At 44.4% G+C, this 72,089-nt stretch overlaps 1 protein-coding gene across 1 annotated transcript; it reads left to right on the plus strand.

Annotated features, from left to right (window-relative positions):
- The first annotated feature begins 13,908 nt into the window (after positions 1–13,908).
- Positions 13,909–54,217, plus strand: LOC140722020 (zinc-binding protein A33-like). Its single transcript, XM_073036832.1, has 7 exons — positions 13,909–13,920; positions 17,212–17,292; positions 36,170–36,265; positions 36,676–36,909; positions 37,650–37,672; positions 37,760–37,878; positions 53,544–54,217. The coding sequence occupies exons 1-7, from the start codon at positions 13,909–13,911 to the stop codon at positions 54,101–54,103; spliced, it is 1,125 nt and encodes a 374-aa protein (XP_072892933.1). The 3' UTR covers positions 54,104–54,217.
- The last annotated feature ends 17,872 nt before the right edge of the window (positions 54,218–72,089 follow it).

Below are 72,089 nucleotides of genomic sequence, written 5' to 3' on the forward strand. Positions count from 1 at the left end.
TCATAGGACACTCAAAGCTGTTACGCAGTTTGACTCTATGGTTAAGAAAGCATACAGTACATTGGCCTTCATCAATCGTGGGATTGAGTCTAAAGGCGAGAGGTAATGTTGCAGCTATATAGGACATTGGTGAGACCCAACTTGGAGTACTGTGCTTCATTTTGGTCGCCTCACTACAAGAAGGACATGGAAAATATAGAATAAGGTGCAGAGGAGATTTCCAAGGATGTTTCCTGTGTTGGGCAGCATGGCTTATGAGATTAGTTTGAGTGAACACGGTCTTTTCTCCTTGGAGCGACGGAGGATGAGAGGTGACCTGATAGACGTGTACTAGATCACGAGCGGCATTGATCGTGTGAATAGTCAGAGGGTTTTTCCCAGGGCTGAAATGGTTAGCACGAGAAGGCATAGTTTTAAGGTGCTTGGAATTAGGTACAGAGGAGATGTCAGGGGTAGGTTTTTTACACAAGTAGCGGTGAGTGCGTGGAATGGTCTGCCTGCGGAGGGGTTGGAAGCGGCAACGATAGGGTCTTTAAAGATTCTCCTAGATGGCTATTTGCAGTTTGCCATGGGTAATACCTAAGTAGTTCTCAGGTAGGACAGACAGACAGACAGACAGACATACTTTATTAATCCCGAGGGTAATTGGGTTTTGTTACAGTCGCACCAACCAAGAATATGTAGAAATATAGCAATATAAACATAAGAACATAAGAGATAGGAGCAGGAGTAGGCCAATTGGCCCCTCAAGCTTGCTCCGCCATTCAACAAGATCATGGCTGATCAAATCTTAACTCTAGTTTTCACCGAATCCCACAAGGCAACAGTGCCAACGAACAGGGCATTATGCCGCCCATTTTATTTTATTATTCATCCCGCCCAAACCCATGTGATCACCCGGGGAAAAAAAACCGAGTTGCCAATTGAGGAGAAAAAATCTGGAAAATTCCTCGCCGACCCATCCAGGCTATCGAAAACTGGTCCAGGAGATCACATGGCTGATCTAAATCTAGCCTCATGTCCACTTACCTGCTCGCTCACCGTATCCCCAATGCCATTTTTATCTAGGAAAATATCTATCTCCGTTTTGAATTTATTGAGTGTATTAGCTTCCACAGCTCTCTGGGGCAGTAAATTCCACATGATAAATTCCACATTATAAAACCATAAATAATTAGATAATAATAAGTAAATTATGCCAAGTGGAAATAAGTCCAGGACCAGCCTATTGGCTCAGGGTGTCTGAGACTCCGAGGGAGGAGTTATAATGTTTGATGTCCACGAACAGGAATGACTTCCTATGACGCTCAGTGTTACATCTCGGTGGAATGAGTCTTTGGCTGAATGTACTCCTGTGCCTAACCAGTACATTATTGAGTGGATGAGAGACTTTGTCCAAGATGGCATGTATCCTCTTTTCAGACACCAAGGGACATGTTCGGCACAGCTTTGTGGGCCGAAAGACCTGTATTGTGCTGTATGTTTTTTTTCTATGTTTCTATGTGGAGGTGGACTTCGAGATGCATAACTAATCTAATCGGTTATTGACGTCAGTGGTGGGAAAGATGCTGGATTGAATTATAAAAGAGGAAATTACGACACATTTGGATAGCAGTAGAAGGATCAGTCCGAGTCAGCATGGATTTATGAAGGGGAAATCATGCTTGACTAATCTTCTGGAATTTTTTGAGCATGTAACAATGAAAATGGACAAGGGAGAGCTAGTGGAAGTAGTGTACCTGGACTTTCAGAAAGCCTTTGATAAAATCCCACATAGGAGATTAGTGGGGAAAATTAGAGCACATGGTATTGGGGGCAGAGTACTGACATGGATTGAAAATTGGCTGGCTGACTGGAAACAAAGAGTAGCGATTAACGGGTCTCTTTTGGATGTTAGGACTGCAGCTGTTTACAATATACAGTCATGATTTAGATGAACGGATTAAAGTAACATTAGCAAATTTGCCGATGACACAAAGCTGGATGGCAGTGTGAAATGTCAGGAGGATGTTATCAGAATGCATGGTGACTTGGACAGGCTAGGTGAGTCGGCGAATGTATGACAGATGCAGTTTAATGAGGTTATCCACTTTGGTGGCAAGAACAGGAAGGCAGATTACTATCTAAATGGAGTCAAGTTAGGAAAAGGGGAAGTACAACGAGATCTAGGTGTTCTTGTACATCAGTCAATGAAAACAATCATGCAGGTACAGCAGGCAGTGAAGAAAGCTAATGGCATGCTGGCCTTAATAACAAGAGGAATTGATTATAGGAGTAAAGAGGTCCTTCTGCAGCTGTACAGGGCCCTGGTGAGACCCCACCTGGAGTATTGTGTACAGTTTTGGTCTCCAAATTTGAGGAAGGACATTCTTGCTATTGAGGGCGTGTAGCGTAGGTTCACAAGGTTAATTCCCGGAATGGCGGGACTGTCATATGTTGAAAGACTGGAACGACTGGGCTTGTATACACTGGAATTTAGAAGTATGAGAGGGGATTTGATTGAAACATATAAGATTATTAAGGGTTTGGACACGCTGGAGGCAGGAAGCATGTTCCCGCTGATGGGTGAGTCCAGAACTAGAGGCCACAGTTTAAGAATAAAGGGTAGGCCATTTAGAACAGAGATGCGGAAAAACGTTTTCACCCAGAGAGTCGTGGATATGTGGAATGCTCTGCCCCAGAAGGCAGTGGAGGCCAAGTCTCTGGATGCTTTCAAGAGAGAGTTAGATAGAGCTCTTATAGATAGCGGGGTCAAGGGATGTGGGGAGAGGGCAGGAACGGGGTACTGATTGTGTATGATCAGCCATGATCACAGTGAATGGCGGTGCTGGCTAGAAGGGCCGGATGGACTACCAGGGCACCTACTGTCTATTGTCTATTGTCTATTGAGTTACTTATCCTTCAGTTTGACCACTTTTGTTGCACCAAACCAATCTGAAAGCAAGAAGGAAGTGTGAGCATCGGGGAAAAAGTATTGAATTGAACAATCAAACGAAATGCCTTCCTTAACCTCAGAATCTTAATGCGCTTCGCCTATTGTAACTATTGTTGCTTATTTGGGTGATAGTCCACCTTGCAAAAATATTGAGACTAAGGATTATTTTTTGCGAAACGCACAAACTCTGTGCCATAGAATTGTCTTAGAATACATATAATGTGCAACGTTCTCGTTTGAAGGTGTGAATAAACAAAATTGAACATAATTGTTATTTCGTAATTCCTCCGAGAGAGCAATTTTCATTGCACAATGACGCAATCCATATTAACGGCTTGCCTCAAGTGTTTGTTTAGTGGACTGTCACTGATGTGACTAACCACGTGGTATGATTAATTGTCAGAGGGCACTTTCCTCACCTGTATAAGAGCTTGCAAAGCAATCAACAGTAGCGATCAGTAGTTGGACTGCTTTCAACTGATCACCAACTCACACAGAAAATGGGATATCCAGCAATTTACTACATCGCGAGAATTTACTATCCTGTACTGGCAGGGATTGGTATCCCTGGTACGTAACTGGAATTGGTTCCGACTGTATGCGTGTGTTTTGCTCTTGTTGCATTTGTTACAGATGGTGCCTCCTCCGGTACAGATTTAAAGTTATATTTTATTTTATTCTTTAATTTTACCCTGGAATTGTTGCTCTTTTCTCAGGTCTGATCACTTTGTCAATATTAACAATTGATTGAGTGTTAATATTGATACTGTTCCAGCATTTTACCTTTCTCGTCTTTGCAGCTTTACCATCACGTGTTGTTCCAAATCTGATTCTACATCGATACAGAATCCCAAATGTTTACTAAAATGAAAACAAATCCTACAGCATCGCCGCAGCTCTCTTTTCCAGCACCCCGGTTTTTCGGCAACACCCAGTTTCTATTTTCTGCGTGTCAATGTCACGCCAAAGACTGCTTTTCTATTTATTTATCGACATGTCTCTGAGATGTCTGAGATTCACTCAATCCAATTTAACACATTTCTATGCGTGTAATCCAAGTTAACATGATCTGGGTGTCTGCGCATGAACCTAACTCTTCTTTGCTTCCTTGCAGTTAATTTAGTGGCGATTGTGATCCTGTCTCTGGGAAACTGCGGACTCTCTAAATGCATCTCCCGTTACCTGGTGGGAATGGCAGCAGCTGATTTACTGGTTGTTATTATTTCTGTTGTAATCGATCAGATCAATAATATTTATGTTTATGCCCTTCCTTTGCTCATTACACCGGTTTGCGCCGTGACGCTTGTCCTGAGTGTCGTAACAATGGACTGTTCTGTTTGGTTCACGGTGGCTTTCACGTTCGATCGCTGCGTTGCAATCTGCAGTCAAAAGCTGCGGGAACGATACTGCACCGAGAGGACAGCGACGATTGTGATAGCCATTTTGTGTTTAGGATGTTGTGCGAAAAGTGTTCCATTTTACTTTGCGGTAGAACCTTACCTTATCATTGACAACATACTCTGGCGATGCATTTTCGGAATGGATTTCCTTACTTTACCAGCGTGGAAAGCATACCAGTTGTTTAACATGATCAATACACCTTTATTGCCGATCGGTTTGACTCTACTTTTTAATGCTTTAACGGTCAGTCATATTATCGCGGCAAACAGAGTTCGCCGGGGGCTCAGGAACAGCAGAGAGAAAAAGAATGATCCAGAAGTGGAGAACCGGAGAAAGTCAATAATTTTGTTGTTCGCTCTATCAGCCAATTTCATATTGTTGTGGATCCCCTTTATTGTATATACTATGAACTGGCAAGTTGAGAATTACTTTTACACTGACAAATATTTGAACACCCCGACGTATATCCTGCAACAGCTTGGGTTCATGTTACAATATCTCTGTACCTGCACCAACACGTGTATCTACATTCTGGCACAGAGGAGATTCAGGCAGGAACTGAAAGCAGTAGTCAAACATCTGGTTACGTTATATGATCGGCTCTGTAGCTAAAACGCTGTTCGATTGTAAGCTTCGAAGGAGTTCAAATGCATTTCAATGTTATTTCCATGTCTGGTCAATGTGTCTATATTCCAGCAGCCAGGGGAGCAAATATTAGTAGTTTGCCGTTTTCAGTAAATTCAGCAAAATTACTTCAACAATACGGCGAAGAAACAACAAATGGGCTCTCTAAGGATCTCCAATCCTATTTGCCCGTTCCCTCACAAAAATTACTATCGTAACGGTTCAGAAGTTCACCCTGACAACCCTCTGCTGAACCCTCAACAACATTGCTTTTGGTCCATTATAGAGGTCCACAACCCCAGAGACTGGAGACTATACACTATGGGGTTGACAGAGACTAGGGACTATACAGTATAGGGGTGACAGACTGGAGACTATACACTATGGGGTTGACAGAGACTAGGGACTATACAGTATAGGGGTGACAGAGACTGGAGACTACACACTATGGGGTTGACAGAGACTAGGGATTTTACAGTATAGGAGTGACAGAGACTGGAGACTATACACTATGGGGTTGACAGAGACTAGGGACTGTACAGTATAGGAGTGACAGAGACTGGAGACTATACACTATGGGGTTGACAGAGACTAGAGACTATACAGTATAGGGGTGACAGACTGGAGACTATACACTATGGGGTTGACAGAGACTAGGGACTATACAGTATAGGGGTGACAGAGACTGGAGACTACACACTATGGGGTTGACAGAGACTAGGGATTTTACAGTATAGGAGTGACAGAGACTGGAGACTATACACTATGGGGTTGACAGAGACTAGGGACTGTACAGTATAGGGGTGACAGAGACTGGAGTCTATAGAGTATAGAGGTGTCAGAGACCGGAGTCTATACAGTATAGGGGTGATAGAGACTGGAGTCTACACAGTATAGGGGTGACAGAGACTGGAGACTATACACTATGGGGTTGTAAGAGACCAGGGACTGTACAGTATAGGGGAGTCAGAGACTGGAGACTGTACAGTATAGGGGTGACAGAGACTGGAGACTGTACACTATGGGGTTGACACGGACTAGGGACTACACAGTATAGGGGTGACAGAGACTGGAGACTATACACTATGGGGGTGACAGAGACTAGGGACTGTACAGTATAGGAGTGACAGAGACTGGAGACTATACACTATGGGGTTGACAGAGACTAGGGACTGTACAGTATAGGGGTGACAGAGACTGCAGTCTATAGAGTATAGAGGTGACAGAGACTGGAGACTATATAGTGGTGACAGAGACTGGAAACGATACGCTATGGGGTTGACAGAGACTGGAGACTATAGAATATAGGGGTGACAAAGACTAGAGTCTATCGAGTATAGGAGTGACAGAGACTGAAGACGATACACTATAAGGTTGTAATAGACTATGGACTATACAGTATAGGGGAGTCAGAGACTGGAGACTGTACAGTATAGGGGTGACAGAGACTGGAGACGGTACACAATAGGGTTGTAAGAGTCTAGGGACTATACAGTATAGGGTTGACAGAGACTGCAGACTATAGAGTATAGGGGTGACAGAGACTGGAGTCTATAGAGTATAGGGGTGACAGAGACTGCAGTCTATAGAGTATAGGGGTGACAGAGACTGGAGACTATACACTATCGGGTTGTAAGAGACTACAGACTGTACAGTATAGGGGTGACAGAGACTGGTGTCTATACAGGATAGGGGTGTCAGAGACTGGAGTCTATACACTATGGGGTTAACAGAGACTAGGGACTATACAGTATAGGGGAGTCAGAGACTGGAGACTATACACTATGGGGTTGACAGAGACTAGAGACTATACAGTATAGGAGTGACAGAGACTGGAGACTGTACAGTATAGGGGTGACAGAGACTGGAGACGGTACACAATAGGGTTGTAAGAGTCTAGGGACTATACAGTATAGGGGTGACAGAGATTGGAGTCTATAGAGTATAGGGGTGACAGAGACTGAAGTCTATAGAGTATAAGGGTGACAGAGACTGGAGACTATACACTATGGGGTTGTAAGAGACTACGGACTGTACAGTATAGGGGTGACGGAGACTGGAGTCTATACAGTACAGGGGTGACAGAGACTGAAGACGATACACTGTAGGGTTATAAGAGACAAGGGACTATACAGTATAGGGGAGTCAGAGACTGGAGACTGTACAGTATAGGGGTGACGGAGACTGAAGTCTATACAGTACAGGGGTGACAGAGACTGGTGTCTATAGAGTATAGGGGTTGACAGAGACTGGAGACTATAGAATATAGGGGTGACAAAGACTAGAGTCTATCGAGTATAGGGGTGACAGTGACTGGAGACTACAGAGTATAGGGGTGACAGACTGCAGTCTATAGAGTATAGGGGTGACAGAAACTGGAGACTAGACACTATGGGGTTGTAAGAGACTACGGACTGTACAGTATAGGGGTGACGGAGACTGGAGTCTATACAGTATAGGGGTGTCAGAGACTGGAGACTATAGAGTATAGGGGTGACAGAGACTGGAGTCTATAGAGTATAGGGGTGTCAGAGACTGGAGACTATAGAGTATAGGGGCGACAGAGACTGGAGACGATACACTACAGGGGTGACAGAGACTGGCGACTATGGAGTACAGAGGTAATAGAGGCTGAAGACTACAGAGTACAGGAGTGATAGAGAATGGAGAATATAGGGTATAGTGGTGACAGCGGCTGGAGACTAAAGAGTATAGGGGTGACAGACTGCAGTCTATAGAGTATAGGGGTGACAGAAACTGGAGACTAGACACTATGGGGTTGTAAGAGACTACGGACTGTACAGTATAGGGGTGACGGAGACTGGAGTCTATACAGTATAGGGGTGTCAGAGACTGGAGACTATAGAGTATAGGGGTGACAGAGACTGGAGTCTATAGAGTATAGGGGTGTCAGAGACTGGAGACTATAGAGTATAGGGGCGACAGAGACTGGAGACGATACACTACAGGGGTGACAGAGACTGGCGACTATGGAGTACAGAGGTAATAGAGGCTGAAGACTACAGAGTACAGGAGTGATAGAGAATGGAGAATATAGGGTATAGTGGTGACAGCGGCTGGAGACTACAGTATAGGGGTGAAGAAACGAGAAACTGTACACTTTATGTGTGACAGAATCCAGGGATAATTCACTGTAGGGTGACAGAGCCTGGAGACTTGACAGTGTTGGGTGATAGAGAGGACAGACTGGACAGTACAGGGGAGACAGAGACTGGAGATGATGCAGTGTCGGTGTGACAAAGACAGGAAACTATACAGTATAGGTGTCAGAGAATGGTGTCTAAGGGTGACAAGGACAGCAGAATATGCAGTATGGGAGTGAAGGAGACGATAAAGTTTCGGAAAAACAGAGACCGGGGAATAGACCGTGTAGAGATAACGGATAAAAGTAACGATTCTGGACACAGTCATTCCAAACAGTTTCATTTATTTTCACTCACACCGTTACTTCGGTTTTCAGACAGCAGTACGACCCCAAGAGACCGGAGAGACCTTTTGGGGTGTCCAGAGACAATACCCGGGTTAGTGGGTCAGGCGCCCCACACCTTGCAGAGGTAGCACCACTGGTGGGAGGGCATTATTGTTTTATATTCTCCTGAGCATGTGGACACTGATCAGTGGGACATTTGTTGTGGAATCAAACTGTAACATGTAGAACGCTGTTTAAAAAGGTCATTTTCTTCATCTAAAATAATTACTATCATCTGGTCACGTAATCCACACTCACCCCCACCCTCCCCCCGCCCAGACCAACAGTCCTTCTCGGCCAGGCGGAGGCAGATTTAAACCCTCAGTCTGCCTTTGCTGGGAGATGTGGCGGTTGGATTTGACGTTTGGGGGATAGTTATATGGGAAGGTTAAAAAAGAACAAAGTTTGTTATGAAGAAAGCTTTGTATATTTGTAATTTTTGCGGATATATGTTTGTTTTCATTTGCCTCCTTCACAACTTTTGAACAGCTTTTGCACTATTTCCGTCTGGCACTGAATGAAACCCTTTGCACGAACGTGTTGTTGCGTCATGCCATCGGTTGCTTTTCAACTGGTGACCCTGGTCGTGTACGCTTCCTCAGCACATCACAGTGAGGAGTGACAGCCCCAAATGCACATTAGATTATCCCAGATCAGGAATCACTTCAAACAGTTCACAGAATAGCTGCCTCCACCTCACAAAAATCACGGAAACGATGTTCAAAGTTCGAACTGTATGTATCAGTAAAGTACCTTGAGAGCCATCACACCTCAAATTGACCTGCACCCCCTAATCTCCCATATCCGCCGACACACTCCTAAACCTGCGCACACCCTCAGATCTGTGCGAACTCCTAAACCCACGGACACCCCACATACATATTAGATCATCCCAGAGCAAGAATCATTTCGAAAATGCTGCATGCACCTTAAACTAATGTCAAGAAAAAAGTTCAAAGAGCGTTTTTATTAAAGTATCAAAACTGAAACAACCTTGGGTTTTGTCATAACCCCAGGTCCGCAGACACCTTTAATGATGTTATCCACCGTACGGGAAGTCATCGGTACTGAGGCCCCGGGGCTCTTGCACGCTCTGTGGCACCAATACGTCACATACCGGTTGTAGAGCGATCTACACAGGGGAGTAACCTGGGAACCTGCGTCAAGTATGTCTGTAGCACAAATACCCGCAATACCTAGCGATAAGCTGCAGATTTGCCTCACTAAGCCTTCAGGAAGAGGACTTTACACTTCAGTGTTTTTCTTGATGTATTGATTGGAATGTGTCCCTATCGAGAAGCCATGCCGTTCCCTCATTGTGTCTCCCTGAAGTTTGCTGACTTCCCTTCCTGCCGGAGTGACCGCGGGCTCACTCTCTGAGGGTTTTCACGTTCTTTACACTCCCTCCTGAAGCGGTCGCTTTTTCCAGAGACCCCGTTCAACAGCGTCCCTCTGCTCAGTGTATCCCATCAGTGGGTCCGGCTCCCTGTCGGCTTTGTCATGCCTGGTGGCGGCAGCTACCCATTGTAGCCTGGACATCTCAGTTCACAAATCTGCCACCAACTCCTGTAACATCCCCGGTTGTGATATATCATTGTTCTCTTCAGCAACGGAGGCTACTACCGAGGTCGCCACCCTGCTGACGGAGGCCTCCCGCTCACCCGTCGCATTTTCCTCCCCTCTTACTTCTCTGATCAGCTCAACCAATGCGGCAGGGAGGGCTACGCGTCTAACGGACATTCGGAGGCAATATCGATCGTCGCCGGTGACTGTGTGCCTTTTTGTCACTTGATCCATCCTAAACTAATTCGCCTCAGCCATTTGTATGGCCCGTCTCCGCCGTAAGCAACTCAGCCGTCTCTCCGGCCGTCTCTCTCCCCTCACTCCGCCGAAACGACAGCAGCTTTTCTTTAAAGTCTCCGCGCACAGCTGCAGGAATCTCCGCTTCCAATTCGGCAGCCTCGCCTTCATCCCCTCTTCTCGAAAGGATGAATGGCCCATGACCCACCCCCGCTCCCGGGGCCGCAAGAGCACCGGACAGATCTACTGCCCTAACGAAAGCGCTAGTATAAACTCAAGCGAAATCTTTGCCTGCCATTTTGTCAAATCTTCGCTCCATGATCGCAACTGTTGCTGATGCTCTAACGGTACTTATAATCATAAGTAACATTTAATATGGGCTACGAATATCCATTCCATTCCAAACACAAGCATTAGCTACAGGTAATCTCTTTGATTCGCAACGACATTCAATCCCTGCAGCCTTCATAATCCCGTCTCTCAATCACTTTACGGACAATTGTTTAACGCAGGTTTAAACACACAACCCCACTTGTTCAATGCTCAGGGCAATCACACAGCAGCTCAGACACTCCATCCCGGACGAGCCCCAACAATGAAACCCTCTTTTTGCCTGGGCTGCCCTCGCTGGCAGTCCCATAAATCTTTCAATTACCTCGTACTTCCGGTGTTTGCATACGACAGTCGCGCCAATTCTGTGCACAAATTGGGGCTGAAATCATTCACAAATTATATTCAGCGGTCCACAGTGGACTACCACAAACTGGCTCTATCAATAAAAGCACTTTAAATTTGTGTTTGTTTTGACTCTGAATTTAAGTTGGATGCTGCTATTTTGTGAACTATTTGATTTTTTCTCTCTCTCTGGGATAATCTACTGTGTAAGTGGGAAATGTTGGCGGGTTGGAAGTGCCCACGGATCCTCCAGTAGCGTCCGAACTACTGAAGTCAGGCTGACTGACCTGCAGTTCCCAGGCTTGTCCTTGACAGCTCTTTAAACAGTAAAACAGCATTAGCCACTCTTCAGTCACTGGGGCAACCTTCAGTGGACCTCAACAATTTTCTCTCTCCTTCCACAAAGCAGTCGGTCAGGCCTGAGGGTTCATCCACCTGAATGCAGTGTAGGCTGCTCATAATACTCGCTGGTAAATTGAATGTCCTCCAAAGCAACTCCACGGGTTTGCTTTGTTCAGTGAGCAACCATGATAATTTACTCCGTAAATAATCCATTGTATGGGTATTCACCCCCTTTAATATGACAACCCAAATAGTCACTAGTGCAGCCAATTGGTTTTAGAATTCATATCATTAGTTAAATGGAAATCACCATGTGCAGTCTGGATGTTTCAATTAACTGTCCTAAAAATGCACAAGGACCAATTGATGCCGTGTCAGTGTCCTGGCAAAAACTATACCATGAAGACAAATGAACACTCCAAGCAACTCGATGAAAATTTTATTGAAAAGCAAAAAAAAAGTGATGAAGCACCCAGACAACAGTTGTTGGATATGCAGTGTACAGCAATTATTTTTTCTTTGCACGTTGGACTTTGTTCTTGCTATTGTTTCATGCGGAGGACGATATTTTGTGAACTGTTTGAAATGATTCTTGTCCTGGGATAAACTGTTGTGCATGTAGGGGTGCCCTCGGCTTTGGGGGATGCACAAAGATTTCGGGATGGGCATGGCCACTATGGATTGAGTAAAATATCATTGTCGAGGCAGCCACTTTCTGAACTGTGACACGATTCTGCTTCTGAGATAATCTAAAGTGCATTTGGAGTGTCGGCGGATTTGGGGTGCGCACTGAAATGGGGATAGCGCACATTTAGGGATTTGGGGTGCGCACTGAAATGGGGATAGCGCACATTTAGGGATTTGGGGTGCGCACTGAAATGGGGATAGCGCACATTTAGGGATTTGGGGTGCGCACTGAAATGGGGATACCGCACATTTAGGGATTTGGGGTGCGCACTGAAATGGGGATAGCGCACATTTAGGGATTTGGGGTGCGCACTGAAATGGGGATAGCACACATTTAGGGATTTAGGGTGCGCACTGAAATGGGGATAGCGCACATTTAGGGATTTGGGGTGCGCACTGAAATGCGGATAGCGCACATTTAGGGATTTGGGGTGCGCACTGAAATGGGGATAGCGCACATTTAGGGATTTGGGTTTGCGCACGGACACAGGGTGTATTCATTCTCCAATATGGCGGCGCACACTGATTCGCGAGTTGTGCAAACTTAGGACTGTGTCGTCCAGTATGGAGGTGCACATGTGGCTGTACACGGATTTTGAGTGACACCCAGAATTGGATGTGTCGGCCGATCTGGAGTGGGGATATTTAATATTGAGACCGCCATTTCCTGAACTGTTTGAAATAATTCCTGCTCAGAGGATTATGTTTGCGGGGGTGTCAGCCTGTGTGGGTGCGCACTGAGTGGGTGATTTGGTGGCTTGAGGGCACATGACTTTGTGGGATGTATATGGATTTGGGGGTGTGCGCGGAATAAGGGGTTGTGTCGTCGAACATGAGGGTTCGCACGAATTTGCCGTCACATGTGTGTAGGCCGATCTGGAGAAGCAAACACATTCGGGGTGCATGGGGATTTTAAGTGTAGAGACAGGCATTTATTGTTTACTGTTTGAAGTAATTGCTGCTCTGAGATCATTTATAATAGATCTGGGTGTGTGAGCGTGTACGGGGTGCTCACAATTTTGGGATGGCGCCGATTTGGATGTGTGTCGGCACACTGTTTTGGAGTTACATACAAGAAAGGTATGTCGGCCAGCTCAAATGTTCTGAGGAACGCCAGAAACATTTATTTACATGTCATGAGGAATCCTTACTGCCCGTCTCCTGACCCACCTTCCGCGCTGGCTCCACGCTCCTTCTACTACACACCCCAAACCCTGACACAACGGCACGGCTGCATTTCCGGACTGTGGTTGTGGTCTGGGTAAACTCGAAACTGCCTGGCAGGGCCGGAATCGCAGGGGTACAATTCCACGTTTTAGTTATTAGTTATTTGTTCTCATTCCCTGCCCCCACCGGCTAAATTTTAATTCTGGCACCCACATACTGGCATGGGGAAATGTAATGCTGCCATTTTTAACAGTTTGTAAAGTTGTTTAATCACAGTAACAGCTCCGTGTGTTCTGTTATTTACTCCAGAGGAGGGGATAACGTTTTTAAAGTTATTTTGTAATGTCGCTAGTTTTCCCAGGATAGAAATAAAATAAATGTATTTGCTCCAAGGTAGCGGTCCAATTGAACGCCCCCATTAGGGCATCACTTAATTCTGGAGATGTTAGAGTCCTCAGTAATTTGGGTATAAGTTTAAGCGGCCTTAATTTCAAAGTTATATTTTCCAGTTTAGAGTAGTTATTTGCCGCTTTTGCTACTAGGGCCCCAGGGCCTCTTGCCTTCCCCTGCCCTGCGACTCCCCGAGGTGGGGGAGGTTGCTTCGGCCCTCATGGAGCGGCGTTCCGCTGCTGTCAGTCTCTTCGTAGGGAGGAATGACGGATTTACCGATGACCCGGACTCCGAGACGGACACGAGGTCCGAGGTAGACTCGGTGTCTGGGGAAGTCCTGGCGACGGGCGGCTAAGCTTCATCACTGCGGGGCTGCGGGAATGTTAGATTGCAGGCAATGAGTGCTCAGGTATGAGGGGGGAGGGTTTGGCCGTGGTTTGTAGGGCTGTGTGGCCGGGGTTAGAGTTAGGGTGAGGGTGTAATTGCGCGGACATTAGGAAAATTATACCCCTCGGATTTCTTGATCTTGTTACTGGGGATTCAGTATCACACAACCCTGAAACTGTGGTCTGGCCCACGCATTGATTAACCAGGCCCCACGTTTGCCTTTATTGTGAACATCTTTTTTAAGGTGTAAGGTTATTAATATTGGTAAAGTGACGGGTCTGTTACTTACCGATCGTGTTGGCGGGCATGTTGATTACAGGAAATGCGTGCTATGCGTAGACGTGTGTAGACCACCGTTTCTGGTGGCGTGGGGACCACAGTCTGTGGAGGGAAGTGGGTATTTATGGAGGTTGTATTTTCTCCATGGTCCAGGGTGATGAAAGGCTTTCCACTTTGAGCAGTAGGGCATGTAAGACCCAGCTGTTAGTTTTTATTTTGACCACTTGGGAAGTAGACTATGTTTTGAGGCCTAGTTATTTGGCTTCACCTCGCAGTAAGATGTAAACTCCCTGTATTTGTTTTTGTCTGAGCTTTATGTTATATCTGTGTGTGTGTTGTGGGGCGGGTGTCCCCAGGAGTAAATTAACAGAACTTATTGGATGTTCATTGTCACTTAACCCTGCAACCTGGAGTTTAGGGGTGACATATTTTCTGTGATCCCTTGGCTTTTTATTGCCATCCCGTGGAAAAGGATAATGAAAAGCTTGTCACCTTTGATGAGGTGCAATTATGTGGGCAATGGGAAATTATCTTGTGTTTTCTGATCCCATGATTGGACGCTCATCGTCACGCAAACCTGCCATATTGCTCCGCCCCACGACTTCATCACCAAAGTCAACACTTACCTTTACTGGGATCCTCCTCGTCCGTGCACAGGTTCTAATGTTTATCTTTACAACTATGCTAATGTGGTTGGTTATTGCTTATAGTTGGTGTCTCGGCGAGCGTTAAAGGGTGAGTAGGTCAGGTGATGGGGAGGTATGTGGACAAGGGTTTCTGTGGCTGTGAGGGTCAGGTGTTGTGACGGTGTGTGGGCCAGGGTTTCTGTGGCTGTGAGGGCCAGGTGTTGTGACGGTGTGTGGGCCAGGGTTTCTGTGGCTGTGAGGGTCAGGTGTTGTGACGGTGTGTGGGCCAGGGTTTCTGTGGCTGTGAGGGTCAGGTGTTGTGACGGTGTGTGGGCCAGGGTTTCTGTGACTGTGAGGGTCAGGTGTTGTGACGGTGTGTGGGGCAGGGTTTCAGTTGCTGTGAGGATCAGGTGTTGTGACGGTGTGTGGACCAGGGTTTCTGTGGCTGTGACGGTCAGGTGTTGTGACGGTGTGTGGACCAGGGTTTCTGTGGCTGTGAGGGTCAGGTGTTGTGACGGTGTGTGGGCCAGGGTTTCTGTGGCTGTGAGGGTCAGGTGTTGTGACGGTGTGTGGACCAGGATTTCTGTGGCTGTGAGGGTCAGGTGTTGTGACGGTGTGTGCGCCAGGGTTTCTGTGACTGTGAGGGTCAGGTGTTGTGACGGTGTGTGGGCCAGGGTTTCTGTAGCTGTGAGGGTCAGGTGTTGTGACGGTGTGTGGACTAGGTTTTCTGTGGCTGTGAGGGTCAGGTGTTGTGACGGTGTGTGGACCAGGGTTTCTGTGGCTGTGACGGTCAGGTGTAGTGACGGTGTGTGGGCCAGGGTTTCTGTGGCTGTGAGGGTCAGGTGTTGTGACGGTATGTGGGCCAGTGTTACTGTGGCTGTGAGGGTCAGGTGTTGTGACGATGTGTGGACCAGGGTTCCTGTGACTGTGAGGGTCAGGTGTTGTGACGGTGTGTGGGCCAGGGTTTCTGTAGCTGTGAGGGTCAGGTGTTGTGACGGTGTGTGGACTAGGTTTTCTGTGGCTGTGAGGGTCAGGTGTTGTGACGGTGTGTGGACCAGGGTTTCTGTGGCTGTGACGGTCAGGTGTAGTGACGGTGTGTGGGCCAGGGTTTCTGTGGCTGTGAGGGTCAGGTGTTGTGACGGTATGTGGGCCAGTGTTACTGTGGCTGTGAGGGTCAGGTGTTGTGACGATGTGTGGACCAGGGTTCCTGTGACTGTGAGGGTCAGGTGTTGTGACGGTGTGTGGACCAGGGTTTCTGTGGCTGTGAGGGTCAGGTGTTGTGACGATGTGTGGACCAGGGTTCCTGTGACTGTGAGGGTCAGGTGTTGTGACGGTGTGTGGACCAGGGTTTCTGTGGCTGTGAGGGTCAGGTGTTGTGACGGTGTGTGGACCTGGGTTTCTGTGGCTGTGAGGGACAGGTTTAGAGTGGTGCTAGAAAGTTTGTGAACCCTGCAATCCTCATTAACATTGCTGCACGTCTCAGGTTTATAAAAGATCACCTGAATGTTCTGAGGACAGGAAAGACAAATGTTGAAGGTTTTGGCAGAAATTCACATTGCTCTGTTTGGAGGGAAAAGCGCACTGCCCAGCAACACCAACACCTCATCCTAACTGTGGAGCCGGATGGAAGGAGCATTATGGTTTGGGACTGCTTTGCTGAGTCAGGGCCTGGACAGCTTGCAGTCTCTGAGGGAGCGATAAAATCAAAATTGTATTCAGGCATTGTATCAATTGTATCCATGTCAGAATAGTGAAGAGTTGGGAAGTTGATTGGTGAGAGATACAGGATTGGAAAAGGGGAATCTGAGAGAGGACAGATGGGTATCGCCTCCGTCTGGTGCTCCAGCCCCTTTTTCTTTCTTCCATTGCCTTCTTTACTTCACCCCTACACCCTCCTCCGGGTTGCACCTATCACCTTGTATTTCTCCCCATTATCCCCACAGCCTCTCACCCTGACTCCTCATCGCTATTCCACCAGTCCTGCTGGTGTCTCAGCTGGAAACATCGACTGTCCGTACTCCCTTACATAGATGCTGCTTAGCCTGCTGAGTTCCTCCAGCAATTTTGTGTGTGTTACTATTCACCCTTTCACCCCTTCTCTTCTCGCCTGCCTATCACCTTTCTCTGGTTCCACTCATCCTTCCTTTCGTCAGTGTTCCACTCTACCCCTCCATTAGATTCGTTCTTCTGCAGCTCTATAACTTTTCCCACTCTCATCTCCCAGCTTCTCAGTTCAGATCCATCCCCTCCCCCCACCTTGTCCCTCATCTACCATCTGCCAGCTTGTACTTCTACCACTTTCCGAAATGTATCATTCTAGCATCTATCCCCGTCCTTTCCGGTCCTGCTGAAGTGTCATTCTACAAAACGTTGACTCTCTGCTGTTAACTGTTGAGTGTTGTCCACAGTGGACCGGTCATTGCTGCAGCACACCACCAGGTGGGAGTGTTGCAAACAAGGGAGCGACCATTGCGGCAGAAAACCTCCAGGTGAGAGTGCTCTGCACAGAGGACCTGCCATTCCGGCAGGACACCACTAGGTGGGAGTGTTGTCAACAAGGGAGCGGCCATTGCGGCAGAAACCCTCCAGGTGAGAGCGCTCTGCACAGAGGACCTGCCATTCCGGCAGGACACCACCAGGTGGGAGCATTGTCAACAAGGGAGCGGCCATTGCCGCAGAAACCCTCCGGGTGAGAGTGCTCCACACAGAGGACCTGCCATTCCGGCAGGACACCAGCAGGTGGGAGTGTTGTCAACAAGGGAGCGGCCATTGCGGCAGAAACCCTCCAGGTGAGAGTGCTCCGCACAGAGGACCTGCCATTCCGTAAGGACACGACCATGTGGGAAAGTTACACACAGAAATTGCTGGAGGAACTCAGCGGGTGAGGCAGCGTCTATGGGAATAAATCAGCAGCTTACCTTTCGAGCTGAGACACTTTTTCAGAACTGGAATGGAAGGGGGAAGGCCAGAATAAAAATGCCGGGCGGAGGAAGGAGGAAAGATGTGATGTGATTGATGATGTCCGTTGGGTGGGAACGATAAAGTGCTGGAGAGTAAGGGATCTGATTGGAGAGGAGAGGGTAATTCATGAAATAAAGGGAAGGAGGAGTGGCAACAGTGGGAGGTGATATGCAGGTGAGAAGAAGAGGTAAGAGCCAGATTGGGGGAAAGAAGGTGAAGGGAGGAGTAAGGATGAAGTTGACTGGAAGGAGAAATCGCTACTCATACCATCTGGTTGGAGGTTATATAAAGAAAATATAAGGTGTTGTTTTTCCAGCCGGAGGGGGGGGGGGGGGGCTTCATCATGGCATAAGAGGAAGCCATGGACCGACATGTTGGAACGGGAATGATGATAGGGATAAAATTGTTTGGGCACAGGGAAGTTCCACTTTTGGCAGCTGAAAAAGAAGTGCGAGACAAAACGATCCCCCCAATTTACACCGGGTCTCACCAATATACAGAAGGCTGCATCAGGAGCGGCGGATGCAATAAAGGAAGCGTTGCCTCACCTGGAAGAACCTCTTGGGGCGATGAATGGAGTAAGGGAGGAGATGAATGGGCAGGTGTAGTATTTCTCTCACTTTCAGGGGTAAGTGCCAGGAGGAACAACAGTGGAAAAGGACAAATGAAGGGAGCGATCTCGGCAGAAACCGGAAAGTGGGGGGAGGTAAATATGCGTTTAGACCACAAGACATAGGAACAGAATCAGGCCATTCGTTCCATCGAGTATGCCCCGCCATTTCATCATGGCTGACAAATTCCCTCCTGAATCCATTCTTCTGCCTCCTACCGGAACAATTCACGCCCTAAGCGGTCAAGAACCTATCAGCCTCCGCCATATTTACACTCCATCACCTGCCAAAACATCCACCTGTGGCAAAGAATTCAACACATTCACCACCTACTGTTCTCAGCCAGGCAATTATAGGCCGGTGAGACTGATATCAGAAGCGTTAAATCTATTGGATGGTCAAAAGGCAACACTTGTGAATGGCCTCGGTCTGAATCTTCGAATATATTCTTTTCCATAGATACTGCCCGGTCTGCTGAGTTCCTCCACCATTCTGTGTGTGTTGCTTGGATTTCCAGCATCTGCAGATTTTCTCTTGTGTGTGACAATCAGTTGCATTCATTTTTACGGACAGGAAGCTGGTTTACCATTTTATCTGGAACTGGACACTTTAGTTTTGAACACTGTGAGTGCGATGTTGTACTGTGAACACTCTGACCACTGTGCTCTAAATGTTTTTGTTCTATTTGAGCTCCTTCCTGTGAAATGTTTGAATAACTTGTGTTGATGTTGTTGTGACCGCGGCTTTGCCATGTGTCTGTGACGCTGCTGCAAGTCTGTTTCTCAGCGCACCTGCCTTTGATGCCATTTTCCGTACACAACCGTAAACGAAAAGACAATAATTGTTACTCCGGATCCGATGCAGCAATAACAAAGGAAACACACAGTCATTGTGGAAAATCATTTATTTTACCACAAGATCATTGAGATTCCACATTTGTGGAACTGGGTGAGAGGGAAATCAGCTTGTGTTTGGATCCAGCAGCAGACAAGTGTTTGTGTCCTTAGCAGAACTGATGTGTTAGCTCAGAATGTTCTTTCCCAACCGTCTGCACTTATCTCATCTGTACAGCTGTAGTATTGCCCTACTGAGGGGTGGTGGTCAGCACAGTGATCTTAGTTCTGCAGGCTTGCAACTGAACTGGATAAATACAGGCTGTCAAGTCACAAAGCTTTCACAGCACACAACTGTTAACCCTTGCTTCCCCCTCCATCCCCTTCTCTCTCTGCCACCCTCACCTTCTCTCTACATCTCTCCCCCACCCTCCCCACACTCTCCCCCCACTCTCCACCCTCTGAGTTAGAGGGAAATCAGCTCCTGTTTAGATCCAGTAGCGGACAAGTGAGTGTGACCTTGTCAGAACAGAGGAGTCAGTTCAAAACGTTCATTCCCACCCGTCTACACTTATCTCATCTGTACAGCTGTATTATCGCTCTACTGAGGGGATGTGGCCAGCACAATAATCATAGTTCTGCAGGCTTGCAACTGAATTGGATATATACAGGCTGTCAAGTCACAAAGTTTAAACAGCTCTCAACTCTTTTAACCCTCTCTTCCCCCTCCCTCCACTTTTCTCTCTGTCATCCTCACCTTCCCTCTACACCTCTCCCCTCGACTCTCCCTCACCCTCCCCCCCACTCTCCACCCTCTGAGTTAGAGGGAAATCAGCTCCTGTTTGGATCCAGTAGTGGACAAGTGTGTGTGAACTTATCAGAACAGAGGAGTCAGTTCAAAACGTTCTTTCCCACCCGTCTACACTTATCTCATCTGTACAGCTGTATTATCGCTCTACTGAGGGGATGTGGCCGGCACAATAATCTTAGTTTTGCAGGCTTGCAACTGAATTGGATAAATACAGGCCATGGACAATGTCACAAAGCTTTAACAGAACACAACTCTTAACCCTCTCTGTCCCTCCCCCTCTCTCCACTCCCCACCCTCTGAGTTAGAGGGAAATCAGCTTGTGTTTATATCTGGGAACAATCCACAAGGCCACAAAACTTAAACAACACACAGCTCTTCTGACTTTATATTTCAAATGTTCTTCCACAGGGCCGGTGACTTTAAATGCCTTGGTGCTACCAGTTCAGAGAGCTGACACGTAAGTGCTGTCGCAAAGAAGGCACAGAGCTTCCACTGCTTGAGAAGTTGCACAAATTCAGCTTGTTGTCCAAAACTTTGTCAAACTTCAGTAAATGCATGATAGACAATACCCTGACTGGTTGCGTCACAGTCCGGGACAGAAACCAGTTCCCAAGAACGGAAAGATCTACAGAAAGTGTTGGACACTCCCAGCCCAGCAAAGAGAAATTCAGCACATCTACAAGGAGCGCGACCACAGGAAAGCAGCATCAATGATAACCATCCCCCACCCACTCAGACCACGCTCTCTTCTCGCTGCTGCCCTGGGGAAGCAGGAACCACACGTGTGGACACATTCTCCAGGCCTCCGCAACTCATCGTCTCAAAATGATCAGTTTGTCAGTCTTTGTGTGCAGTTTTTTATCGATTCTGTTGTATTTTCCTGTTCTACTGTGGATGCCAGCAAGAAAATGAATATCATGGCTGTATGTGGTTACGTATATGTACTGTCAGAATAAGTTTAATTTCAAATGTGAGCAAAGGCACAAAAACTCACAGACATCCATCCAGAGGAAGAGTGATACACACACACACACACACACACACACACACACACACACGAACACACACACACACTCAGACACACACACACACAAACACACAAACACACTCACAGACACACACACATTCCCACACTGACACACCGAGCCACACGTGCTCGCGCAGACAGGCACACATTCACATAAATGTGCACATAGGTCCTGAGACTCACAGGAAACACAGACAGACACACACATCGAGATATACACACACATGCACGCACAGACATTTATACAGTTCATACACACTGAAACACACTAATAGAAAAAAACACACACACTCACAAACACACCAGCACGCAGAGACGATACATAGAGACAGAAACACACGCATCACACACAGACAAACACACAAAGGCACATAGACACAGAAGGAGACACAACCGCATGCACCACGCACACATGCACACACAAACAACTCTCACATCTCCCTCTCCAGCTCTCCACTGTGTTTGCTGTGCTTTCAATGTTTGATATGTTTCATTCTTCTGAACTCTGCAAGTCCAGGCCTGGAGCCATCATTAAGCTGGCAAAGCGTTTGGACGCTGCGTCCTCTCGGGGCAAACTAAAGGTGTTTTGTTTCTCTCTCTCTCTGCTTAATGTGTTTTATAAGATCACAAGACTACAAGAACCTCGAGGACTGTTGGTCCGCTGCACAAGTCAGCTGCTCGTTTCATCTCAAGGGAAAATATTAGATCCGGCAAATCTGTTGGAATTCTTTGAAGAAATAACAATCAGGATCGACAAAGGAGAATCGGTTGATGCAGTGTATCTGGATTCTCAGCAGACCTTTGACAAGGAGCCACAGAAGCGGCTACTTACCTGTGGTATTACAGGGAATATACTGGCATCGATAAAGCAATGGCTGATTGGCAAGAGGCAAACAGTGGGAATAAAGGGAACCTTTACTGCTTGGTTGCCGGTGACTAGTGATGTTCCACAGTCACTATCAATGTCCATAAATTGATAGTGTCTATAATGTCCATAATCCAATGTTCATAAAACAATGTCCATAATTTGGATGAATTGATTGTTTTGAGCACAGTTTGCAGCGAATACAAAAATAGGTGGAGGGACAGATAGTTTTGAGGAAATAGAGATGCCACAGAAGTACTTAGACAGATTAAGAGAATGGGCAAAGAAGTGACAGATGAAATACAATGTCAGGATATGTATGGTGTTGACTTTGGTAGAAGACATGAACGCGTTGGTATTTTCCCCAAATGAAGACACAACCATTTGAGGATTAAAGGGGTTTGGGAGTAATTATGCAGCATCCCCCAAAGCCAACTTGCAGTCTGAGTCTATCGTGGGGAAGGCAAGTGCGATGTCAGCATTTAATTTCAGGAGAACCAGAATATAAAAGCAAGGTTGCAATTCTGAGGTTTTGTAACTCACTGGTGAGGCCTCACTTGGAGGAATGGGAGCATTTTGAGTCCTTTATCTCAGAGAGGATGTGTTGAAACTGGAGAGAGTTCAAATGAAGTTCACGAAAATGATTCCGGGATTTGACAGCTGTCATTTGAGGGGCTTCTGACGGCTCTGGGCCGGGATTCACTGGGATTCAGAAGAGCGAGAGTAACCTGATTGAAAATTATCGAATGTTGGAAGGCCAGTGCAAAGGATGTGGGAGTGTCCTTTTGGAATGGAGATGAGGAAGAATTTCTTAAACCAGGGATGAGTGAATCTGTGGAATTCCATGCTACAGCCAGCTGTGGAGGCCGTCATTATTAATATTTAAGGCAGCGGTTGATAGATCCTTGACTGGTCAGGGCATGACGGGATACGGGGAGAAGGAAGGGGATTGAGGCTGAGAGGAATAATGAATCTTCTGTGATGAAATTTCGGTGCAGACTCCATGAGCCGAATGGCCTAATTATGCTCCTGTAACTTGTGGTCTTATAGCAAACTCTCATTCAATGTCAGCAAGAGCAAGGAGCTGATTATTAACCCCAGAGGGCGGAAACAGTAGGTCCAAGAGCCAGTCCTCATCGGGGATCAAAGATGCAGAGGGTCACCAACCTCAAACCTTTGGAAACACATTCGAGGCTCTTCATCTCACGTTATTAATATTTTTTTAAATATCTTTTTAAATTGGTATTTGCATCGTTTGTTTTTTTTTGCATATTGTTTCCCCTTTCTTTTGTCCGTTCTTTTGGGCTCAGTCTTTTACGGATTCTGTTGTGGTTCTTTGATTTACTGAGTTTGCCCACAGAAAAACGAATCTCTGGATTGTACATGGTGACGTGCGTGTACTTTGATAATACGTTTACATTGTATTGTTTAGATTGACGTGTGAATTTGTGAATGTTTCTCTCAAACACCAGATTGGGTTGTGAGTTCTAAAGGTTCACCACTGGCCGGGTAAATAATTTTGTTCTGATCTGAATGGTCGTCCTATCACTGTGAGTCCTCCTTAGAGGAACTCCAGTTACTGGAGACGTACCTCAATCGAACTAGGAAGCCTCAGATTCTCTCAATGCTCCAACCACTCACTGTTACAAACACACACACACACACACACACACACACACACACACACACACACACACACACACACACACACACACACACACACACACACACACACACAAGAGCCAGTGACCTGCCTCAATGAGTACCCCCCAGTGACGCTCACTTGTACCGTGATGAAGAGCTTTGAGCGGTTGGTCATGACTAGAATCAACTCCTGTCTGTGCATGGACCTGGGCCCACTGCAATTTGCCGATCGCCACAATCTGTCTACAGTAAACGCAATCTCACTGACTCTCCACATAGCCTTTGGTCACCTGGAAAATAGCAATCCACAAGTCAGGCTGCTGATTACAGCTCAGCATTCAACACAATCAGACCCTCAATTGTAATCAACAAGCTCCAAAACCTGGGCCTCTGTACCTCCTTCTGCAACTGGATCCTCACCAGGAGACCACAGTCTGTGTGGATCAGAAATAACATCTCCTTGCTGACAATCAACACTGGCACACCTCAACGATGTGTGTTCAGCCCACTGCTCTACTCTCTCTACACCACGGCTGTGTGTCTAGGCTCATCTATAAACTTGCCAATGACACAACTATTGTTGGGGAATTTCAGACGGTGACGAGGAGGAGTACAGGAGTGAGATAGATCAGCAAGTTGAGTGGTGTCGCAGCAACCACCTTGCACTCAACATCATGAAGACAAAGGAATTGATTGTGGATTCAGGAAGGGGAAGTCGAGGGAACACACACCCGTCCTCATCGTGGGATCAGAAGTGAAAAGGGTGAGCAGTTTCCATTTCCTGCCTGTCAACATCTCTGAGGAACTATCCTGGGCCCAACATATTGATGCAGTTACAATGAAGGCACAACATCGGCTGTATTTCATTCGGAGATTGAGGGGAATCGGTCTGTCACTAAAGACACTTGCAAATTTCTACAGATGTACTGTGGAGAGCATTCGAACTGGTTGCATCACTGCCTGGTTTGGAGAGGCCACTGCACAGGATCGGAAAATGCTGCAGAAAGTTGTAAACTCAGCGAGCTCCTTCATGGGCACTGGACTCCACAGCATCCAGGACACATTCAAAAGATGATGCCACAAAAAGGTGGCATCCATCATTAAGGACCCCCATCACCCAGGACATGACCTCTTCTCATTGCTACCATCAAGGAGGATGTACAGGACCCTGGAGACACACTCACCGGTTCAGGAACAGCTTCTTCCCCACTGTCAGATTTCTGAATAGACAAAGAACCCATGAACAGCCCCTGATGATTTTCCCTCTTGTTTTGCACTCCATTTTAAAAATAATTTTACACATTCTAATTGGAATCTGCAGTTTTTATTACTAAATATTGCAAAGTACTGCAGACACAAAGGAACACATTTCACCACACTTGCCGGTGATATTAAACCTGATTCTGATACACAAACACACACAGCTGGGCTCAGACATACAACACTCTCACATTCCTCCCTTTGTGACACCCTGCTTGCTCAGCGGCCCCCGGAATGAAGCTGAAACTGTTGCAACACCTGCCCTTTAAATTCATGGCTGAGGCTGTGTTGTGTCTGTTCACTGTTTGAGTTCGATATTCAATGAAGAGCATTGAATGGGAAGGAAGGTTTGAATAGAAGAATAAAGATCTCCTCTGAAGGTATATGGGGTCCTGGTGAGAGCGTACATGGAACACTGTACACAGGTCTGGTCTCCCTCCCGGAGTCAGCCTGTGGGATGTAGGGAATGAAGAGATTTCCCAGATTGATTTAGGAGGTGAGGTAGTGTCCTCAGAGAGATTATACCGACCGGGCCTGTCTCAAAATTAGAGAAATAAAAGGCCGTCTGACTGAGACAGACACTGTCTCACAGGGTATTGACAGGGTAGAGGCAGGAATGATGTTTCCTTTGGCTGTGGTGAGGAATGGGGGTCACAAAATCCGAGTTCATCTCAGCAGGACTGAGATAAAGAGAAATTTCCTCACCCAGAGGGCAGCGAATCTTTGGAATTTTCTCCACAAGGTTTCTGACTTCGAAGGACAAATTTTGGGGCTCTGCGATGCTGGGAACGTTGCGCGAAAGTGGCGCTGAGGTCAAAGATCAGGCATGTTCTCAGTGAAAGGCAGAACAGACCCAAAGGGCCGAATGGCCTGCTCCTGGTTCCTTTTTCTAAAGTCCAAGTTTACCTTTGCGCCTGGTTCTCCAGCGTGTCCTTTTGCACAGGGGAGCGCTCACAGCACCGGAGTTCCATCGGCAGCCGCTGCGGGCCAGCTCCCATATCCCAGCAGCAGGAGACAGGACTGGGAGGAAACTCCGGACAACAGGCCCCGATCCACTGCGAGGAAAGACCGGGGACCCCCTGTGTGGCTGAAACATCACACGGAATCTCCGCCCGAATCTTCACCTCCGCCATCGGAAGGATTCAAAACACCGGCTGCTGTTGCAGCCTTTACACGGGGAGCTGCTCCCAATCTCGGGTCTCTCACCGGGTCCACTCGTTCCCGATTCCATTGTTCGGTCCGCTCAGCGTCCCGCCCGCTGACACTCCTCAGCCAATGGAGGCAAGAGTCTCCCAGTGGTGTCCTCTGATTGGCTATGAGTGTATCCGAGGGCGGGCTGCTGCCGGAAGCCGGAGATGTCAGTCACAGTTTGTTCTCAGAATCAAATCAAGTTCCCCGAGGATCAAAGTTCAAAGTAAATTTTATTATTATTTTTTAATCTTGTAAAATCCACATTAATATATTGATCTATAAATAGACCAACATCAACCCAAAATGTTTTAACATATTCACAATCCCAAAACAGATGAAAAAAAATCTCTGGATATAAACCACAAAAAGAACAATTAGTTTCAATATCAGAATTAACCCGTCAAATAAACATTGGTTGGATAATATCTATGTATAATTTTAAATAAGCCCCAAATACTCCTCCACCTCAGATTCCCCAAGCGACTATTCCAAAAACTAACAGAGTACGTATAAGTCGCCACATACAACTCCTACAAACATACAGAGCAAAGCTAGAGAACGGTAACTATATCTGGATCACTGAAAGATCAACCAGAGTGCAGAAGACAACAAACTTCGCCAATGCAAATAAAGAACGAGAAGATGAAATAACCGCAGCGGCTGCCGATAGATGTCCGGTGCACTCAGCGCTCCCTGTTCAATCTGACAGGCCAAGAAACAGTGAGGCGCAAAGGTAAACTCGTGTTTCAGAAAATAAGAAAAGAGAAGGCGTGGCCATTCGGCCCCTTGCACCTCTTCTGCACTTCACTCAGAACATGCTTGACTTTTGACCTCACCACCACTTTCCTGCAACTTCCCATCACCGCTGAGCCCCAGGATATGTCTATACAATTTAGAAACCTTGTGGAGATAATTGCAATGATTCACTGCACTCTGGGTGAGGAAATTTCTCCTCTTCTCAGTCCTGCTGAGCTGTCCTCGGATTTTGAGACTCTGATCCCTGGTTCCACACCTTATGGAAAACATCATTCCAGCCCTTCCGCTGTAAATATAATGTGAGATTGTATTTCTCTAATTCTGAGATAGGAATGCGATCTGTCTCTGTCAAACCCCCTCTGATTTCACTCATTTTGAGACAGTCCCAGTACGATGAATTGTTGTGGGAGCAATCTCTATGGACAGCAAGTATCCTGTATTGTTCCACAGCCTGATGGCTGAGGGGTAGTAACACTTCCAGACACTGGTGGGGCGAGTCCTGAGGCTCTTGTACCTTCTACCTGATTACAGCAGTGAGGAAAGAGCCTGCCTGTGTGGTGAGCTTGATCACAGCCGCCTGTATCACCGTCCCCTCTGGCCTGCCCTATCCGGGACCAAAGGGATTGTGGAGAGTAAATGTGGTACTCTGTCGAGTATCACTGTGATCCGTCCCCTCTGGCCTGCCCTATCCGGGACCAAAGAGATTGTGGAGAGAAAATGTGGTACTCTATCGAGTATCACTGTGATCCGTCCCCTCTGGCCTGCCCTATCCGGGACCAAAGAGATTGTGGAGAGAAAATGTGGTACTCTGTCGAGTATCACTGTGATCCGTCCCCTCTGGCCTGCCCTATCCGGGACCAAAGAGATTGTGGAGAGTAAATGTGGTACTCTGTCGAGTATCACTGTGATCCTTCCCCTCTGGCCTGCCATATCCGGGACCAAAGGGATTGTGGAGAGTAAATGTGGTACTCTATCGAGTATCACAGTGATCCGTCCCCTCTGGCCTGCCCTATCCGTGACCAAAGGGATTGTGGAGAGTAAATGTGGTACCCTGTCGAGTATTACTGTGATCCGTCCCCTCTGGCCCGCCCTATCCGGGACTAAAGGGATAGTGGAGAGTAACTGTGGTCCTCTGTCGAGTATTACTGTCGCCTGCCCTATCCGGGACCAAAGGGATCGTGGAGAGTAAGTGTGGTACTCTGTCGAGTATCACTGTGATCCGTCCCCTCTGACCTGCCCTATCCGGTACCAAAGGGATTGTGGAGAGTAAATGTGGTACTCTGTCGAGTATCACTGTGATCCGTCCCCTCTGGCCTGTCCTATCCGGGACCAAAGGGATTGTGGACAGTAAATGTTGTACTCTGTTGAGTATTACTGTGATCCAGGCTCTCTTCCTGCCTCGTATTATTCTTGTCTGTGATTGCAGTGCGACAATCTCTGGCCCAATGACCCCTCTTTCTACAAACCCCATTTCTGTCCTTAGCCGAGTGTCGTCTTCATCTGCACCGTCTGCACGATCCTGCCACCCGTTCTGTGTTCTTCGTCGGGACCCGAACTCCATCTCCTCACTACCGGTTCTCTGTGCACACTCTCGCTTTCCCCCAGTCCCTTTAAAGAGTCAACTGCGCTCCATGTTCATCAGAATTTATGTCACCCGGGGCCAGGTCTGACACAGCGAATTGAGATTAGTTAACTTAAAGGAGTGGGCAGGTTTGGGTCTGAGACAGTTTAGGAAAGTCGGCACTGCCAGCTGGACACACTGATCTATCCAGGGGTTTGCCGGCATTGGACTCTCACGTATCCTTAAAACGAACTATAAAGTACGCAAGGGATTCACCTTTTTTCTGTAGTTATCGGGTAAATTCACCAAAATCCGCGTGCAGTCGGGCTGTCATTCAAATGGGTTCCCTTACCACCGTGCCATGGCTTGTATTACATCAGCCCATCTGGTGGCTCCCGGTCACCTTCGGGCGTCTGCCTGGGAAAGGGGAACCCACTCCCCAATGCCATTAGGCTTTACAATTCAACCGCCAGGACTTAAGAACTTTTTAAAAGCTATTATTAATGCTTTTTGAGATAGTGATTTAGATGCATAACATATTTTTACTGAGTTAAGTATTGTATGTTATTAGTTTTGCTACAACAAGTGTATGGGGCATTGGAAAAAAGGTTGAATTTCCCCATGGGGATGAATAAAGTATCTATCTATCTATCTATCTATCTATCTATCTATCTATCTATCTATCTATCTATCTATCTATCTATCTATCTATCTTTCTATCTATCTATCTATCTATCTATCTATCTATCTATCTATCTATCTATCTATCTATCTATCTATCTATCTATCTATCTATCACTCCTGTCCCTGTCCGAGAGGTTCCATATATAACACTGAGGAGTGGCACAAGTCCCCGGTCAGGGTCTGGAAAGGGGAACCCACTCCCTGTCCCTGCCCGAGAGGTTCCATATACAACCCTGAGGAGTGGCACAAGTCCCCGGGCAGGGTCTGGAAAGGGGAACACACACCCTGTCCCAGTCCGAGAGGTTCCATATATAAACCTGAGGAGTGGCACAAGTCCCTGGGCAGGGTCTGGAAAGGGGCACCCACTCCCTGTCCCTGCCTGAGAGGTTCCATATATAACCCTGAGGAGTGGCACAAGTCCCCGGACAGGGTCTGGAAAGGGGAACTCTCTCCCTGTCCCTGTCTGAGAGGTTCCATATATAACCCTGAGGAGTGGCACAAGTCCCCGGGCAGGGTCTGGAAAGGGGAACCCACTCCCTTTTTCAATGAATTCAGGTAAAGCCCCTGGTCCGGACGGTTATACTGCTGAATTTTTAAAATCCTTTTCTTCTATACTAGCTCCTTGGCTTTGTAAAATTTTTAAAGATGCGTTAACTGCAGGTAAATGACCACAATCTTTTTATGATGCCTCCATTTCTCCAATACTTAAAAAGATAAAGACCCCACTGAATGTGCATCCTATCGGCCAATATCCTTGTTGAATACGGATTCTAAGATTTTTACCAAAATTTTGGCCACTAGATTAGAAAATGTATTACCTCAAATTATCTCTCAAGATCAGACCGGATTTATTAAAAACTGTTATTCTTCTTTTAACATCAGAAAATTAATTAATATAATTTATTCTTCTTCATCTAAAATACCAGAATGTCATTTCCTTAGATGCTGAAAAAGCGTTCGATAGAGTTGAATGGCTATATTTATTTACTACGTTGCAGAATTTTAATTTTAGCTTGAAATTTATATCATGGATTAAATTAATGTATTATAAACCTTTGGCTTCAGTTCTTACCAATAACCAAAGATCTTCTTTTTTTCAGTTGTCCAGTGGTACGAGGCAAGTCTGCCCTGTAAGTCCTCTATTATTTGACATAGCTTTAGAATCTTTAATCGTTGCCATTCGTGAATCACCTAATATTTCTGGTATTACCCGTGGGTAAGGGACTTATGTTATCATTATATGCTGATGATTTGTTACTATACATATCTGAGCCGGAGAGATCTATTACTGCTATTTCATCCTTGCTTGCTCAGTTTAGTAGCTTTTCTGGCTACAAACTGAATTTCAATAAGAGTGAATTATTTCCATTAAATATGCAAGTTCCAATTTATAAACACTTACCATTTAAAGTTGTCACAGATCATTTTACTTATTTGGGTATTAAAATTACCAAGAAACATAATGGTTTATTTAAAGTTAATTTTTTACCTTTAATTGAACAAATCAAGCAACTTGTTACCAGGTGGTCCCCATTATCTCTGTCATTGGTTGGTCGAATTAATACTATCAAGATGATAGTATTACCCAAATTTTTAAATTTATTTCAAGCATTACCAATTTTTATTCCTAAATTTTTTTTTGATATTATTGACTCCAAAATATCCTCGTATGTGTGGCAGAGTAAAAATCCGAGATTAAGTAAAAAATATTTACAGAAGCCTAAGAAGGAAGGTGGTTTTGCTTTGCCGAACCTGAGATTTTACTATTGGGCAGTTAATATTCAATATTTAATATTTTGGACACAAGAATCGGTCATAGTACCTTGCTCACAATGGGTAAATTTGGAGTGTAAATCTGTACAAGACTTCTCACTGTTTTCTATTTTAGGATCTTCGCTTCCTTTTGCTTTATCTAAACCGAATAAACAAATAACTAATCCTATAGATAAACATACATTAAGAATATGGTTTCAATGTCGTAAATTCTTTGGCTTGAATAATCAAGCCCTATTATATCTAACTTCTTTTTCCTGCCCTCTTTTATGGACCAAGCCTTTGTGCTATGGAAAACAAAAGGTATAACATGTTTTCGTGATCTATTTTTAGATAACAGTTTTATGTCCTTTGAACAGCTATCCAGCCTAAAACTAATTTTTTTTTAGATACTTGCAAGTAAGAAATTTCTTGAATGTTAGTATTTTCTGAAATTCTGTCCTATGGACATTACAGAAAAAATTCTAGCTCTGAATCCTTGCCAGAAGGGTTAAGTAACCATCATTTATCATATGATCATGAAAATACAGCCGGGAGTATCAGAAATAATTAAGAAGGAATGGGAAAAAGAACCTCACTGTCTTATACCCACAGTGCAGTGGGAGAAAATTTTACAATTAGTCAATTCTTCTTCTATTTGTGCTAAACATGCCTAATACAATTTAAGGTTGTTCATAGGGGTCACATGTCCAAGGATAAACTCGCTCGATTTTATTCTTATGTTAATCCAACCTGTGACAGATGTCATTCTGAAGTCGCTTCATTGACCCACATGTTCTGGTCTTGCCCCGTTTGCAAAATTATTGGAAAGATATTTTTGGTATTATATCAACAGTTCTGAATATCAAATTGCAACCGCATCTTATTACTGCAACTTTCGGTTTACCAATGGTGGATAATAGTCATTTATCCCCCCTCAGCCTGGCGGATGATTGCATTTGTTACATTAATGGCCAGAAGATCTATCCTATTGAATTGGAAAGAAATTAATCCTCCAACTGTATTTCAGTGGTTTTCTCAAACTATTTCTTGCTCGAGTTTAGAAAAAATTACAAGTGTTGTCTTTGATCCTTCAGTTAAACATGAAGAAACTTGGAGACCATTTATTCAACATTTTCATATAAGCTAAACTGACTTTTCCTAAACCTTACTTTTATTGTGCTTAAATATTTGGATGGAGGTGCGGAGTTATTGACGCTACTGTGTATAATTGATATAATGCAATGGGCCATGTCGGTTAGGATTTTTTTCATTTTTTTGGTGGGGAGGGTTTCTTATTTTCTCCATTTTTTGTAAGCACTATGAGTTTGGGAAGTTATTATCATCTATTTGTATTTATACCTTAACCTGTTAATTATGTACTCTCAAGCTCTTTGTATTCATGTTTCATTTATGTTTGTTTAAAATCAATAAAAAGATTTAAAAAGAAAGGACTATTCTGAGGAAAGGGTGGAATAGGCGCAACGGGCCGAGTGGCCAGGCATGCTCCCGTTACTTATTTTCTAAAGCACGAGTTTACCTTTACGCCTTGTTCTCCCTTGGTTTTCAGCCGTTCGGATTGCACAGGGGAGCGCTGAGAGCTCCGGAGATCCATCGGCAGCCGCTGCGGGGCAGCTCCCGTCTCCCAGCAGGAAGGGACGGGTCTGGGAGACAACTCCAGACAACAGGCCCCGATCCTCGGCGGGGAAAGGCCGGGCGCCCTCCGTGTAGCTGAAACATCTCACGGAATCTCCGCCAGTCTCTTCAGCTCTGCCTTCGATAGGAATCACGATCCGCCGGTGGTGCAGCCGAAACCCGAGGCGCAGCTCCCGGTCTCCGGCCTCACTCGGTCCCGGTTCCAAACCCCTGCCCGGCCGGGCTCTCAGCGTCCCGCCCACTGACACCTCTCAGCCATTGGGAGCATCCTTCTCCCAGCAATGATCGCTGATTGGCTGTGAGTGTCTGAGGACGGGCTGCTGCTGGGAGCTGGAGATGTCAGTCACAGTTTGTTCTCAGAATTAAAGGAAAATCTCCGAAACTCAAATTTGAAAGTAAATGTTTTTATCAGAGTACAGATAAGTCACCACATACAACCCCGAGAAGCATTTTCCTGCGGACATACTTAGCAAAAAGTATAGAATAGTAACCATAACAGAAGCAGGCAGTGAAAGATCAGCCAGAGTGCTGAAAGTAACAAACTGTGCAAATGCAAATATGGAGAAACAGGATAAATAACAAGAGCATGAAATAACCGCAGCGGCTGCTGATGGATCTCCGGAGCTCTCACCGCTCCCCTGTGCAATCCGACAGGCTGAAGGCCAAGGGAGAACAAGGCGCAAAGGTCATTTCGTGATTTAGAAAATAAGAAACAGGAGCAGGCGTTGCCATTCGGCTCTTTGCGCTGTTTTGCACCTCACTCGGAACATGGCTGATCTTTGACCTCAGCACAAGTTTCCTGAAACGTTCCCAACATCGCCGAGCCCCTAAATATGTCCGTTGATTTTAGGAAACTTGTGGAGAAAACTCCAAATATTCAATGTGTTGGGGAAATTTTTCCTCATCTCAGTCCTGCTGAGGTGATTTCGGATTTTGAGTCTGTGATCCCTCGTTCCACTGCCCAGCCAGCAGAAACATCATTCCTGCCCCTACCCTGTAAATACCCTGTGAGACTGTGTCTGTCTCAGTCAGGAAGCTTCTCCATGTGAACCTTGTGTTAATGAAATTGGTGACAGTTTCTTTCAGACCAGCAGCTTTGACCACAAGAACACCAGGCAGTGGTCTGCACGGAATGTCCTGCAGTTACTGCAGGAGAAGGACTGGATGGACACAGTGGAGTGGTTCCCTGAGCAGACAGTCCAGCCCATCTGGTAGAATGCCTCAACACCAGATCTCACCAACAGGCAGCCAGACCTCGCCTGTCTGGCGGCGAGAGGGCCCCTCCCGGTATGATCCTTGCTGCATGCCCGGAGATCACTCCCACAGCGTGCTGCCCCGAGATTACTGCAGTGGAGACGAGACGGTCAGTCTCCTCTTTGCGGACTGTGGGCTGGCGAAGATCTGTGGAGAAAGATGCAATGGCCTGTGCCACAGCAGCTGCGTGACAGAAGGCTCACTGATCCTCGGGCTGTTCCCAGGACGCGCAGGAAAACGGACAGCGAGTGCTGCTGGAAGATCATCAACTCGGGGAAAGACGCTCGAAACTTGTTTGTCTGCCATCACACCGAGATGTCTGGAGAGCAGCGGTTCCCAACCTGGGGTCCACGGTTACTGGTATTGGTCTTTGGCGTAAAAATGTTTGGGAACCCCTGTCGTACAGGAATGCTGCCGACTGACACATTCCAGACTACAGGGACATCATTGGTACTATCGGGTCGCTCTACTGCTCGACTGGGAGAGGCCGTGTTGGCTGAGGAAGCCTCTCAGTTATTGCTCACCACCCCAGGGGGCACATGAGCGACAACAGACAACAGAATACCCCATAGAGAACGAATGTAAATTCATTGGGTAAAGGTATTGGCACGTTTTATCATTCTCAATAAAGCTTATAAAGCTTATTTTGATACAAAAAAAAGTATCAACATCTGATCTGTGTCCAGAGTGAAGGAGTCCAGGCCTTCTATTGGAGACGGGACGGACATGGGTCAAGTCATGAAGTTTTTCTCACGAAGGGCTGTTGAAATCAGGACCTTACCGAAAAATTAACATTTTCCACCCTATGACGTAGAATGTCCAGTCCTGTGCTTTTTCCTGCAGCCACAGGTCAGTCATCATCACTGCATCTCTCTCATCACAGCACAATATTCTCTCCGCATCCCCAGTTTAATGACATGTTTTCACTGTTTACTTATTCACCGTTTGACACTCCACTCTGACTCTCTTAGACCTGCAGAAAGATTTTTTTTTAAAACGAGCTGCTGGAGGAACTCAGCGGATCGGGCAGCATCTGTGGAGGGAAATGGACAATCGACATTTCGGGTTGAGACAGTTCAGATGAAGGATCTCGATCCGGAAAGGTCCTTTCCCTCTGGGTGTTTACGAGATGGGGTTTCTGGTCATATGGCCAACTCACCTACGCTTGTCACCGGGCTTAGACAGTCCATTGGGCGTTTTCTTATCTTTTCGCTGTTTAATATGTTTTTGATCCCACACTAACATGGAAATAGCCAGAATTTCCACTGAACATATCCAGCAGCAGGATGTTCATTCCCTGAGTCTGCAGTGCGCGTAGTGGACAATCGCGGTACTGCAGGGGATCAGCAGCTCCCCGAAAGTGAAAGCATTCTGAATCAGGAAGTGCTGGGAGTTAACATGGCTTCGAAAGGACCGGCCGAGAGTTGGACCGAGGAGACAATTTGTCCCATCTGCCTGGATTTCTTCATCGATCCGGTTATACTGGAGTGTGGACACAACTTCTGTCGCTCTTGTATCACACGGTGTTGGGAAAAGGAGGAGAGAAACTCCTGCCCGGAATGTAGAGCGATATTTGCTGACCGCACCCTCAGGGCCAGTCGGGCCTTAACAAATCTGGCGGAAAAAGCTCGAAATCTAAACCTGAATCCGAAAGGGAAGAAAAGTAAACTTCACTGCGAGGAACATGAGGAAGAACTGAAGCTGTTTTGTGAAACGGACAAGACACTGATCTGTGTGATCTGCAGAGACGCGCAGGAACACCGAGAGCACCGCTTCATGCCGATTAAAGAAGCTGTTAAAATCTACACGGTAAAACTAACATTAATTTAATACTTAACACATTTCCTTTGTCCTACATACCATTACACGAGCCTACATAACTAACTCAGCATTCTCTGCAACTTCCGCCATCTCCAACGGGATTGTAGCATCTTTCCGTCCCACAGTCCACCTCCTCACCCCGCAACTCTCCGCTGTCCATACGGATCGCACTCCACGTACTGTATCGCCCTGATCCACTCGTTCCTCCCCACTGATCTCCCTCCTGGCACTGACACCTGAAAATGGGACAAGTGCTACACCTGACTCCTAACCTACTCCCTCGTCACCATTCAGGGCCGCAAACAGCCCAGTTCCTCCCGATTCTTCCATGGTCGATTGTCCTCCCGTATTAGATTCCTTCTTCTCCAGCTCTTTATCTCTTCCACCTGTCCACTCTCAGCTTCTCACTTCATCACCCTCCCTCACGTTCCCCCTCACGTTGTCTCACCCGTCACCTGTCAGCTGGTTCTCATCCCCAACCTTTTTATTCTGGCTTCTGTCCCATTCCTTCCCAGTCCTGATGAAGGGTCTCATCCCGAAACACCGACTGTTTATTTCCCCTGAATAGATGCTGCCTGACTCACTGAGTTCCTCCGGCATTTTGTGTGATAATCGGGTTTGATCACCAGTTTCTTTTGATGCATCTTTGTTTCTATTTCCTTCACTCTCTGACTTCCAGGATCAGCTAAAATCTTCCTTAGACTCTCTCACAAAAAATAAATCAGACTTCCAGGAAAAGGAGCAGCAACAGAAAGAGAAGATTTCCGGAGTTCGGGTGAGGCTTCCTGAGCGTAATTTCTGATATTACTGTCGAGTGTTGCTCCATTTAATGCAGAATAGCCGAGTATCGCAGCTCCAGTGACCTGGGTTCGATCCTGACCTCTGCTGCTGTCTGTGTGGAGTTTGCATGCTCTCCCTGTGACCACGAGAGACTCCGACACATCCCAAGGACATGCCGGATGAATGGCTAATTACCGTTAACCCTGTAAAGGTGGGGAGGGTGTGTGTGAATCAGATGGGAGTTTATGGGTCAATGAGGGAGAATAGGTTTCAGGATAACGTGAGGGAATGGTGTTGACGGGAATGCACTCAGAAGTAGCATGGACTCTAATAGACCGAACTTAACGACAAAAGGAAACAAAACACAGCAATGCTGCATATTAATCTTCACCTTTTATTCAACAGGAACAGTCACACAGCCTTCAGTCCCACATCACATCCCAGTTTGCTGAACTGCGCCAGATTATCACTGAGAAAGAGCAGAGCTTACTCAGGGATCTCAGTGAAGAAGGGAAGAGGATTCTCAACCCAATGGAGAAAAATCTTCTAGCTCTTCAAAAGAATATAAGGAGTATTCAGGAGGAAATCTCAAAGTTAAAGGAACAGATGGATCAGAAAGACAGCGCTATATTTCTCAAGGTGAGGGATGATATTTCAATTTGTTTCTGTCAGAGGGCACTGAATGAACAGTGGTATATTTGAAATAAACACATCACCGAGGCCCATAACTTCTGTACATCCCAGGACAGAATACAAATCTCTCTGAAATTATTTACTCCGATCATAACACAGAGCTGCTGACTGTGTCCTTAATTCTACATTAAATACCCTCTAAAACTCTCGTTAACTCCCATTTCCAGTCACAGGCTGTGAGTGTGTCTGGTGCGGTGGGTGTGAGGGTCTCTCTGTCAATCAGTGAGAACAAAGAGTTTCACCCACACATCAGACTTATCTTCTGTATCCGGTTTCCATCAGATTAGGAAAACTATTATTGTCTCTTTACTTTTACAGATACCATTCAATCGTTCAAAACATAACCAGGCCATTCGGCCCATTTTCTCCCCATAAATAGAGGTACTTTTGCCTCCCGCACACAATCACATACATCACTGATCTTAAATTCCTCCATCCTATCACACTGACGTCATATCCAGATGATAATGCACAGCCTGTCCTGTCTTCTCTGTAAGCTCCATCCTCTCAGTAATGGTCTGACATTCAGAAACTTTCCTTCTAAGTTACCCCGTGGTTCTGTATTGTCCGTGTATGTGAGTGACTGTGGGAGTGGGAATTTTCAACACCTTGTAATGATTTGAATGAAATTCAGGATATGGACAGTAAGACCAAGTCTAATCGGATTTGTCTTTTATTTATTTCAGAAGGAAGCTGATCGGAACAGAAGGTAGGACATGGTCTTTACTGAAACCCTGAATGGATTTGTAAAATAGTTCAGAATAGCAATTTATAACCAGCAGTTTAATATTTACAGGATTAATGATGATATCCAGGAATTGGCAGTGACAGATGAGACCCTACCGGTTGAAAAATTCGATCACCTCTATTTATTGAAAACAGTGCTGAGAGAAACTCTTGATGCTATTAATCGAGGTAAAACTTACAAAGATTCCTTTCTCCTTGTTTATAAAGCTCAGTTTTGTTCCAATTTGACGCAAAGATTGTCTGTAATACCGGGCTGAAGGGGAACTGAAGTTTATTCCACATCAACCCCACCGACTGGGAGACATCACTGTCACATGGTCAGCTGGAAATGTCAGACCCCTGGACACACCAGCACAGGGTCACAATACAACCAATACACAGGACTGTCAAATGAACCACTGTGTTCCAATCCCAGGCAAATGCACTAACACACCAGGACATGAGTTTGGATCTACCAGAGGAACTGAGAATTTAATACTGATTATAATATTATAGGGAATAAAAGCAGGTATCAGTGTGGTGACAGGGATTGTCAGGAAAATACACAAGTCCTTCATGTGCCCTGTGAGTGCAGACTCTGATTGACGCAGCTCTTCCACCTTCCGGATCAGCATCTCTCACTGTTGTTAGAATCCGAAGAGGGGATTGGTCGTGATTGGGGACTCAATCCTTCGGGGAACAGACAGGAGACTCTATTGATGTGAACAGGACACCCAAATGGTATGTTGCCTCCTCGCTGCCAGGGTCAGGGATGCCTCGAATCGTGTCCGCAGCATTTTAGAGAGGGAAGGAAAAGAGCCAGATATCTTGGTAAATTTGTGACAATGACATTGGAAGTAAAAGCAAAGAGGTCCTGAAAATAGAATTTGGAGAGCTTGGTAGAAAGCTCTGAAGCAGCATCCCCAGGGTTGTAATTTCTGGATTGCTGCCTGTGCCCCGTGCTGGTGAGGGTAGAAACAGGATAATTTGGCAGATAGAGCATGGCTGAGAAGATGGTGCTGGGGACAGGGATTCAGGTTCTTGGATCATCGGGATCTCATCTGGTGGAGGAATGACCTGCTCAAAAGGGATGGGTCGCACCTCGACCCGAGGGAAAACAATATTCTCACAAAGAGGTTTGATAGATCTGTCGGGGAGGGTTTAAACTAATTTGGTGGGGTGGGGGGGTTGGAAGTGGAGTGAAGGGATAGGACTGATGGGAAAAATCAAAGACAGCATGCAGTCAGACTGTCAGATAGGGCGGACAGATGAGAGGAGAAAATTGCAGCCAGCATGTTGAGTATCAGTGCATTAGAGATGCAGAATTAAAAAGGGTAGCAGATACAGTACACAAAGTGCTATATCTCAATGCATGGAGTATGAGAAATAAGGTGGATGATCTCGTTGCTCGATTACAGATTGTCAAGTATGATGTTGTGGCCATCACGGAATCGTGGCTGAAGGATGGTTATAGTTGGGAGCTGAATGTTCAAGGTTACACAATGTATCGGAGGAAGGAAGGAAGGCTGATGGGGTGGTGTGGCTCTGCTGGTAAATTAGCAGCTAGATGTGACATAGGATTGGAAGATGTTGAATCCTTGTGGGTTGAGGTAAGGAACTGCAAAAGTAAAAATGACACTGACACCAGTCATATACAGGCCTCCCAACAGTCAGTGGGTTGAGGCCCACAGATTACAGCTGGAAATAGAAAAGGCTGATGAAAAGGACAATGTTATGATAATCATGGGAGATTTCAACATGCAGGGCAATTGGGAAAATCAGGTTGGTAAAGGATCTCAAGAGAGTGAGTTTGTTGAATGCAATGTGATGTCTTTCTAGAGCAGTTTGTCGTTGAGCCGACTCGGGGAACAGCTCTACTGGATTGAGTGTTATGTATTGAACCAGAGGTGAGTAGTTAAAAGAACCCTTAGGAGGCAGTGCTCACAACATGACTGAGTTCAACTTGAAATTTGATAAGGAGAAAGTAAAGTCTGACGTTGTAGTATTTCAGAGGAGTGAAAGAAATTACACTGGTCTGAGAGAGGAGTTAGCCAAAGCGAATTGGAAGGAGATGCTGTCAGGGATGAGAGCAGAGCAGAAATGGTGTCAGTTTCTGGGAAAATGAGGAAGGTGAAGGATTCATTTATTCCAAAAATAAATAAATACTCAAATGGCAAAATAGTAAAACCGTGGCTGACAAGGGAAGAGAAGTTAATGTAAAGGCAAAAGAGAGGGCATACAACGAAACAAAAATTAGTAGGAAGACAGAGGACTAGGAAGCCTTTAAATATCTACAGAGAGGAACTGAAAGAATGATTGGGATAAAAACAACAAACAAGAAATTGATTTGAATTCAATTGACTTTATTACTTACATCCTTCATATACATGAGGATTAAAAATCTTTATGTTACATCTCCGTCTAAATGTGCAATGTGCAATTTATAGTAATTTATGATGAATAATATGTACAACAGGCTGGTTAATATAACATAGAAATTCAGTTCTGTCCACATGAGTTAATCAGTCTGATGGCCTGGTTGAAGAAGCTGTCCCGGAGCCTGTTGCTCCTGGCTTTTAATCTGTGGTTTAGAATAGCATTCAATCCAAGTGCAGGGATGTGATGTTGATGCTTGATAAGGCACTGGTGAAGCCTCACCTTGACTATTGTGAACAATTTTGGGCTCCTCATCTAAGAAAAGGTGTGCTGGCATTGCAGAAGGTTCATTTCATAAGGATGATTCCAGGAATGAAAGGGTTATCCCACAGGGAACGTTTGATAGCTCTGTGTCTGTACTCGCGGAATTTAGAAAGATGAGGGGGGATCTCATTGAAACCTTTCGAATGTTGAAAGTCCTAGACAGAGTCGATGTGGAAAGGATGTTTCCCATGGTGGTGGAGTTTAGGACAAGACGGCACAGCCTCAAGATAGAGGGGGTCTTTTTAAAACAGATGCGGAGAAATTTGGAGCAGCTGGTGAATTTGTGGAACTTGTTGTGTGTATTTAAGGCAGAGCTTGATAGGTTCTAGATTGGACACAGTATCAAAGGTTACGGGGAGAAGGCCAGGGAGTGGGGCTGGGGAGGGGAACGTGGATCAGCCATGGCGGAGCAGACTCGATAGGCAAATGACCTAATTCTGCTCCTATGTCTTATGGTGATCAGACCACTACATTGAAGCATTGTGAGAATGAGCTCGGACATACCAACAAGCATGGGTCAAGATTTCATCTCGGGAGAAGCACACACAGCATAACCGGCCTGGCAAAGCTCCCTCACACACATACTCAGGAAGGATTGGCAGATTGTAGTCAGAGCCTCAGCAAAGTACGTTGTTATTTCCCTCAGTAACCTGGAAACCAATCTTTTCAGAGACAGTGATTTATTTATTTAAACAACTCAATCACGTGTGACACATTGTCAATACACACCAGACATGTGATGACACACTGTGACATACAAATTCTTCAATGTGCACACGCTCCTTCAATGTGTATACGCACCACACGGATATTTACCACAATCAACACACACACACACACACACACACACACACACACACACACACACACACACACACACACACACACACACACACACACACACACACACACACACACACACACAGATATACTATCAGAGTGTGACACACGGCCACAGAAATAGGCACAAATGCCCATTTAGGATTGCAATCTGCCGTCCTTACCCAGTCTGTCTGTTCTGTGGCACTGAGCTGCCCTCTGACGTGACGTCACATCAACACTTCACAGACAGACTCCGGGGTGAGATTCCTCAGGAGGATGATCTAGGAGGGTTTGATGGGTGGTGAACTCACGGCCCACTTCATCAATGTGCAAGACTAAGATGTCTTCTTGAGCATGGCCCATTTGTGTGTGTTTGCCACCCCCCCCCCCCCCATCCCTCTAACCATTTCCCATCTGTGTACCTGCCCAAATTTATTTTAAAACATTTTATTTTTACCTGTTTCTACAGCGTCTGAGGGCAAATTCCATTTACCAACCTCCCTCTCTATGAGAATATTACCTGATAGACCACTCAGAAAAATTTCCCGTCTCAATTTCAATCCGAGGCCTCTGGTTCTGTACTCCCATTTCTTGGAAAAAGAAATGTTATTTAAGCTCCTTATGAATTATTTACCTTAATAAGGGGTCATACCTGAACATCCTACACTACAGCTGAATAGCCCAAGCTTATCCACTCTCTGCTTTTAACCCAAGCCCCCAGTCCTGGTAACATCCTCCTGAAGCCTCCTGTCCAGTGTAATGACATCCTCCCCATATTCGGGAACCGGAAACGCAGACAATGCTCCAAGTGTGGTCTATCATCGCCATCAAAGGCCTTGCTGAATTTCATGTGGACAGTGTGGAATTGGCTGATGAATACAGGACTGAAAGTGTTTTTTTAGATTGGGACAAGAAGGGCGGGGTGGGAGCTAAATTCTGAAGGGAGGCAGTTTTTTTAAAAAACTTCGTGTACAAGAATGGAGAGACTGCGCAGGACAGCGCGGAGATGTTTAAAAAGATGACCACCCTATACAGCGGGCAGCGGAGTGGGTGGCAGCAGAGTGTAGGGCTTTGGTTCAACGGGCTTAGGCAGTAACTGGTAGAGGCGAGAGCGAGGAACCGACTCTTTTTCTCCCCTTGGCAAATCGGCCCGACGGATGGGGGAACAGCAGGGCACATTAGCTAACGGTTTAAAAAGTTTGTGTGTTTGGTGAAGTAAGTGGGTGAGTAGACCTATCTTTCTTTGTTTCATTCCTGTAGAATTAGGTAGCATGTCTGCAGGGTTAGTGCTTTGTTCAGGGTGTCAGATGTGGGAATCCTGGGAGACCTCCAGCCTCCCTGATAGCCACATCTGCACCAGGTGAACCGAGATTCAGCTCCTCGGAGACCGTGTTAGGGATCTGGAGCTGCAGCTTGATGACCTACTGCTTATTAGAGAAAATGAAGAGGTGATAGACAGGAGCTACAGGGAGGTAGTCATCCCGAGGCTACAGGGGTCAGAAAACTGGGTGACTGTCAGGAGAGGGAAGGGAAATGCCCGGATAGTGGAGAGCACACCTGTGGCTGCCCCCCTCAGCAACAAGTATATCGTTTTGGATGCTGTTGAGGGGGATGACCTGACAGGGGACGGCCACGGTGACCGGGTCTCTGGCACTGAGCCTGGCGCTGTTGTGCAGGAGGGAAGGAGGGAGAAGAGGAATGTGGTAGTCATAGGGGATTTCATAGTCAGGGGAACAGACAGGAGATTCTGTGAGCCTGGTAGAGATACCCGCATGGTGTGCTGCCTCCCAGGTGCCAGGGTACGGGATGTCTCGGATCGGGTCCAGAATATCCTGAAGGGAGAGGGCGAGCAGCCAGCTGTCTTGGTACATGTTGGTACCAATGACATAGAGAGGAAAAGGGAGGGAGCAAGCTGAGCAGCAGGACCTCCTGGGTAATAATCTCAGGATTGCTGCCTGTGCCACGTGCCAGCGAGGGCAAGAATAGTAGGATCAGGCAGATGAATGCGTGGCTGAGAGACTGGTGCAGGCGGCAGGGCTTCAGATTCCTGGATCATTGGGATCTCTTCAGGGGGAAGTATTACCTGTTCAAAAAGGACGGGTTACACCTGAACCACAGCGGGAATGTTTAATAGAGCTGTTAGGGAGTGTTTAAACTAATTTGGCAGGGGGATGGTAAACCGGAATGTTAGAGTGGAAGAGGGGTAAAAGAGAAATAAATCTAAGATAGTGAGCAGTAAAGATATCAGGAAGGACAGGCAGGTGATGGGGCAAATTTGAAACCACTGGGATGAGTTGCAATGCAATCAAAACAAAAAGTATCAAACACTGGACTTAAGGTGTTATACTTAAATACACACAGCATAAGGCGTAAGGTGGATGATCTTGTCGTACAGCTACAGATTGACAGTATAATTTTGTGGCCATCACTGAGACGTGGGTAAAGGATGCATGTCTCTGAGAGCTGAACGTCCAAGGATACACGGTGTATCGGAAGGACAGGCAGGTAGGCAGAGGGGGTGGCGTGGCTTTATTGGTAAGAAATGATAATAAATCATTAAAAAGAGGTGATATAGGATCAGAAGGTGCAGAATCTTTCTGGGTTGAGCTAAGAAATCGCAGGGGTAACAGCACCCTGATGGCAGTTATATACAGGCCTCCTAACAGCTGCAGTGAGGTGGACTACAAATTACAACAGGAAATAGAAAAGGCTTGCCAGAAGGGCAGTGTTATGATAATTGTGGGGGATTTTAACATGCGAGTGGATCGGGAAAATCAGGTCGACACTGGATCTGAAGAGAGAGAATTTGTAGAATGTCTACGAGATGGCTTTTCAGAACAGCTTGTTGCTGAGCCCACTAGGGGATCAGAGGTACTGGATTGGATATTGTGTAATGAACCAGAGGTGATTAGAGAGATTGAGGTGAAAGAACCGTTTGGAGGCAGTGATCGTAACATGATTGAGTTCACTGTGAATTTGAGAAAGAGAAGCCGAAATCCGATGTGTCGGTATTTCAGTGGAGTAAAGGAAATTACAGAGGCATGAGAGAGGAACTGGCCAAATTTGACTGGAAAGGGACACTAGCGAGAGGACAGCAGAGCAGCAGTAGCTGGAGTTTATGTGAGAAGTGAGGAAGGTTCTAGACAGATATATTCCAAAAAAGAAGAAATTTTCGAATGGAAAAAGGATGCGACCGTGGCTGACAAGAGAAGTAAAAGCCAAATTAAAAGCAAAGGAGAGGACATTCAAGGAAACAAAAATTAGTGTGAAGACAGAGGATTGGGAAGTTTTTAAAAGCTTACAAAAGGAAACTAAGAAGGCCATTGAGAGGGAAAAGATGAACTATGAAAGGAAGCTTACAAATAATATCAAAGAATATACTAAAAGCTTATTCAAGTATATAAAGAGTAAAAAACAGGTGAGAGTTGATATAGAACCGACAGCAAATAATGCTGGAGAAATTGTAATCGGAGATAAGGAGATGACTGAAGAACTGAACGAGTATTTGCATCAGTGAGGATGATATCAGCAGTATACCGGACACTCAAGGATGTCAGGGAAGAGATCGCGGAGGCATTAGCAATGATCTTTCAAAAGTCAATGGACTCTGGGATGGTTCCGGAGGAGTGGAAGATTGTAAATGCCGCTCTGGTATTTAAGAAGGGGGCAAGGAAGCAAAAAGTAAATTATATACCTGTTAGCTTGACATCGGTGGTTGGGAAGTTGTTGGAGTCAATTGTCAAGGATGAGGTTACCGAGTATCTGGAGCATATGACAAGATAGGCCAAACTCAGCATGGTTTCCTTAAAGGAAAATCCTGCCTGACAAACCCATTGAAATGTTTTGAGGTAATTACAAGTAGGCTAGACAAGGGAGATGCAGTGGATGTTGTGTCTTTGGATGTTCAGAAGGCCTTTGACAAGGTGCCACACATGAGGCTGCTAAACAAGATAAGAGCCCATGGAATTACGGGAAAGTTACATATGTGGATAGAGCGTTGGCTGATTGGCAGGAAACAGAGAGAGGGAATAAAGGGTCCCATTCTGGTTGTCTGCCAGTTACCAGTGGTGTTCCACAGGGGTCCGTGTTGGGGCCGCTTCTTTTTACGTTGTATATCAACGATTTGGATTATGGAATAGATGGCTTTGTGGCTAGGTTTGCTGATGATACAAAGATAGGTGGAGGGGCCGGTAGTGCTGAGGAAACAGAGAGTCTGCAGGGAGACTCGGATAGATTGGGAGAATGGTCAAAGTAGTGGCAAATGAAATACAATGTTGAAAAGTGTATAGTCATGCACGGTGGTAAAAGAAATAAACGGGCAGCCTATTATTTAAATGGAGAGAGAATTCAAAATTCTGAGGTGCAATGGGACTTGGGAGTGCTCGTGCAGGATACCCTTAAGGTTAACCTCCAGGTTGAGTCGGTGGTGAAGAAGGCGAATGCAATGTTGGCATTCATTTCTAGAAGATTAGAGTATAGGAGCAGGGATGTAATGTTGAGGCTCTATAAGGCTCTGGTAAGACCTCACTTGGAATACTGTGTGCATTTTGGGCTCCTTATTTAAGAAAGGATGTTCTGACATTGGAGAGGGTTCAGAGAAGATTCACTAGAATGATTCCTGGAATGAGAGGGTTAAGATATGTGGAACATTTGAGCGCTCTTGGACTGTAGTCCTTGGAGTTTAGAAGAATGGGGGGAACCTCACAGAAACATTTCGAATGTTAAAAGGCTTGGACAGAGTGGATGTGGCAATGTTGTTTCCCATGGTGGGGGAGTCTAGTACAAGAGAGCATGACTTAAGGATTGAAGGGCGCCCATTCAGAAGGGAGATGCGAAGAAACTTTTTTTTAGCTAGAGGGTGGTGAATCTGTGAATTTCTTGTGGCAGTGGAAGCCAAGTCATTGGGTGTATTTAAGACAGAGATTGATAGGTATGTGAGTAGCCAGGGCATCAAAGGTCACGGTGAGAAGGTGGGGAAGTGGGAATAAATGGAAGAATGGATCAGCTCATGATAAAATGGCGGAACAGATTCGAACGACCGAATGACTGGCTTCTGCTGCTTTGTCTTATGGTCTTATTTGAATGAACCAGTATACGTAATAAGGATCTTGTAGCACAGGTAGAGTTTGGCAGGTACAAACTTGGGCAGGTACGACTTTGGTCGAAGGAAGTAAACGCATAGACAATTCTGTAAACAGGGCGAAATTCAAAAATCAGAGGTGCAAAGGGACTTGGGTGTCCTTGTGCAGGATTCCCTGAAGGTTAACTTGCAGTTTGTGTCAGTGGTAAGATTGGCCAACTCAATGTTTGCTTTCATTTCGAGAGGATTAGAGTACAAGAGCAAGGATGTAATTCTGAGGTTTTAATAAGGCATTGGTCAGACCACACTTGGAGTATTGTGAGCAGTTTTGGGTCCCTTCTATCGGAAATCATGTACTGGCATTGGAGGGGGTCCAGAAGATTCACAAGAATGATTCCGGGAATGAAAGAGTTAACATATAAGAGTGTTTGATGGTTCTGGGCCTGTACTCCCCGGAGTTTAGAAGAATGGCTGATTTATTATCCCTCTCAACCCTATTCTCCCGCCTCCTCCCCATAGCTTTTGAGACTCTGACTAATCAAGAAGGTTACTTATTAACTTCTGCTTTAAAAATCAAACAGGAGAAAATCTGCAGATGCTGGTAATCCAAGCTACACAGGTCCTGATGAAGGGTCTCGCCAGATCTCTCTGACACCTGTCTGGAGAGAGTTGATGTTGGGAGGATGTGGGTGGGTCGAGAACGGTATGCACAGCCTCCGACTAAAGGGATGTCCATTTAGGACAGAGATGAGGAGGAGTTCCTTTATCCACAGGATAGTGAATCTGCCACAGGCAGCTGTGGAGGCCAAATAATTGAGTATATTTAAAGCAGAGTAACACTCACAAATTGTTTGGGGGGGACGTCACGTGATGACGTGGGATCGAGACGCGGATATCCAGCTCTCCCGTAAAAAAAACTAATAAATTAATGTGTAAGTGAAGAAAAGTTAGTAAATATTTCCTAAAAACTACGTCTAAACTACTCAGGATTTTCCTTAGATATGCCTCCTAAACAGACAAGGAAAAAAACTATTACTTTGAAGATAGTACAAGTTGAGCCGGCCACCATGAAGAAGCCTCGGACTCAAGTACATCTCAATCCGGCGATACAGAACAGAAATCGCCCGCAGCATCAATAGTCTCCAAGAAGGAACTGAGCGTGCGCGCAGGAAAGGGCATGCGCAAACTTGAGCATATTGAACTACAAATCCCAGCTACGATTGGAAGCGGAAGTGACAATGAACCCGCGGTGGATTCGGAATCTCTGGCACATACAGATGAAGATGAGGAGGTAAAAGAAGAACTACAGGAAGAGATTGGATGTGGAAGATATTCTGGACACATAAGAGTTCCTTCTTTGGTGCAAATAATGCATGAATTAAAAGAATTTCAAAAATTAAAAATAATACAAGATATTAAAAATACGAAGGCTATGTTTGATAAAATGGTGAAAAAACAGGAGAAAATGGACAAGAAAGTTAAAAATCTGGAAGAAATAACGGGAGACACTATTGAGAGAGTGAAGAAAATGGAAGATAATACTCTTGCCTGGACATCAGAAAGAAAACGACTGTTGGAAAAAATAGACGTGCTTGAAAATTTTAGTAGACAGAATAATATTAAAATTGTTGGTCTTAAAAGAAGGGATAGAGGGGGAGGATCCAATAATTTTTTTTAAAAAATGGATCCCGGAAAGTTTGGAAATGGAAGAGGGAACCCAGTTGATTGAAATCGAAAGGGTCCACAGAGCTTTAAGATCAAAACCCACGACCAATCTTGATAAAATGCTTAAGATATCAAGATAAAGTTCTTTTCTATCCTGATATAAGTTATGACCTTTTGGAGAGAAAGAAGAAATTTAAGCCAGCGAAAAATGTTTTATGGAAAAAGGGTTATAAATTTATATTGCGCCACCCAGCAACACGGATAAATTTTTTGGATGACGGAAAAAGAAGATTTTTTACTGATCATCGGGATGCAGAGGAGTTTGCACAAGAACACAACAACTCCCAACTATTCGCTAGTCACAGTAAAGTTTTAAAAGTGAAACAGTTTAAAGATGACGACAGGGACACTGAAGTGAAATGATGGACATTAAGGACAGAAGAACATTTAAATATACTTTTAATTATATGATACAGGGGGAGAAAGGTAAAAATTTGAGAAATATTAATCGAGAGTAGTGATATTATTTTTTCTTATATATACTTTTTTCATGTTACGGGGGAGCTGGGGGAACTTCGGATCGATCGGTACGGGATTCACGTGTGTAATCATGGCGTTTGCAATGACCCGCACAACGGAGGGGGGTAATGTTGTGTTTTTTTTTTCATTCACAAAATTAGCAGGGGTTTTATTTTTCTTTTATCTTTCTTTCTTTGCCTGGATGATCGGAGGGGAGACACATATCAACATGGAGAATTTTAAAATAATTCCCCAAGGTACTATGAGAGTTGAAATATTATGTATTATTATAGACTGGAGTAACCACGTTAAACATAATGACTAATTTACTGATTTTTTAAAGTTTTAATGTTAATGGGCTTAATGGACCGGTGAAAAGAAAAAGAATTTAAACATACATTAAGAAAATGAAAATAGATATAGCTTTTATACAATAAACGCCGTTAACAGAGATAGAACATCAGAAATTAAAGAGAGATGGGGTCGGAAATGTTATAGCAGCTTCATTTAATTCAAAAGCGAGGGGAGTTGCAATTTTGGTCAACAAAACTTTACCAATTAAAATGCAAAACGTATTAATTGATTCTGCGGGAAGATATGTAATTATACATTGTCAAATCTTTTCAGAACTATGGACTCTTATGCATATTTATGCACCAAATGAAAACGATGTAAAATTTATACAGGAGGCTTTTTTGAATTTGGCTGACGCACAGGATAAAATATTAATAGGTGGAGAATTTAACTTTTGTCTAGACCCAGTTTTAGATAGGTCAACAAAGGTTGTTACAAAACCAAAAGTAGTAAAATTAACTTTATCATTGATGAAAGATTTAAATTTGATTGATAAATGGAGAAGAATTAACCCAAGAGAAAGAGATTATTCATTTTATTCAACTAGACATAAAACTTATTCAAGGATAGATTTTTTCTTACTATCAGCGAATATTCAAGACAGAGTGAAAAATATGGAATATAAAGCAAGAATATTGTCAGATCATTCCCTCTTGATAATGACAATGATAACGATGGATAAGGAGAAATCGATTTACAGATGGAGATTTAATTCAATATCATTAAAACGTCAAGATTTTTGTGATTTTATGAAAAAACTGATTCAAGTTTTTTTAGATACAAACTCACATTCAGTTGATGATAAATTTATATTATGGGAAGCGATGAAGGCATATTTCAGAGGCCAGATAATAAGTTATACTTCTAAAATTAAGAAGGAATATTTGGTAGAGATAGATCAATTGGAAAAAGAGATTACAAAATTAGAAAAAGAATCTCAAAGATAAATGACAGAAGAAAAACAAAGACAACTTGTTAATAATAAACTACAATATAATACACTTCAGACATACCGAACAGAAAAAAGCAATTATGAGAACTATACAGAGATATTACGAACTAGGTGAAAGATCACGCAAGATTCTTGCTTGGCAGTTAAAAACAGACCAGGCTTCCAAAACGATAAATGCAATTAGAACAACTGTAAATAAAATTATTTATAAACCTTTATAAACTTTAAAATTTTTTTATTCTGAATTGTATCAATCAGAATCACAAAATAATATTGTTGAGATAGAAAGGTTTTTATCACAAATAACTCTCCCAAAATTGAATTTGGAAGAACAGAAGGGATTAGATGTGCCTTTTACATTAAAAGAGGTCGAAGAAGCTCTAGGATCACTTCAGAGTAATAAATCTCCAGGAGAAGATGGTTTTCCGCCTGAATTTTACAAAAAGTTTAAAGATTTATTAATTCCTCCTTTTATGGAGCTAATACACCAAGCGGAAAGAACGCATAAACTTCCAGAATCTTTTTCGACAGCTATTTTAATAGTATTGCCAAAAAAAGACAGAGATCTTTTAAAACCAACACCATATAGAACTATTTCTTTGTTGAACACGGATTATAAAATAATAGCAAAGATTTTATCTAACAGATTATCTAAATACTTACCAAAATTAATACACATGGACCAAACAGGATTTATTAAAAATAGACAATCGGCAGATAATGTAACTCGATTACTTAGCATAATTCATTTGGCACAAAAGAGGGAAGAAATGAATGTAGCAGTTGCTTTGGATGCAGAAAAAACATTTGATAGATTGGAATGGGATTTTTTATCTAAGGTATTGTAAAAATATGGATTAGGAGTATATTTTATAAAATGGATTAAAACCTTAAATACTAACCCCAAAGCTAAAGTGGTGACAAAAGGCCAAATTTCAACATAATTTCAGTTAACAAGGTCAACTAGACAAGGTTGTCCATTATCACCTGCTTTACTTGTGTTGGCGATAGAACCATTAGCTGAATTGATTAGAACTGCTTCAGATATTATGGGTTTCAGAGTTAATCTGGAGGAATATAAGATTAGCTTATTTACTGATGATGTTCTGATTTATCTAACTAACCCATTACATTTGTTGCGTAAATTATCTTCTAGATTGGAAGAATATAGGAAAATATCAGGGTACAAAATAAATTGGGATAAAAGTAAAACTCTACCACTTACTAAAGGAGATTACAGCAATGTCGATTAATAACTCAATTTAGATGGCCAATAAATAGTATAAAATATTTAGGTATAAGAGTTGATAATGATATAAAGAATTTATATAAATTAAATTATTTGCCATTATTGAAAAAATTCAAGAGGATCTTGATAAATGGATGATGTTATCAATAACATTAATAGGTAGAGCCCTAGATTAGAATATTTATTCCAAACATTACCAATACAATTATCACAGAAAATTTTTCAAGAGTTAAATAAATGTGTGAGGAAATTCCTTCGGAAAGGTAAGATGTCAAGAATATCGCTGGAAAAAATTGACATGGAAATTTGACCTAGGAGGGTTACAATTACCAAATTTTAAGAATTATTACAAAGCAAATCAACTTACATTTATTGCATCTTTTCTTGATGAAGATAAAGCAGCATGGATTAGAATAGAATTAGACAAAATAGGAGAAAATATACCAGAAGATTTTATATATAAATGGGAATCTAAATGGATACGGGAAAAGAAAGAATCTCCTATACTAAAACATTTGATTGATTTATGGAATAAGATAAATGTTGACAATGAGATAAAGAAATCTTTATTAGCAAAGAGACCTTTAATTCAAAATAAATTTATCCCTTTTACAATGTATAATCAACTTTTAAATAACTGGTTTCACAAAGGGATTAGATATATATGAGACTGTTTTGAAGGAGGTATATTAATGTCATTTGACCAATTAAAGAATAAATATAAAATATCAAATAACACTCTTTTCTGTTATTTCCAATTAAGGACTTATTTAAGAGGTAAACTGGGTCAAACAATGTTATTGCTGAAACCTAATGAAATAGTAACTTTTATTCATAAAGGAAAAATTAAAAAAATATTTCTGGTATGTATAATTTGATTCAAAAACAGGCAATTAAACAAGGAATTCATAAGTCAAGACAAAAATGGGAAACTGATTTGAATATTAAAATTGATGAAACAAGTTGGTCAAGATTATGTCTTCACAGTATGACAAATACAACAAATGTTCGACTATGATTAGTACTATATAACTTTTTACATCAAATATATATTAGACCACAAAAAATAAATAGATTAAACTCAAATTTATCTGATCAATGTTTTCGATGTAATCAAGAAATTGGTAATTTTTTACACTCTACTTGGTCTTGTTCTAAAATTCAACCTTTTGGACAAATTTAAGAGTTTTACTGGAACAAGTTATTGGAATACAACTTCCACACAATCCAATATTGTTTTTACAAGGCGATATTGAAGGGATAAAATCAAAATCCAAATTGAATAAACATCAGAAAAAATTCATAAAAATTGCATTTGCAGTAGCCAAAAAGGCTATTGCAGTTACTTGGAAATCGGATTCATACTTAAGTATAGATCGTCGGAAGAATGAAATTTTTAGCTGTATTCCACTTGAAAAAATTACTTATAATTTAAGATATAAATATAAAATATTTCTGAAAATCTTGCACCCTTATTTACAAAAAATAGGATTAAATATATAGGTGCTCCGAAGATAAAATTATTGGTTATCTGGGGAAAGAAATAAATATACATATTAAAGCTATTATGAACTCCGTGGAGCATGTGGGGATCTTCCGATATCCAGGCATTCTTTCTTTCTTTCTTTATTTTTTGTTCTTTTTTTTCTATCGGGATGTTGGGGGGAGGGGAAAGGGTTTTCTTCCTTTCTGTAACCTATTTGAAAATTCAATTAAAAAAAAATTGTTCGGGTTACAGCAGGCCGGGAAATTTCTATGGAAAAGAGTAAACAGTCCACGGTTCAGACTGAAACACTTCATCAAGACCTGTGTTGCTTAAGGGTTCCTGCAAATTCATCCCCTGTCCGAATGAGGGGCTGCGGGGGATGGGGTTGTGGGAAAGAGGGCAAAGTCATCCTCATCTGCCATCTTTGCCCCCTCCAGCTTCTCATTACGCCTACACACACAGTTCACCCAAAGGCTTTCCACCCCTCCTCCTCCTGGTTCAATCTGCCATTCATCTCTCCCCTACTGGTTCCCATTATCTCCTCCTTTACTGTCTCAAACCATCACACTGCCCCACTTCACACGCACAAATGAATGTGAACATTGTATGACGGGCCTGTTCCTGTTCTCTGTTCCCAGTTTCGAAGAATGAGAGGAGATCTCATGGAAACACAAAATTCTTTCAGGGGTCAACAGGCAGGAGTGAGGGAGGATGTTTCTCCTGTCTGAGGAGTCAAGGGCCAGGGGTCTCTCTGCTCTCCGTCCAGCGGAAAACCCTTGGGGAGACATTAGTTGTCCATCCGCTTTCGTCGGGTCAAACCACGGGGCCGCGCTGCCCGAGTCTCACCCCGATCCTCGGGGCCGCGCCGCCCGACTCTCACCAACCCATCCCCGGGGCGGCGCGGCCCGAGTCTCTCCTCGATCTCCGGGGCCGCGCTGTCCTTGTCTCCCCCCGATCCCCGGGGCCGCGCTGCCCGAGTCTCCCCCCGATCCCAGCGGACTATCTAATTCTTTGCTTCTCCCCCCAGTCTCTGTCACCCTGGATGTGGAAACGGCGAGTCCGTGTGTCGAGGTGTCTGAGGATCGGAAGAGTTTGATACGGACCGGGACCTGGAGGAATCTCCCTGACACCGGGAAGAGATTCACACACTGTCGCTGGCCTTGTGTGCTGGGATCGGAGGGATTCACATCGGGGAGACATTACTGGGAGGTGGAGGTGACGGGGATTCGGTTCTGGAGTCTGGGAGTCGCCGCAGAGTCTGTGGAGAGGAAGGGATGGGTCAGTCTGAGTCCGGAGACGGGATTCTGGGTCATCGGGCGGGATTATGACGTGTTACATCGGGATGATGACGTGATCCGTGGTCTCACCTCCCCCGAGTCCCGTCTCCCTGCCGGTCCCATCCCCGGGAGGGTGGGAGTTTATCTCAGTTACGAGTCCGGGACAGTTTCATTTTACAACGCGGAGACCAAGTCCCATCTCCACACCTTCACTGGGAATAAATTCACGGGGAAACTTTATCCTTTCCTCATGACCTGGGATGGAAACCAGTGGCTGAGAATCTGCTCCGGTTCCGCTCCGGGTCTGTAATCGGGTCCTGTTCCGGGACCGGCGTCAGGAGTAAAGTCCCTGTAAATACAAATGTGCGGAGAGTGCAGCTAAATACGTGGCTAAGGAGACGGTGCAGGAGGGAGGGCTTCATGATTCTGGACAATTGGGCTTTGTTCTCGGGAAGGTGGGGCTTGTTCCGACGGGACGGTTTGCCCCTGAACTGGAGGGGGACCAACATCCTTGCGGGTAGATTTGCCAGTGCTGCTCGGGGAGGGGGTTAAACTAGATTTGCAGTGGGAGGGGAACCAGAGTGTTAGAGCAGATAGTGAGGTGGAGGATGATAAAGGTCATGCGAGGACTGCATGTATAGACAGAAATCAAAGGTTTGTACATTAGGTTGTAAATTAATTTTCAGAACTTTAGAAATTGTGGAAAACAAAGATTTCTAAAAAGATTTTGATGAGGAACATGACCAGAACATATGTGAAAAAGTGGTTACTTCAGTTTTACACCTATTGCAATAATTGTCTATGTTAGGAAATATTTTGGATAGTCTCTCCTTTTTTAAATGGTAACAGTGAACAATTTTAAATTGAATTAAACGCTGATTGGCACATATCAAAGAAGAATTGACCATCTTAATTAACAAAGGTCATATTAAGTTCTCTCTCCCAATCTTGTTTAATTTTTAGTGATTAAGGGGATCTGTTTTTCTTTTTGCAGATTTATTTATTTTTATTTTCATTTATTTTGTGATGGTCGATTGATGACTTTTGAAGAGTTAATTAGCAAATATTCTCTCTCATACACACTTTCTGCAATAGCTTCAGATTAGACATTTTTTACAAAAATAATTATGTAAGTTCACATATATTAATCTGATTTGTTGGATACAGTTTTGAATAAGAATCCTTTAGTAAGAGGTTACATTGGTAGAATTTATAATTTAGATTAATACATTAATACAAAAAGATAACCTCTTACCTAAGGTTTATGCATGATAGCAATATTTGTTGTTTCAGACGTGATAGAGGGGGAGGGATGAAAGGGGGAGGAGTGGCATTACTAGTCAGGGAAAATATCACAGCTGTGTGTAGACAGGACAGCCCGGAGGGCTTGTCTACAGAGGTCATATGAGTGGAGCTGAGGAACGGGAAAGGTGTGACCACACTAATAGGGGTGTATTATAGACCGCCCAATAGTCAGAGAGAATTGGAGGAGCAAACCTGTATAAAGATAGTAGACCGATGTAAGAAACAGGAGTTTTAATAGTAGGGGATTTTAACTTCCCTCATATTAACTGGGACTCCCAAACTGTAAAAGGGCTAGATGGCTTGGAGGTTGTGAAATGTTTTCAGGAAAGTTTTCTAAATCAGTATATAGAGGTAGCTACAAGAGAGCATGCAATATTTGATCTCCTATTAGGAAGCCAGACAGTCAGGTGACAGAAGTATGTGTAGGCGAACACTTTGGGTCCAGTGATCATAATATCATTAGTTTCACGTTAATTATGGATAAGGATGGGTCTGGTCCTCGAGTTGAGTTTCTAAATTGGAGAAGGGCCAATTTTGTGGAAATGAAAATGGATCTAGGAAGAGTGGATTAGGATTTTTTTTTCTGGCAAGGACGTGTTCAGTAAGTGCAAGGCCTTCAAAGGCGAAATTTTGAGAGTGCAGAGTTTGCATGTTCCTGCCAGGATTAAAGGCAAAGTTAACAGGCATAGGGAACCTTCGTTTTCAAGGGATATTGGTGATCTCGTTAAGAAAAAGAGAGAGGTGTATAGCAGGTTGAGGCAAAAAGGAGCAAATGAGTATAGAAAACATAAGAAAATACTAAAGGAAATCAGGAAGGAAAAAAGACATGAGGTGGCTTTGGCAGATAGTATGAAGGAAAACCTGAAGGGTTTCTGAAAGTATATTAAGAGAAAAAGGATAGTAAAGGACAAAATTGGTCCCCTAGAAGATCAGGGTGATCGTCTATGTGTGGAGCCTTACGAGATGGGGGAGATCTTAAACAGTTTTTTTGCATCAGTATTTACTCAGGAAACTGGCATAGTGTATATGGAAGGAAGGGAAACAAGCAGTAGTGTCATGGAACATTTGTTGATTAAAGAGGAGGAGGTGCTTGCTGCTTTACAGCGAATAAAGGTAGATAAATCCCCCGGGCCTGACTTGATATTTTCTCGGACCTTGAGAGAGACTAGTGTAGAAATTGCAGGGGCCCTGACAGAAATATTTAAAATGTCCTCAGCCACGGGTGCAGTGCCGGAGGATTGGAGGGTAGCTCTTGTTATTCCATTGTTTAAAAAAGGCTCCAATAGTAAACCAGGTAATTACAGGCCAGTGAGCCTGACATCAGTAGTAGGTAAATTATTGTAAGATGTTCTGAGAGATCGGATTTACAAGTATTTGTACAGCCGAGGGCTGATTAAGGATAGTCAGTATGTCTTTTGACAAGGTCCCACATGGGAGGTTAGTTCAGACATTCGGTATCCATGGAGTGGTTGGAGAGATTGAAAGAGTGCAGAGATTTACTATGATGTTGCCAGGTCTTCAGGAGTTGAGTTACAAGGAAAGATTGAACAGGTTGGGACTTTATTCCTTAGAGCATAGAAGAATGAGGGGAGATTTGATAGAGGATTACAAAATTATGGGGGATATAGACAGTAAATGCGAGTAGGTTCTTCCCACTTAGATTAGGAATGATAAATACGAGAGGACATGGTTCTAGGGTGAAAGGGGAAAGGTTTAGGGGGAACATTAGGAGGAACTTCTTCACTCAGAGAGTGGTGGGAGTGTGGAATGAGCTGCCATCTGACGTGGTGTGTGACGTGCCATCTGTGCTGTAGTGTTCTATGGTTCTATGGAGTGAAATAAACACGACATGAGGATTGTCGACCGATTATTTTTAACTCGTTCACCGCATCCGTCAACCGAACAGAAACACCGGGGATTCAGCAGCAGCTGCGGGCGGCGGGTCCTGAGCTCCCCCGGGTCCTAAGGTCCACCCGTAATGAGACAGGTTAAATGGGACAAATGGGGGCGGTGCTGACCGGAAAAGACAGTGAAGATTGTTCATTAAGTTCATCTGCCATTTCTTTGTCCCCCATTACTACTTCACCAGCATCATTTTCCAGTGGTCCAGTATCCACTCTCATCTCCCTTTCACTCTTCATGTAACTGAAAACTAAACTTTTAGTATCCTGATTTATATTATTGGCCAGTATGCCCTCATATTTCGTCTTGACCATTCTTATGGCTTTTTTCGTTGCCTTTTGTTGGATTTTAAGAGCATCCCAATAATCCAACATCCCACTCATCTTTGCTACCCTATATGTAATTTCCTTAGGTTTAACACAATTATTACATGCCTTTTCCAGCTCAAACTGTGAATTGATTTTAAAGTCAGTCCCATAATTTAATAAAGTTTTTATCTGAAAACTATCTACCCTCGCAAAGATTGTGCTGAAGGCTGCATTTGATGTTCCTTCAGCCTTGTATGCTTCACATTGAAATAGTATGTGTTTCAACAGTTTCATAATGACAAAATGGACACGACACAGAACGAAGTTTTCCAATTAGTTAAAAGGCATAATTAAGCATAGTGTGGACATTTCTATGTCATGTCACTATCATTCCTTCCCTTGTTTTAAGATCTTCTTCTATAAACCCAACAGGTTTATGTATTCTGTCCTTATGTCCATTATCCTACGTCTTGCCATAAGCCCCTAATTCTTAACACTACCAACCCTTCAGCTTCTAATTTGCTAAGTGGAAGGTCTATATCCACAGCTTAACATTTAACAGCTTTTGGTGCTAAACAGTCAACCCCATCATTTCCCTCAACAGTGTGATGTGCAGGTCCCATAATGTGCAGACATATAAATCAAACTTGATATATATGAAATACCATTTGAGGAGTTTTCAACAGTCAATCTGACCTACTGCCAGAATGACCTGTTTAAGACTCATCAAAACCGAAATGTATTCTGAGGAAATTATAAGGACCAATTTCCTCCACCCACTGTAAGCCTAAACTGTTGGCAAAGAATTACTCTTTCTATGCTGATAAATGACATAAGTCATTTCTTTATCATTACCTGCAATTCAGGCACACAAAAACAGCCACACCAACATCCCCAGTTCACTTATCTTTTGATTCATCTGTAAAAATGGTTACACTATGATAATAAATTTCATTAATATACTGATGAACCAACAGACTCTCAGGCAGAACCGAATCGGATCGTGTAACATAAAATCAACTGAAGCCATTGGAAAAATCAAGGTGGGGTTACAGAGAAAGCTACAGTAGGACATATTGTATCATCAAATACACCCATTTTCCCAGCGTGGTAAGAACCCAGCCACCCAAAACAAAAAACACTCTTCTTGTGATGTCCCCAACCGTCCTCCAGCACACCTTTAACAGGATGATCATTTCCTTGCCCCCGCAAATTAATCCAGTATGTTGACATCAACTTGAACCTTTGTTACTTTGAGGGCAATTGTCCCATTGCAATCAGTAAAGCCAAAACAGGAGACAACATTACTGCACTAGAAAACAATCTTAAAGTCTGTAATTGTATCACATACAAACATTTTTAATTTCAAGATGAAGCTGATCCATAAACCACACAGACATAATGAAGAACAGATCAAATTAAACAAATATAATTGGTCAATAAAGATTTTCATGTTGCACCCAAGAATACCCACATAGAAGTTTGAGGAGATTTAAAGCTCCTTTACATTTATCAATCATCTTACTGATAGGTGCTTCCACGTCAGCTTATTATCCATCCACATACTGAGAAATCTTACCACTGACACTTCCTCAAGACATTAATCATATAATTTAAAATCAAGTGCAAGTTTATGAATGCTGTTTGTAAACCACGCAGTGTGTTAACGACTGAAAACTTAAAATCCTCATCAATCTGTCCACTGTTTGACATATTAATTGTAAATTGCAATTAATTCCTCTAATCTATAAAGCTACGTCATCTGTATATTGTGATTTACCCAGGGTATCCCATTTTCCCATCTCAGAGAAAATATCATTAATCATAATATTAAATAATGAAGGGCTACAAATACTGCCCTGTGGGATCCCATTCTCTATCTCATAGAAACATATCATTTCCCTTTTCAGTATCAAGAAATACTGCTATTACAACATCTTTATTTAATTGTGTTTTCCGAATATCATCTTCCAGACCTAAAACTGATTCTAATGTCATTTCACCCTTCCAAAATCCACTCTAATAAAACACTTTATCATCACTCTTTCCAAAATATAACTCAAGCGCTTGATTACCATACATTCCATAAGTTTACATAAATGAGACATTCACGATATAGGCCCTTAACTAGAAGGATCAAATGGGGATCTACCAGGTTTTAGAATAGGCACTACTATTTCCATTTTCCATGAGGAAAGTAGATGCACAATTCAAACATTTAATATTTTCACAAAAGCGAATTACATACAATTACAATTTCAAATATCACTCTTTCCAGGGGACACCTAACCTTCATTATCAATAGACTTCTTAAATTCATACAAAGAAATCTCTCCATCAGTAATACTATCATTGCTACAGCTGACTTCCAGCACATCAGGGTATGCACTGAAAAACATATCCCTACATTGTTTAACTTCTTCACTTAAATTATTCTGATTATGAATCTCAGCAAATGACCCAGCCAGTAACACAACCTTCCCTGTTTCAGTAGCAATCATTTTGCCCTCATTAATCAACACTGGAATATTATGATCCCCACAAATCCCCCCATTTTCTAAATCATATCCCAAACAATTTCAAGTTTGATATCCCCTCCAATATTATCTCCATATAACCTCCAGTAAATAACCTCCTTCCTCACAACGGCCTTTGCCCTTTTATTGTTAATAATGTAACTCGGAGACTGATGCACCATCACATAAAAACTCACATTTTTCCCAATTTGCTTCCTGTCCCGTTATAAATCCAAATCCAAACTCATAAAGACAGGAAGTCTGACTGACGTTCACATAAACTAATCACCCTCTGAGTTCCCATTTGAGCGACATGCACCAGTGCCAATGAAAGCAGGGGTCAGTGATACGTCTGAGCTACGATAGGCTGGAAGAAATCGGCCCATGATCAGACCCTCCTCTTCCGCTTCATCGCCATGGCGGAGATCAGCGATACGCTTCTGTCGGTGTCGCCGGCCTCGGCGCCCACAAGGATGGTTGTGATTCCCCTTCGCGCCTCCGTGGGTCTGTTTCGGTGACGTCTGTGGTGGCTGACGAAACATGCTGTAACAGGGAGCGAGCGAGACCCAATGACTACAACTCCCAGAAGGCCCCACTGATAACGTTGTGGTGTTGTTCAGGGGTAAGGTATCAAAGCAAAATGGAGGAAAATGTAATGCATTACGTTTTCTGTACTGTGTCGTGCCTTCAATGAAAAATTAAATTAAAAGAGAGATTCCAGCGTGAAACAGATAGAACAATACAGCACACTACAGGCCCTTCGGCCCACAATGTTGTGCCGACCCTTAAACTCTGCCTCCCTAAGCTTAAATTCCTCCATATATCTGTCTAGTAGACTCTTTAACTTTACTAGTGTATCTGCCTCCACCACTGACTCGGGCAGTGCATTCCACGCACCAACTACTCTCTGAGTAGAAAATCTTCCTCTAATATCCCCCTTGAACTTCCCTCCCCTTACCTGAAAGCCATGTCCTCTTGTATTGAGGAGTGGTGCACTGGGGAAGAGGCGCTGGTTATCTATCTATTCCCCTTAATATCAACTATATCTCTATAATTTCTCCTCTCATCCTCCTTCTCTCCAGAGAGTAAAGCCCTAGCTCCCTTAATCTCTGATCATAATCCATGCTCTCTAAATCAGGCAGCATTCTGGTAAATCTCCTCTGTACCCTTTCCAGTGCTTCCACATCCTTCTTATGGTGAGGTTAACAGAACTGGACAGAGTACTCCAAGTGTGGGCCAACCAGAGTTTTATAGAGCTGCATCATTACATCGCGTCTCTTAAACTCTATCCCTCGACTTATGAAAGCTAACACCCCATAAGCTTTCTTAAATACTCTGTCTACCTGTGAGGCAACTTTCAGGGATCTGTGGACATGTAGCCCCAGATCCCTCTGCTCCTCCACACTTCGAAGTATCCTGCCATTTACTTTGTACTCTGCCTTGGAGTTTGTCCTTCCAAACTGTACCACATCACGCTTCTCCAGGTTGAACTCTATCTGCCACTTCTCAGCCCACTCCTGCATCCTATCAATGTCTCTCTGCAATCTGTGAAAATCCTCTGCACTATCCACAACACCACCAACCTTTGTGTCTTCTGAAAACTTGCCAACCCAGCCTTCTACCCCCACATCCAGGTCGTTAATAAAAATCTCGAAAAGTAGGGGTCCCAGAACTGATCCTTGTGGGACACCACTAGTCACAACCCTCCAATCCGAATGTACTCCCTCCACCACAACTCTCTGCGTTCAGCAGGCAAGCCAATTCTGAATCCACCTGGTCAAACATCCCCGGATCCCATGCCTTCTGAATCTCTGATTAAGCCTACCGTGTGGAACCTTATCAAATGCATTACTAAAATCCATGTAGATTACATCCACTACACTAACCTTATCTATATACCTGGTCACCTCCTAAAAGAACTCCATTTGGCTTGTTAGACACGATCTGCCCTTCAGAAAGCCATGCTGACTGTCACTGATCAGACCATGATTCTCTAAATGCCAATAAATCCTATCTTTGTGAATCTTTTCCAACAGCTTTCCCACCACAGATGTAAGGATCAATGGTCTATAATTATCCAGACTATCCCTACGACCCTTTTTGAACAAGGGGACAACATTCGCCTCCCTCCAATCCTCCGGGACCATTCCCGTGGACAATGAGGACATAATGATCCTAGCCAGAGGCTCAGCAATCTATTGCCTCGCCTCGGATGCAGAACTGGGAAGTGGCAGATGGAGTTCAACACAGATGAAGAGGTTCATTTCTGCAGGTCAAATTTAAACACAGAATAAAATATTAATGGTAAGACTCTTGGCAGTGTGGAGGGTCAGAGAGATCTTGGGGTCCATGTCCATACGACACTCAAAGCTGCTGTGGAGGTTGGCAGTGTTCTTAGGAAGACGTCTGGTGTGATGACCTTCATCAACCGTGGGATTGTGTTCAAGAGCTGTGAGGTGATGTTGAAGCTATATTTCTCCTAACCTGTACATAAGTAATTGTAATAAGATGATGAGAGACTTTGACCATGTGGATAACCAGAGGCATTTTCCCAGGCTTGAAGTGACTAACACGAGGGGACGTAGTTTTAAGCTGCTTGGAAGTCGGTACTGAGGGAATGTCAGGGGTAAGTTTCTTACACAGAGAGTGGTGGGTGCATGGAATGCAGTGCCGGCAGCGATGGTGGAGGTGGATACAATAGGATATTTTAAGAGACTCTTAGATAGGTTCATGGAGCTTAGAAACATAGAGGGATATACGATCAGGAAATCCTAGGCAGTCTCTAGAGTTGGTTACATGGTCGGTACAACATTGTGGGCTGAAGAGCCTGTAATGTGCTGTAGATTTCTGTGTTCTGTGTCAAAGACAGGCAGAGGGATTAGTTTAAATGGGCAGGAGGACAGCATGGAAAGGTTGGGCTGAAGGGCCTGTGTTAGTGCCGTAAGGGAGGGGTTCTGTCCCAACCATCGACTCTATTCCTCTCAACAGATGCTGCCTGACTTGACAACGTTCCTGAAAAGTTGCATTCAGTTCCGCTTAGCATTCTGTACAAAGGATGTTTTGTGCTGGAAGAGTGCAGAGGAGATTCATCATGATTGAGAGGGCTTCTGTTCATAAGTCCATAAGGCATAGGAACAGAATTAGGCCATTCGGCCCATTGAGTCAGGCACCTTTCCATCATGGCTGATCCCAGATCACACTCAATTGCAGATATCTGACCTCCTGCCATATCCTTTGATACCCTGACCGATCAGGAAACGATCAACTTCCGCCTTGAATATACCCACACACTCGGCCTCCACCACAGTCTGGGGCAGAGCATTCCACAGATCCAATACACCTTGGCTAGTAAAAAAAATAAGCTGCTTACCTCTGTTTGAAAAGGTGGCCCCTCAAATTTGTGGTTGTGCCCCACCACAGGAAATACCTTCTCCACATCCACCTTATCCAGTCCTTTCAACATTCGGTAGGTTTCAATGAGATGCCCCCGCATTTTTCTGAGTTCCAGTGAGCACAGGGTCAAAGCAGCCAAGTGCTCCTCATATTTTAACTCCTTCATTCCCAAAATCATCCCAGTGAACCTCCTCTGGATTCTCTCCAATGACATCACATCCTGTCTGAGATATGGGCCCCAACATTGTTGACAATACTCCAAGTGTGGCCTGACTCGTGTCTTATAAAGCCTCAGCATTATCTCGTTGCTGTTATATTCATGGGGTGATATTGGACTGTGTTGATCTACAAGGCAGCGGGGCCCCGGGGATCGGGGGGAGACTCGGGCAGCCGGGCCCCGTGAATTGGGGGGAGACTCGGGCAGCGGGGCCCCTGGGATCGGGGGGAGACTCGGGCAGCGGGGCACCGGGGATCGGGGGTGGGAGACTCGAGCAGCGCTGGGGATCGGGGGAGACTCGGGTAGCGGGGCCCCGGGGATCGGGGAAAGGCCGCCGGGCCTCAGGCGCGGTCGGGTGGCCAACACGAACCTTTCCCGTGGTTTGACTCGACGAAAGTGGATGGACATCTAATGTCTCCCCAAAGGTTTTACGCTGGACCGAGAGCAGAGAGACCCCTGGCCCTTGACTCCTCAGACAGGGGCTCTCTTGGCCGGCCTCAAAGGGCCTAACTGGGTGGACAAGCTTCCCTGGGTCCTGCTTGGAATCCGCACGGCGCTCAAAGAAGATCTGCACACCCCGTCGGCTGAGTTGGTGTACGGCACTCCCCTGGTCGTCCCAGGGGGGTTCATACCAGCCCCAAGGGGGCAAGAGGAAGAACCCGCAGCAGTCTTGAGCAGACTACGCGAGAGGCTCGGTAACCTGGCCCCCATACCCACTTCGCAGCATGGGCAGAACCCGACCTACGTACCCAAAGACCTGCAGAACTGTAAGTTTGTTTTTGTACGACGGGGCGGACATCGGGCACCGCTACAGCGAGGGGCCGTTTACGGTGATCAGGAACAACGGGTCCACGTTTGTAAGATTCAAAATTAAGATGTGCGTTTCTGACAGGTCCGGGTTAAAGTCAAAGGACAAATGTGATTTAATTATGTCTAGGGACAACTGTGATTTAATTATGTCTGGGTTAAAGTCTGTAAACAAGTGTGATCTAATTATGAATGCAGAAGCCTTGACAAAATTAACTGTTTGTGGAATCATTGAAGTCCTGAGATATGGACTATTGTTTTACAGAAACGTGTAAAAAAACAACTCCAAATATGGAATGGAGTCAGGGAGGGGGGTGGTAAGGAAGAAGGATAAAACCTGCTGCCCTGTAAGGTTCAGGGTTCCCTTCTCTGAGGGGGCCCAGCTCTGCAGAACTGTTAATAAACTTTGTTTCCTTGAATTTGTCTTGATGCCATTATTCGGGAGCGTGGCTCGTTTCTGACAACGTTCGTGCTGGACATTGGGGGGAGAGAGGAGGTTTGCACGGTGGACCGACTCAAACCGGCCCATGTGAACGTGGCGCAGCCGGTCGAGATTCCGGCATCGTGGTTCAGAGGCAGACCTCCCAAACAGGGTCCGGCCCAGACTGTGGACATTGGGGGGTGTATCGCCGGTTCTGGGGAGTGGGGTTATGTGGCGACCCGCTTCCCAGCGCACTCGAACCGGCTCACAAAGTGGTGCATTGAGAGGCCGGTCGCAAAAAGGGCGCCAAGCCTGCTGGGGAAAAGCCCACGTGTGGGACGGGACTGTGAATACGCGCCCCCTACAGCATTCCCGCGTGGGACGGGACTGTGAATACGCGCCCCCTACAGCATTCCCGCGCGGGACGGGACTGTGAATACGCGCCCCCTACAGCATTCCCGCGCGGGACGGGAATGTGAATACGCGCCCCCTACAGCATTCCCGCCCGGGCAGGGCGTGATCAGGAAGGCTTTAAAGCGAGGCCGCGGTTTAAATAAACCTCTTTTGCAACTGCAGCTTATCGACCCCGTGTCGTTTATTGCAGCGCTGCGTGTAGCCACACCGCTACAGTCTCTCCTTTGTTAAATAGTAACAGTGAACAATCTTAAATTGAATTAAACACTCATTGGCACATATCAAAGCAGAATTGACCATCTTCATTAACAAAGGTCATATTACGTTCTCTCTCTCAATGTTGTTTAATTTTTAGTGATTAAGGGGATCTGTTTTTTGCATTTATTTATTTTTATTTTCATTTATTTTGCGATGGTCGATTGATGACTTTTGAAGAGTTAATTAGCAAATATTCTCTCTCTCAATCACACTTACTGCAATATCTTCATGTTAGACATTTTTTACAAAAATAATTATCTAAGTTTCCAAATATGCAAGAATCTGATTTGTTGGATACTGTTTTGAATATGAATCCTTCAGTAAGAGGTTCCATTGATAGAATTTATAATTTATTTTTAATACATTAATACAAAAAGATAACCCCCCACCTAAGATTTATACATGATAGAATTATTTGTTGTTTCAAACGTGATAGAGGGGGAGGGATGAAAGGGGGAGGAGTGGCATTACTAGTCAGGGAAAATATCACAGCTGTGCGTAGACAGGACAGCCCGGAGGGCTTGTCTACAGAGGTCATATGGGTGGAGCTGAGGAACGGGAAAGGTGTGACCACACTAATAGGGGTGTATTATAGACCGCCCAATAGTCAGAGAGAATTGGAGGAGCAAATTTGTGTAAAGATAGAAGACCGATGTAAGAAACAGGAATTTGTAATAGTAGGGGATTTTACCTTTCCTCATATTGACTGGGACTCCCAAACTGTAAAAAGACTAGATGGCTTGGAGTTTGTGAAATGTTTTTAGGAAAGTTTTCTAAATCAACATATAGAGGTACCTACGAGAGAGGATGCAATACTTGATCTCCTATTAGGAAACCAGACAGTCAGGTGACAGAAGTATGTGTTGGCGAACATTTTGGGTCCAGTGACCATGTCATCAGCTTCAAGTTAATTACGGATAAGGATAGGCCTGGTCCTCGAGTTGAGGTTCTAAATTGGAGAAGGGCCGATTTTGTGGAAATGAAAAAGGATCTAGGAAGAGTGGATTGGGATAAGTTTTTTTTTCCCCTGACAAGGATGTGTTCAGTAAGTGGAAGGCCTTCAAAGGTGAATTTTTGAGAGTGCAGAGGTTACATGTTCCTGCCAGGATTAAAGGCAAAGTTAACAGGCATCGGGAACCTTGGTTTTCAAGGGATATTGGTGATCTGGTTAAGAAAAAGAGAGAGGTGTATAGCAGGTAGAGGCAACAAAGAACAAATGAGTTACTTGAAGAGTATAGAAAATGTAAGAAAATACTAAAGAAGGAAATCAGGAAGGCAAAAAGACATGAGGTGGCTTTGGCAGATAATGTTTAGGTAAACCCGAGGGGTTTCTACAAGTATATTAAGCGTAAAAGGATAGTAAGGGACAAAATTGGTCCCCTGGAAGATCAGAGTGGTCGTCTATGTGTGGAGCCTTACGAGATGGGGGAGATCGTAAACAGTTTTTTTTTGCATCAGTATTTACTCACGAAACTGGCATAGTGTATATGGAAGGAAGGGAAACAAGCAGTAGTGTCATGGAACATTTGTAGATTAAAGAGGAGGAGGTGCTTGCTGCCTTACAGCGAATAAAGGTAGATAAATCCCCCGGGCCTGACTTGATATTTCCTCCGACCTTGAGAGAGACTAGTGTAGAATTTGCAGGGGACCTGGCAGAAATATTTAAAATGTCCTCAGCTACCTGTGCAGTGCCGGAGGATTGGAGGGTAGCTCATGTTGTTCCGTTGTTTAATAAAGGCTCCAATAGTAAACCAGGTAATTACAGGCCAGTGAGCCTGACATCAGTAGTAGGTCAGTTATTGGAAGGTGTTCTGAGAGATCGGATATACAAGTATTTGGGCAGCCAAGGGCTGATTAAGGATAGTCAGTATGGCTTTGTGCGTGGTAGATCGTGTTTAACAAATCTTGTAGAATTTTTCGAAGAGGTTACCAAGAAAGTAGATGAAGGAAAGGCTGTGGATGTTGTCTGCATGAACTTTAGTAAGGCCTTTGACAAGGTCCCACATGGGAGGTTAGTTCAGAAGGTTCAGACATGAGGTATCCATGGAGAGGTTGTAAACTGGATTCGAAATTGGCTGTGAGGGAGAAGACAGAGAGTGGTAGTGGATGATTGCTTCTCAGACTGGAACTGTGACTAGTGGTGTGCCTCAGGGATCTGTGCAGGGACTATTGTTGTTTGTTGTCTATATCAATGATATAGATGTGGTCAATTGGATCAGCAATTTTGCTGATGACACCAAGATTGGAGGCGTTGTGGACAGCGAGGAAGGCTTTCCAAGCTTGCCGAGGGATCTGGACCAACCGGAAAAATGGGCCAGAAAATGACAGATGGGATTTAATGCAGACAAGCATGAGGTGTTGCATTTTGGAAGGACAAACCAAGGTAGGACATACACAGTAAATGGTAGGGCACTGAGGAGTGCGGAGAAACAAAGGGATCTGGGAGTTCAGGTACATAATTCCCTGAAAGTGGCGTCACAGGTAGACAGGAAGGTTGTTTGGCCATCTACTTTTCTCATGGAAAATGGTTGTAGTAGTTCCCATTCTAAAACCTGGATCTCCCCGTTCGACCCCCCTTCTTGTAGACCAATATCATTAAAGTCTCATTTATGTAAACTTGTGGAATGTATGGTAATCGAGTGTTTGAATTATATTTTCGATAAAAGAGGTAATTTCACTTTTTATCAGAGGGGAATTTGGAACGGTAGAATAAGACCATAAGACAAAGGAGCAGAAGTCGGTCATTCGGCCCATCGAGTCTGCTCTGCCATTTTATCATGAGCTGATCCATTCTCCCATTTAGTCCCACTCCCCCACCTTCTCACTATGACCTTTGATACCCTGGCTACTCAGATACCTAGCAATCTCTGCCTTAAATAACATTGGAATCAGTTTAGGTTTGGAAGATCATATTAGGAAAGTACAGTTAAATAAAGATGTTGTAATAGCAATATTTTTGATATTGAAAAGGCAAATAATATTTATTGATGGACTTTTGATTAATTTTTGGAAATGCAATTGAGAGGGCTGTTGTACAATTTTTTCTGATTGTTTCTATGTGTACGTCTTGTAAAGGTATGGATGGGCAAGTATGACATTGAATTCATTTTTATATTTGGAAGATGGTATTAGTAAAGCCAGTTAAATGCAGATGTTGTAACAACAGTACTTTTACTATTCAAAAGGCAGATGGTATTTATGGAAGGAAAGAATTTTTATGAAATTGTGGAAACGAGGATGGAGGGGCTGTTATCTAACTTTGAGTTGTTTTAATTGAACGTTTTGTGTCAGGTATGGGTGGGAAAGTTATATTCAGGTTGTTATGAGATAGAAACTGGGATCCCACAGGCAGTATTTATTATTTTATATTTTAATTAATATTTTTTTCTGAGATAGGTTTTTCGTTGTGTAAATCTCTATATGCAGATGATGGAGGTTCATTGATTAGAAGTAGAAATTTCAATTTTACTGTATATAGGATACATTTGCAATTAATAAGGTCGAAAAGTCGGCAAATAGATGGGACAAGTTATGTGTTTTACAGACAGGATTAATGAACCTGCACTTGATTGGAAATGATTGGAACTGATATGGTCAAACTCCTTAAAAGGTGTCAGTGGTAAGATTTCCAGGCATGTGTACGGATAATAAGCTGACATGGAAGCACCGGATAAGAAAATAATTGATAAATATAAAGAAACATTAAATATTCTCAGTTATCCCTGCGGGTATTCTAGGGTGTTACATGAAAGTATTTGTTGACCAATCTCATTTGTTTAATTGGATCTGTTGTTGATTATAGTTGTGGTTTATAGATCAGCTTCATCTTCAACTTTATTATGTTTGGGTGTGATGCAAGCACAGGCTTTGAGATTGTGTTGTGGTGCAGTAAAGTTATTCCCTGTTTCGGCTTTACTGCATTGGTCAGGCCTAATCTGGAGTATGTGTAGTTTTTGTTAATGGCCTGAAGGAAAGTTATCAACAACATTGAAAGAATGCAGAGAAAATTTAAAATACGTTTGCTGGGACTTGAGGACTCGAACTTTAGGAAAAGCTGAGGACTTTATTCCCTTTAATGTTGGAAAATGAAGGGGGATTTTGCAGATTTATACAAAATTATGAGTGTTGTTGACAGGGTAAATGCAGGCAGGATTTTTCCTCTGAGTTTGGGTGAGATGGGAACTGGTGGTCGCAGTTTAAAGGTGAAAGGTGAAATATTTAAGAGGAACCTGAGTGGGATTTCCTTCACTCAGAGGGTGGTGAGGGTGTGGGAAGAGCTGTCAGTGGAAGTTATGGATTTCATTGCAGAGAAGTTTGGATCAGTACATGGACGGGAGGGGTATTGAGGGCCATGGTCCAGCTGCGGTTATGGGACTCGGCAGAATAACAATTCGGTACGGACTAAATGGGAAAAAGGGTTTGTTTGTTTGTTTGTTTGCTAGTACTCTCTGACTTCAATTAAAGTGTCGATGAAGGGAAATTGGTTGGGGCTGTTGTCGGGACGCAAACGATGTGCTTTCAGGATTTCCTGCTGGGAACAGAAGTGAATTGATACTGGATATCCATGGTCAAAGTGTGGCGATCAGAGCCAGGGATTGTAAAGTTGTTGAAAACAAACAAACACAGACACCCACATGCAAACAGGTAGGTACACACACACACACACACACACACACACACACAGACACACACACACTCACTCACACACAAACACACACACACACACACACACAGACACACACACACACAGACACACACACACACACACACAGACACACACAGACACACACACACTCACACACACACAAACACACACACACTCTCCCTCTCACACTCACACTCACACACACACACACACACACACACTCACACACTCACACACACACAGACACACACACTCACACACACACACACACATACACTCTCCCTCTCACACACACACACACACTCCCTTCAACTTCACGTTGGCGTTCACCCCACTTCCCAAAAATATCTAGTTCCTCCTCTTTGGCTCAAAATCTCCCCACCCTCCTGCCCCCATCTTCACCCCTTCCCACTTTTGCCACCTCTGCTTCCCCGTTCCTTCACTGTCTCTTTCTCTCCATCTCTTGTCTCCCACTCCCTCATTCTTTCTCTTCCTCCTCTCCCCTCACCTATTTCCCTCTCTTCCACACACTCTCTGTCTCTCTCCTCTCTTCATCCGTTCCCTTCCCCACTGACACACCCTTGTCCTCAGCACATTCCTCCCTACCCTACCCACTCACTCCCCTTCTTCTCTCCCTGATTGTCTCTTTCTCCCTTTCTACCCAACGCTTCCCTTGCCTCTCGCCTTCTCCCCAATTCCTCCTTTACTGCAGCTCGTTTTCCCGGCCACCCTCCCGTCCCCACATCCCCCACCCTGCACTGTGATGACGGTTGACTCGCACAGTGAATTGTCTAATGTTGTGCAATTTTTCGTTTTTTGGACAGTGACAATGTTTTCTCGGAAGATGAAGGCTTGTGGTTTCCGGGAGAGGCCTGTTTGTTCCCTTTTTATGTGCTACAGAAAAGGCGGGGGAAGGGAGTGTGGAGGAGAGAGAGAGAGACTAAATATATATAGCCTCAATCTCTTTCTCTCTGTCCTCCTCTCTTCATCCGTTCTCATCCACACTGCCCCACTCTCTCGACACATTCCTCCCTAATCTACCCCCTTTTCTGTCGCCTGTTTTCCCGGCCACCCTCCCGTCCCCACATACCCCACCCCGCACTGTGATGACGGTTGACACGCACATTGAATTGTCTGATGTTGTACAACTCATCGTTGTTTGGACAGTGAGAATATTCACTCGGAAGATGAAGGCTTGTGGTTTCCAGGACAGGCCAGTTTGTTCCCTTTTTATATGTGCTACAGAATAGGTGGGGGAGGGGAGTGTGGAAGAGAGAGGAGAGAAAGAGAGAGAGAGAGACTAAATACATATAGCCTCAATCTCTTTCTCCCTGTCCTCCTCTCTTCATCTGTTTTGATCCCCACTGCCCAACTCTTTCCTCCACACACTCCTCCCTAATCTTCCCCCTTTTCTGTCGCCTTTTTCCCCACCACCCTCCCGTCCCCACATCCCCCACCCCGCACTGTGATGACGGTTGACATTCACAGTGAATTATAGATGTTCTGTAATTCTTCGTTGTTTGGAAAGCAGCAATGTTCACTCAGAAGATAAAGGCTTGTGGTTTCCGGGAGAGGCCAGTTTGTTCCCTTTCTGTGCGCTACAGAATAGTCGGGGGAGGGGATGTGGAGTAGACGGGATAGCCGTGTACAGTAGCTACGCCGTCACGACAAAGACTGAGCGCCGTCTGCGAGCTGGTCTCTGAAACAAACATACACAGACAGACACATACATATACAGGGATGCATATAAACTGAGATGCACACACACAAAAATACTTTTAAAATGAGTGCAGTTTGCATTTTCAATGTTTTAAGATGGAGGCAGATATTTTGTGAACTGTTTGAAATGATTCTTGCTCTGGGATAATCTAGTGTGCTTGTGGGGATGTCAGCGGGTTTGGAGTGCGCACAGATCTGGGTATGGGGGTGGATTTGGGAATGTCGGTAGGTTTGGGGTGCGCACAAATCTCGGTATGTGAGTGGATTTGGGAATGTCGGTAGGTTTTGGGTGCGCACGGATCTGGGTATGTAGGTGGATTTGGGAATGTCGGTAGGTTTGGGGTGCGCACGGATTTGGTGATGCACACTGATTTGGGGGTGAACACTGAGT

Source organism: Hemitrygon akajei, unplaced genomic scaffold (assembly GCF_048418815.1).
Source record: "Hemitrygon akajei unplaced genomic scaffold, sHemAka1.3 Scf000067, whole genome shotgun sequence".
NCBI lineage: Eukaryota > Metazoa > Chordata > Chondrichthyes > Myliobatiformes > Dasyatidae > Hemitrygon > Hemitrygon akajei.

Excerpts from the sequence above, each read along its gene's own strand:
- LOC140722020 (XM_073036832.1), top strand. Across the intron at positions 17,293-36,169 it reads TTGCGGCAGAAAACCTCCAG|GATCAGCTAAAATCTTCCTT; the intron begins GTGAGAGTGCTC and ends TCTGACTTCCAG. Across the intron at positions 36,266-36,675 it reads AGAAGATTTCCGGAGTTCGG|GAACAGTCACACAGCCTTCA; the intron begins GTGAGGCTTCCT and ends TTTATTCAACAG.